The 72089-nt window shown below is 35.9% G+C and overlaps 1 protein-coding gene across 1 annotated transcript; it reads left to right on the top strand.

Moving 5' to 3' along the window:
• The first annotated feature begins 29411 nt into the window (after positions 1–29411).
• LOC138337430 (uncharacterized) lies at positions 29412–50823 on the top strand. Its single transcript, XM_069287339.1, has 8 exons — positions 29412–29595; positions 31158–31380; positions 31470–31563; positions 32006–32102; positions 32154–32203; positions 32345–32491; positions 48783–49076; positions 50608–50823. The coding sequence occupies exons 1-8, from the start codon at positions 29412–29414 to the stop codon at positions 50821–50823; spliced, it is 1305 nt and encodes a 434-aa protein (XP_069143440.1).
• The last annotated feature ends 21266 nt before the right edge of the window (positions 50824–72089 follow it).

The raw sequence follows: 72089 nt of genomic DNA, 5'->3' as shown, positions 1-72089 counted from the left end.
TCTTCTTCCTATTGTCCATAACCTGCTGGATATGCACCATCAGCCTAGACTAGTCCATGCTGTCCTGTAGCATCGCAGCCCAACAATCTTCCTCCAATTCCTCTGAAATTTCTGTAAGGAACCTTCTCATCTTCTCCCTGTTCTTCGACACAAAAGAAGTGGCATATCGGACAATTTAATGAATTTAAGGGAATACTCCCTGATAGTCATTGATCTCTGCTTAAGTATGATGAACTCCTCAACTTTATTCTCTCTCTTCCCTCTGGGGAAGAACCTCTCAATAAAGGCTATCTTAAACTGCTCCCATGTTATCTGACCTACGCCCAACGTCCTTATATCCTGCCACATCTTGCACCAAGCCTGTGAAACATCCTTTAACTAGTATGAGGCCAGCTTAGCTTTCTCAATCTCCATGGCCCCCATCTGCACTAGAATCTTCTAGAACTCCTCCATGAATTCCTGAGGATCCTTTTCAATCCTAGATCCTATAAAGATTGGAGGATTCATCCTCGTAAAATCTCGCAACCTGTTTGCCATTTTGTGATTTGATGGGTTCTCCCACTGGGCCTTTTGTCTGTTGGCCTGGGCCATCAGAGCTTGAGCCTGCACAGTGATGGCTTGAGACATTGTGCCAAAGATGTCCGCACCTCAACATCCGTTAACCGAGCTGGTTTAACTGCCATGGACACTCCTCGAGCTAGAGCTTAGGGTGGAACTTGGTTGTTCCCAGCAATTGCTCCTAATCTTCACCGCACAGCGTTTCCACTTGTGTTAACTTTCATAGAACATAAGAATTGATGTTAAACACACTCATAACACCATGAAATCAGATAATAAGAAAATCACTATAAGATAAGATTAAGGGAAATTTTCCTACGCATCATGCAGTCTCTAATCCATGATACTGGTGCACTTCACTACCATAAGTTAGATACTATTCGATGTGGTTGATGTGAACTTATTATCCTTGGAACTTAACCTAATGCTCTTACACAACGTTTGTCATGACCGGGGTCTAGTACCTAGTTTAACTGGCATTTTTGACCTCTCATATGCCGCAGATAAGCCTACATACATCATCATTACATAGTATAGGTTAAATTTTAGCAGAAAATTTAAAACTTTTGTTTGCTTTAAACCATACATAGACTTCATAGTATGAATTGCGTTATATATTACATCAGTTCTGGAAAACCATATAATAATGAGACTTTTAAATGATGGAAATAGTTCATAACTTCATAAATATACACTTGCCAAAATGGCACCAATACAACGTCTTTGAAATTAGTAAGAAAGAAACTCTAGTGTAACACTCTCCACGAACTTATGCCTGTGTATAATCTAGAATATAAAATATAAGTACCCTTGAAAACATGAGGTCCTACCAAGTCAGGATGTATGACCCACGTCCGGATAGCTTCAACGTAGTCTTGTAAGCTCTAGAATTTACCTACACCTGCACCTAAAAGTAAAGTATTGTATGGGATTAGTACACACTTGTACTAAGTATGGGTACATGCAAGTACACACCAAGGACATGCATCATTAACGAAATCTCTCTCCTAACGATAAGAGATATGGAAAACAAAGTCAGTTGGACTTGGTAAATAGGTTTAGGAAAGTCATTATATGAGGGTAACATGCATCATCATTTTTTTTCATATTGCACACAACACATAACATATTTCATACAGCACATGCATATATCATATATCATACGTTCATATGCCTTCAGACATTGGAATCATGTACTTAAAATTAGGACTTCCAAAAATGAGGGCTCAAAATATGGGACCTCAACTAGGGAGCCTTCTTTAGTAAACTCAAAGTCTACTTCATTTTTTTGCACAGTTTTTTTCCATTAGTTTCATTCATTCATAGGCTGGTGCAAGCACTAGCTATGACTAAAATGAAGTTTAATACTCTCTTCGAGTTTAGAATGCAATGACCAAGAACGAGTGAGTTACATTACTTGTATCTAGTTAACCTCTTGATTATCCTACCCAAACACCTTTTGTATCATTCATTTCATTTATGCATTACTAAGGCTGGCGTCATCATTCTTTGGGAACTTTAACTTTAACAAACATATAAAGATTGGAGGATTCATCCTCGTAAAATCTCGCAACCTGTTTGCCATTTTGTGGTTTGATGGGTTCTCCCGCTGGGCCTTTTGTCTGTTGGCCTGGGCCATCAGAGCTTGATCCTGCACAGTGATGGCTTGAGACATTGTGCCAAAGATGTCCGCACCTCAGCATCCGTTAACCCAGCTGGTCTAACTGCCATGGACACTTCTCCAACTGGAGCTTAGGGTGGAACTTGGTTTTTCCCAGCAATTGCTCCTAATCTTCCCCACACAGCATTTCCACTTGTTTTAATATTCATAGAACATAAGAATTGATGTTAAACACGCTCATATCACCATGAAATCACTATAAGAAAATCACTATAAGATAAGATGAAGGGAAATTTTCCTACGCATCATGCAGTCTCTAATCCATGATACTGGTGCACTTCACTACCATAAGTTAGAAACTATTCGATGTAGTTGATGTGAACTTATTATCCTTGGATCTTAACCTAATGCTCTTATATAACGTTTGTCATGACCAGGGTCTAGACCTAGTTAAACCGCATTTTTGAACTCTCATATGCCGCAGAAAAGCCTACATACATCATCATTACATAGTATAGGTTAAATTTTAGCGGAAAATTTAAAACTTTTGTTTGCCTTAAACCATACATAGACATCATAGTATGAATTGCGTTATTTATTACATCAGTTAAGAACAACCATATAATAATGAGACATTTAAATGAAGGAAATAGTTCATAACTGCATAAATATACACTTGCCAAAATGGCACCAATACAACGTCTTTGATATTAGTAAGAAAGAAACTCTACTGTAACACTCTCCAGGAACTCATGCCTATGTATAATCTAGAATATAAAATATAAGTACCCTTGAAAACATGAGGTCCTACCAAGTCAGGATGTATGACCCACGTCCGGATAGCTTCAACGTAGTCTTGTAAGCTCTAGCATCCACCTACACCTGCACCAAAAAGTAAAGTATTGTATGGGATTAGTACACACTTGTACAAAGTATGGGTACATGCAAGTACATACCAAGGACATGCATCATTAAATAAGTCTCTCTCCTAACGACAAGAGATATGGAAAACCAAGTCAGTTGGACTTGCTAAATAGGTTTAGGAATGTCATGCTATGAGGGTAACATGAATCATCTTTTTTTTTATATTGCACACAACACATAACATATTTCGTATAGCACATGCATATATCACATATCATTCGTTCATATGCCTTGAGACATTGGAATCATGTACTTAATATTAGGACTTCCCAAAATGAGGGCTCAAAAATATGGGACCTCAACTAGGGATCCTTCTTTAGTAAACTCAAAGTCTACTTCATTTTTTTGCACAATTTTTTTTCATTAGTTCCATTCAGTCATAGGCTGGTGCAAGCACCAGCTATGACTAGGATGAAGTTTAATACTCTCTTCGGGTTCAGAATGCAATGACCAAGAATGACTGAGTGACATTACTTGTATCTAGTTAACCTCTTGATTATCATACCCAAACATCTTCGCTATCATTCATTTCATTTTTACATTACTAAGGCTAGCGTAATCATTCTTTGGGAAGTTTAACTTTAACAAACATAGATCATGTGAGCTCCATGAAACACAGTGTCTACCCGACACCAAAAAGAAGTAGAATCAACGGCCATGGTAAACAAAAATTCTAGCATATATAGGGGATTGAACTCTACTAGATCCCTATGTTTGCTGCATAGGTTCAAATACTAGGAGATATAAGGAGACCCATACCCGCCTTACTGGACAGTCTCAGCTCCTGAGATTTACACGAACCTCTGCCTTCTCGAAAGATAGAATCGCAACTCATAGCTATCCTATCGATGCTCCATATAAAGTTCCATTACATTCATCTCACACATCATATAATTTGGCTTCCACCATAAGGAATCATTGCTCATAAGATGATTTCTCATCTCATCATTAGTATTAAGTGTGTATTAAACTCAATACTTTTATTAGAGTGTTTCTTAGAGACTAGTCTCCTTATTAACTTTACACTTTCATAGTTGAGTACTTACTTAGGCTTCTCTGAGATGGATCTCATCTTTCACATTAGTCTCTTTATCATGTTGTCACCATATTCATTAACTTTAACATATTAGCTCATCATAATTATTCACCCTTTTAGGTGAATGTTCATTTCATTAAATGCCAGTGCACTTGGAACTTTAGTGTGTTTTACACCCTTACTTAACCTCCTGGGGTCACATCAATTCAACACATACCTCTTAGGTTATCTTAATATTAATGTATGATGGTCTAATGAACCCATACGTACAAGCTATGAGGCTTCATTCATGATTCTTCAGTGTGACTTATACTTGCTCAAGATTATATGGTACAGGACCTATGCATCTTGTAAGTATGATAATATCTCAATTTTTATTCCTATAGGAAGCATTAATTAAATATTTAATTACATAAGACTCATTTGTCAATATGGAATTTGGGAAAAGGAACCCGATTTCGAATCCTTGTATAACACTTACTTTTTTTTCATAATTCTTGATTTAGAATTCACGGCTTGGAGGAACGAGATCCAATCCCTACACCTACAATTTCTTTCTTTCTGTTCTTCACTTTGTCTTAAACATCTCGGCTTGGCGACCCAAGCTCGAATCCCCACACCCATATCCCTTACTTTCTTTCTTCCCTTAATTCTTCCATTTAGACCGAGAGGATGTGGGATCGATCACCCACAACCTCATTTTTCTTTTATCTAATTTTCTCCTAACTTCCTTACTATCTGAGAGGTTCTGGATTCTATGCCCACACACCTCATTTTATTTATTTTCACTTTTTCTCTTTTTGCGTCACCAGCCTTACCCCATTCCAATCCCCATCACATTACTGCAAATATTAAAATTTTCAGTAGCCTTCATAGAGTGAGGTATCAGGTTCAATCCTTCATGACATCACTTATTTTTTAAAAAAGAATTAAATATACAATTCTTCAAGTAACTTAGACAAAACCAAATTTCCCGCAAATCTTGAAATTTTATCATGATTTCCAGTCCATTTCCTCAAAATTTATACGTTTGAATTTTGACAATTCATTGTACATTTCATACATTTTTTTCTTGCATTTGCGTGGTTATGTTTGATCAAATGTTTTCACTCAATTAAGAAACGTTACACCACTTAGGAACATCATCATTTACTTTAAGTAATTGCATACAAAACACAAGAATTTAACATACATATTACACACTTCAACCAGTTACCAAGGTCACGACATGCACAATGCACACACACATTTAACACATGGTTTCAGAAAGGATGCTTATTACTCACATAAATCCGAATATACATCGATGAACATAATCATCATAAAAACATATCAAATCCCTAAAATCTACAAGAAAAACATACCCAACCAACCAAATTCGATGAGAGCTAGTGACGGGAACATGAAATGGGGAACTTTCCTAGTTTTTGAATTAGAATTCGACTGAATCCTAGCAGTATCTAGGGAAAGGGACCAAGAGGAAGAAAACACCATACCTTTTGTCAATCGTCACCTCCAAATCTTCTCCAATGTCAGCCCACTCCACGACACCAAACCTTGACCACCAAACATCAAGCACAACCCGTCAAGAACAATATTTTTGCTTTTCTTTTTTCGTTTAGTTTTTCTTTTAAGTTTTAGAATTCAAATTCTTAAAGAGTGATGAAATTTTAATTTTTTTTTTACTGATAATGAATGTGATAATTATAGTATATAAGCATGAGAAAGAGAGTGGATATACATGGGAGTAACTGTAGGAGTAGGAGTTTTAGTTAAAGACTTAGTCAAACTATGACTCCTCGCCATTTACTATTAAAAATATGATTTTTTAAAGGATTAGGTGAAATGAATAATAATTCCCTTACTTAAATCATATAATTAATATAAATTAAAAAGATTTAAAATTGCTTCCACCAAGGATTGAACCCGGGTGAAGCTTAACCGGCGAAAAGGGTCGAATTCTGCAAAACCTAGCCAAATTGTCTACATTATTTTGTTAATTAATTAATTAATTAAATAATTAAGGTAATTAAAATATTACCCCTAGCCTAGAAAAGACCATTTTACCCCTAGACCCTCAAAATATAAGATTACCCCTTTCAAGTCCGGTTAAGACTCAACCGGGTGAATCTTAATATTCAGGTGCCCTACATGGCTGTACCGAACCTTTCCTAGCTAAAATAACTCACCAAGTTAGTTAGAATAGCTGATGCATAGGTTCTGGGGTCTTGTTCCACGCGCATCAAGTCATGTTGACCAGGTCTAATCTACACAGTTTAGGTATGTTTAGGCATTATTTAGTATAGTCATTTTTTGTTGTTAAAGGTTTTATGGCACCGGATTCCACACTAGCTCATGTGGTCTATGTCAGTCAATGTAAGTTGTTCAAAGGTAAAATGGATTAAAGGATTCAATTGTAACTAGGATAACCTAAGAGGTTTATCTTAGTCTAGGTAGGGGTACGCGACTCTACATAAGCATTGCACTAGTTAGCCTTAAGCGGAGTCTTAGGAGGATGTTCTTTTGTATGTTTATGCTTATAAGGATCTTGATAGGTATATGATGAACTTGAACATTGTGGATGCTATATGCTAATTTGTTTACTTATCAGTATGTATTGGTTTATATTGTTAAATTAAGATGAAATATATATCTAAATGTCATGTTATGTGAACTATGGTTTTAGTCTTGATTCTTGTTGTGTTACTTGATTAAGTAAGGTTATGGTGCTTTGCTTAGTTGTTGCACTTGTTGACTTGATATGGGTTCATGGGTAATTGTCTTGCTTTATTATAATGAAATGTACTCTTATTCATGCTTATTGTTAAATATGATTTGATGATGGAGTTATTTAGGTATGTCTCTATCAACATGATGCGAATGGTTGACTTGACTAGACTTGATGTTGTATTATTATAATAAACAGGCCTATGAATTAATAAATGTGAAAATATTGGTTGGTATGGTCTTGTCTAAAATGCATAAAGGTTTAAACATGAAAAAATGTATTCTTTACGAAACGTTATAAGTATATGTGCATATGGTCTCATACTTTGTACAAGTGGTGCACTAACCCCATGTCTTCCTTTTCCCCCAATATTATAGTTTCCGGTCATTAAAGTCTTATTCCAGATGACTTGAAGAAGAGTTAGATATTATTTTCCATCAAAGTTAATAGGCTTTAATTTCCGAGGGCGATGCCAATATCTATCTTATGGAGGTTCCTTGTTTTATAAGGAACTTACGTTCATTCTATTTTCATTTGAGTACGATTTGTATAAGCCTATATGTGGGTTCATTACATTGATGTAGGTATATGTCCAAATTGCTATGATCGTTTAGATGGTATGAGATGAAATGAACTTTAACACTATGTTCTATGTTATGTATACATATATATATATATATGCGCAATAAATGTAGAAACCAATATAACCTTCCTATACGAAGGGTCTATGTATACTCGATATATATATTATTTGTATGTAGAGGTCTATGGAAACCTCCAAGTAGAAGTAATAAAAAGTAATAAAATTTTTGCTAAATTCAACTTATGAATTTAATTATGTAAGATAAGAGGCTAGTCTTAGTCCTCAAAGTGGACAACGATGCCCGTTACATCTAGGGGGTAAACCCGTATATGACAATGGGTTGAGGAATTGGATCCTTGAGGAAGCCCATTGGTCCCTTTACTCCATTCATCCGGTTTCGGAAAAAAATAAACCATGACCTTAGGCAAGTATTTTGGTTGGAAGGTTTGAAAAGGCATAGTGGAGTTTGTTTCTAAGTGTCCAAATTGCCAACAAGTGAAAGACGAGCATAAAAAGTCGTGTGGCTTTCTACAAGAAACCCAAGTTGCTACTTGGATGTTTGGAAGACATCAATATGGATTCTGTAGTAGTTTTGCTTCGGACGTAAAAACAATATGACTCTATATGGATGTTTATGGACAGGTTGACCAAGTCCGCTCATTTTTTCCTATCAAGTCTTCTTATTTGGCAGGATATTATGCAAGGATCTTCATAGATGATATTGTGTGTCTCCATGGTATTCCGTTATCCATCATATAGGATAAGGGTGCACAATTTATATCTAGGTTTTGGAGGTCATTCCATGAAGGGTTGGGTACTTAGGTATGTTAAGTACCATTGTTCATCCCCAAACGGATGGTCAAGTGGAGCGCACTATTGAAACCCTTGCAGATATGCTTAGGGATTATATGATTGGTTTTAAGGGATATTGGGGCAAGCATTTGGCTTTGGTGTAGTTTGCTTACAATAATAGTTTCCATTCATACATATCCATAGGAGGTGTAGGTCTCCTATTGGATGGTTTGAAGTGGGTGAACCTTTGCTTCATAGTCCTGATTTAATTTAAAAGACTTTAGAGAATGTTCATGTTATATGGAATCGCTTGCAAGCGGCCTATTGTAGGCAAAAGTCATATGCCGATCATAGGAGAAGGGATTTAGAATTTGAAGAAGGTGATAAGGTGTATTTTAAAATTTCTGTTGTAAAAGGGGTGGTTGGATTTGGCAAGAAAGGGAAATTTTGTCCTCGTTATGTGGGTCCCTACGAAATCATGCAAAGGGTTGGTAAGGGGTCCTATGAGTTAAGGTTTCCAAGTTAATTTGCGTTGGTTTATCCGATTTTCCATGTTTCCATACTTAAGAAGTTTATCGGTGATCCGGAGTCTATTATTCATTTTGAGGGTCTTGGTGTGAAGGATAACCTCTCTTATGAGGAATTTCCGGTTCCAATCCTTCATTGGAAAGTAAAGAAAGGAACAAAAGAATCATATAATTGAGGGTGCAACATAGGAGGACGAGGCTGACATGAAAACCTGTTACCATCATCTATTTGATAACTACGGTTAGTAGTTCCGTCTAATAATGAAAATAATGATTATAAATTTAAGATTCCTGATTTTTGGAGACGTATTAAAAAATGTGCATTTTTGATATTATTACAGTGAAGTTACAATGAAACATGCCTAATTAACTTGAAATGGTCAACGTTTCTCTTTGGCTTATTTTGAGTTATGTTGTACATTTTTATATGGTAACTCTTCATGAAATGACATGTACCATCTTTGCAAGATGAATTTTTGCATAATTGACTCATAAATGCTATGTTGAGCTCTTGTTGTTGTGAGAAGGATGTTACTCATAATGTAATGTTAAGCCTTATTTGTGGTAATTGAAGTTTGGAATTGCTTGTATACTTAAGTTTGATAAGGTTGATGTTGTTATGTATTGGTGTTGGTTAGGCTGCTTGTGTTGAGTCTATTCCTCCCTTCAAAAGGACTATTACTGTCATTCGGGGATGAATGTTCCTAAGGGGTGGATAATGTAACACTTCTAAAATCGAAGACTTGTTCTACAACATAACGTAAGGAAGTCTATAAACCAAAATGTCCAAGAACATCAACGACGTCCGAAAACTAGTTCAAGGAGGTACTAACGTGCCTTATCCTATTGGACTAGCTTTTAGAAGTCAAAAAATGATAAAAATAGGTGGAAGGGTGTATATCCTATGTTTAAGTTTATTGATGGTCAAAACGTCCGGGTACGACTCACCAAGGACCAACCAAGTTCCCTTGAGGAGGAACCTTGCACATTGGAGTAAAACACAACTTGGGCAGTGTGCACCCATGAAAGGCCATCGACGAAACGTGTATGGATCAATGGGGAGTCGATGCCATCCGTTGACAAACACTTAGACAATTAGTTAAAGGACTTCTTTTGCATAGTTCTGAATCAAACCACGGGTGCAACATGGAAGGGGGTTGGAAACGTCGACTCACATCAAGGTCTCGTCTGTCAGTGGTCCAATTTTGTGCACATTTTGATTAAGTCCTAAATGATTAATTAATAATGGGGTTAGGTTGTTATTTAGGGTATTAGTGAAGCCTAATAACACCTAATATAAAGACCCCAACCCCATTAGACTAATCAAAACTCACAAAACAAAACTCTCTTCCTTCTCTCTTCTTTCTCTCTCTAGTGAAGAACACCATTAAAGACCATTCAAGTGGAGGGTTTAAAGGATGCAAAGGGTAAATTTTCTCCATCAATTTTCATCAATTAAAAAGGTATGACATCTAATTCACCTTTGAGTCCTCGTTCCTCAAGGGATTCCATCAAATTGATTTCAAAAATTGAGTTTTCAAGTGGATGATCATCCTAAACGAAATGGATGTTATGAATCAAACGTGTTAGAATTTATTTTGGATATTCAAAATATATTACATTTATTCTATCTCAATTATGATATACATTGATGGATTGGTCTAGTTTGTAGAAGATGACCCTTAACCCTAGGTTGTGATATGGATATGACATATATGGTATTGGTTCAATTGACTTTGTTATTGGTTGAATTACTACTAGATTATGTTGTTACACTAATCACCACAGAATTAGGGTGATTTGTAATCTTTCATGCTAATTCTTTATAAGATTATCTAGGTTTTTATGAATGTTGTGAATTGACCTAAGTATCTTTTCTTAAGCTTTGATCGAATATTGAATTTTAATGTAGTGATTCTTATAGTTTTGCTATCATGTTTATTATTGACTTATAATGATGTATACCCAAAATTTGGTTGAATTGAGGGTTTGTGGTAAGACCTTGATGATGAACTACAAAGGAGACTTGGTAAGTCTTATGATCCCTATCCTTTAATTTAAAATGTGGTTAATTGTGATTAAGTCATGATGTTTTATTGGAGTATGCTTGTATTAGGATTGATAGGAAGGCATGATGTTGAATTGAAATTTCTTGACTATGATTTGTGAGGGGTTGGCTTAAGATTTAAATGATATAAGGATGGTGAATGATTTACCAATGTGCCTTATCATTATATGAGGATGCCAATGTGCTAATCTCACCGATATGAATTTAAAAGAAAGGACAATACTCATGCAATCTTTTTTATCTATGATTATGAATATACAAGGGTTAGACCATATGACCTATAATACGGTATGATGATTAATAAATGTTCACCTATATGAATTTTAACAAAAGGACAATACTCTTCCAATTGTTATTGAGCTATGATGATGACGAATAAACAAGGCTTAGACCCTATGACCTACAATAAGCTATGACGATTAATAAAGACATTAATGACCCTTCAAAAAGGGAATCTAGCTTATCATCGAGTGAACTAGAGTGTGGAGTGTCCCTTCACACATAGGGAAGGAAGGATCCTTATTGTACTCTTGATATTTGACACTATAATGTATGTAGCATAAAGAGGGTCCCAACTAAATCACCTAGTTCTTGACCTATGTTTTCCCTATAGGAATCCTTGCTAGTGGATCCATGTAGTTTCTATGTTCATGTTTTTGTACTACCTAGGCAAGTAGTCAGCCTTCTTTTGGTGTAAGGTTCCATGACACAGGATTCCACATTTGTTCATGTGGTTTATGCCGGTTAGGTCAATATGTTTTCAAAATGGTAAAATTAACTAAAGTATTGAACTCTAACTAAGATGACATAAGGGGTTTAATTTAGTCTAGGTAGGGGTATAAGACTTTACCTAAACATTGCACTTATTAGCCTTGAAGGGAGTGTTAGGAGGATGTTTTTCTGTATGAAAATTCATATAATGTTCTATGACGTGTATATTATTAAATTGCACATTGTTGATACTATATGTTGATTTGTGTCACTTATGAGTATGTGTTGGTCTATATTATTAAAGTATGATGCTATATACTATTAAATGTTATGAAATATGAAGTAGGCTATTAGTCATGATTCTTGTTCGGTTACTTGATTGAGTACGCTTATGGGGCTTTTCTTTGTCATTGCGATTCTTGACTTTATAGGGGTTCATGTCTAATTGTCTTGCTTTAGTTATGTTGAAATGTACTCTTATTCAGGTTTCATGATATTATGACTTGTAAATAGAGTTACTTGACTATTTGGTCAATTATATTGCATGTATGTTGACCTAACTAGTTTTGATGTTGTTGGTATTGTGATGTACATACTTATGACTTAATGAACATGTTATATTGTTTGGTATGGTTTTGTTGAATATGCATAAAGGTTTTTGATGAAAAGTGCATACTTTATGTAATGTCCCTTTTTCTTAGCATGATTTTAATGAATGTGCTCATATAGTCCCATACTTAGTACAAGTGGTGTACTAACAAAATTTCATCCTTTTCCTCAACATTATAATTTCAGGTCGTTGAAGTGTTTTTATAGACGACTTGAAGAAGGCTTTGATCTCTTGATCATGAAAGTAGGGTAGGTCCTCACTTTTCGAGGGTGATGACACTATCTAGCTAATGGAGTTATTTTGAGTTAAAGACTTTTATGTTTCTTTCTTTTCCATTTAGTATGAAACATTGTATAGCCCATGTGAGGATTTCTTACATTGATATATGAGTTATGCCTAAGTTTTTACACTGTTATTAGATAGTTCTACTATGAGATAACCAATATGACTATGTTATATTTGATATACATATGGGTAATAAAAGAAGAAGACGAAGTAATCTTCATTTACGAAGGGTCTATGTATACTCGATATATATATATAATGTTATGTGTATGTAGAGTTATATGTCAACCTCCGAGTAGATGTAATAAGATGTTTTATATTTTTTTCTTAATTTGACCAATGAATGTAATGATGTAAGAAAAGAGGCTAGTTTTAGTCCTGAAAGAGGACATCGACGCCGGTTATGTCTAGGGGTTATTCCTGGATGTGACATTTATATTAGGATTTAAAGGATTTTGAGTTTCATAAGATTTAAAATTAAGTGTTTTAGGTTTTTTTCAATGGAACTACTCTTGTAGTTTGTTAGGGTTGAGCAACACCCCGAGGCCTTATCATTTTACAAAAAAAAATTTCAAAGAGGGGGGGGGGTATACTGTACCTCCAACTTATGATGGATAATTTAACCTTTCTACTAAGGCTAGAAATACCCTTATATTGTGTTTGCAGTCTAAAAATAAATTTCTAAAATACAATAAACAAAGAAGACTATCCCCATACAAAGAGAAGTCTAATAAAAAGTAAATTTATTCAAAACCTTCTATACCTATATAAGACATATATAAAACATTTGAATAAGTTTCACAGTATGAATGACAAAAGCAATTTGTAATCTTAATCACACAACAACAATGCACTTTTATGGTGGTTGTTTAATTCTTCTAAGCTTCATGTTCCTAAACGCTTGCATTCCTATTTTTGAGAGAATGGAGCTTCATTTAATTTTTCCAAATAATTTCTGCATAGTGTAAAAATTATAAATTATATCATGTTTGTGGCTCAATTTAGCAAGTAAATTGACACTAGCATTAGCTTCTCTATAGGCATGTCTGCATTGAAAAAATTCAAGCTTGTTGCTTAGTTCTTGAACTTCTTGTACAAGTTGTCCACATCTACATGGAATGCAACATGTATTTTTGATCTACTTCCTCAATATTTCCGAATCCACTTCCAAGATAAACGTGTGTATTCATGTTTTTCACAACAATTGTGTCCATACAAGGCTGCCTTGATCTCTGCAAAAAATTTTAGTACCAAAACAATGAGGAATAACAAAAGCATAAATATATATACAAAGGTAATATCATATAATTCCACCCCCCCCCCCAAATTTTATCTGGATTGTGCATAGCATTGCCATCCGTGTGTAATTTGAATTACCCCATTGTTGGCTTTTCCCAGCATATATTACTAACTTTAAATTGGTGCTGGCAGTGATCAACTAAACTAATAAGCCTGTCCCTGTTTGATGGACAATGTATAATAGGAAACTTTAATGCTATCACATGCGTATTATATTTAAATATATAATATTTCACTCTTTATAAAAATGATTTTTTGCCCCCGTATTCAACCGTACACGTGTTTTTCCGTCAATTCCAACAATTGCAATTAGCTAGAACTTGAAAGTAAAATTTTTGGACCTCATTATAATATTTTAAGCTTCTCCAAATGATTAACAATGTCCTTAAACATGTGGAACAATAAACTGTTCCCACTCTAGCAGAATGAGTTCTCCAAATATAGTTAGCAAAATTTCTAAATACCAAAATATGATCAATATCATATTTCCTCGGTCTATGACAGAAGTAGCAATCAGATTGATCATTTCAAATGTATGAAATTTCTTGAGCTAATATAATATTTTCAGATATTCTCCTTCCCATCACAAAACAAAAAATAATTATCGCAAATAAGAGTAGGAAGAATAGGATCCAATCTAGTACTAATGATTTTGGATATGATTTTGTTAGAAAAGTGAATAGGTAAAATAAGTCTAAAGTCTTTAAGTTTATTACGATGATAAAGTTTGGGAAACAGGATTAGACAAGCATAAGTCATGTATCTAGACATATCTTGACCATTAAAGAATGATTGTATAGTAGCAAGTAAATTATCCTTAATGATATCAAAATAACAATGATAATTTCCCCCCAATACCACTAGGGCCAGGAGTAGAATTTGCTTTCTTATAAATTCCACACTTTTGAATACCTTCATAATAGGTATGATTTCCAAAAGTAAATTTGTTCATGAGTAACCATATTTGGAATGCAATGTAAAATATCTTCATTAACTCAATTGTTCTTACCACTGAGGGTATTTTTATAATATTGACCAGATTTTCTAGTAATGTTGTCATAACCCGGTAGCCACTCTTTTTTTTAGTAAGCATTTTGTGTACAAACATCTTCTTCCTTTTAACTCTCATAACAACATGAAAGTATTTAGATTTGCATCCCCCTCTTTTAAGCATTGAAGCAGAGTTTTTTGTTCTAGAAATGAATACTCAAGATTCAAGTACCTTATATAATGAGAATTAAGACAGTGCAATTTAGATCTATTAACTTAAAAATTATCATAAATTGAGTTTGCAAAAATATTCGCATATACCTTCATAGACCAATTACTTAAAGTATTAGTTAATGTTCTCATTTTAGAATGTAAAACCCACTTATGATTACCTTAAACCTTTTTGGCAAAGATTGTTCAACAGTAGATAAAACAGAAGAGTTTTACGTCCAACAATGAAGAAACTTAAAATATTTGGCATTGTTTTAGGATCTAGTAATCTTTTATATTAATAAAGGGCAATGACCTGATCCTATTGAAGGAAGATGTGTAATATTAGTCTATGGCATCTTTTCCAACCAAACATATTTCACAAAGGCTATATCCAGGCTTTTAAAAATTCTAGCTCCCTCATCCCTTTGATTACACCAAGTATAACGCAGTACATTATAACAAATATAAAATTACCCACAAGCTCCAATCATGCTAATAAATTCAAAACTTTTATTCATGTTGTAATCCCCACACCCAAATTTTTTCATGAGTGGAAGAGATAACATTAAAATCTCCAATAGTACACCAAGGTAGAACAGTGGAAGAATTTTTTAACCTGTTATCCCATAAAGGTCTCCTCAAATGTTCCTTGCATTAAGCATACTCAAAGGTTATAAGGAATGTTTCAGCACACTCCACGTGATTTATAACACAGGCAATTTGTTGTTCATGAACCTGTTGATCTTTATAGATTACATTATAAGTCCAAAATAACAAAATTTTGTTATTAGGATTGCTATGACTGTTATCCATATGAAGTTGAATTCTATAAGAATTAATTTGAGACTTATCAGCAAAAGGTTCTAATATAGATATAATTTCCAAATTAGGAATCTTTTTTAAGGTTTGTATCCTTTCAAGAGCACCTTAAGTGTTTAGACTTCTAGCATTCAACAAATGAACTTAATCATCATATACGTCTACTCATATCCCTAGTATTTTGTCTACTAATACTAGCATCTTTAGTTTGTCTTGATTTTTTCCTTCCCCGTGGAGATAGAGTTAGTTTCCTCATCATACTCATCCTCAGAATAAGGATTCCCATTTTCATCAAAGGGAACATCATTCTCTGTTGAACATGAAAACCATGACTTATGTTTATTTATGTCTTTATCTTACAACCTCTTTTTGTGTGTTATTCAATTTAGATTGTTATTTTAGATTATCATATTTATCAGGAGGTACTTTATCTTCATTGTTAAATTTTTGACCAGAATATTTATCAGGATCGAATTCACGCACACTTACTTGATGAATGAAGAAAACAAGAACTTTCAAGAGAAAGAGATGAGAGATCTAGAGAGAGAAAGAGAAAACACAATATTTCATGGTAACACCCCGTGAATAAACTTCCACGGTGGTGAGGTATATTTATATTAATAAATCAGAGTATTTTTGGTTACAAATAATAAATAGAGAATAAATAGGAAAGCCTAATATTTAGTCATATATATTAATCAGGCTCCACTATCTAATAGTTTTCTCATCATACCTATCCTCAGAATTTGGATTCCCATATTCATCAAAGGGAACATCTTTCTCTGTTGAACATGAGAACCATGACTTATATTTCTTATGTCTTTATCTTACAACCTCTTTTTGTTTGTTATTCAATTCAGATTGTGATTTTAGATTATCATATTTATCAGGTGGTTCTTTATCTTCATTGTTAAATTGTAGACCAGAATGTTTATCAGTCTGTACCATTTTACCTTTTCACTTGGATACACCAACATGTTTATTACTAGGTATCTCTTGACAACTTCCATCCTCATCTACAACAACTACACCAACAATAATGTCACAATGATCAGGGTATATAGTGGGTTGGAGCATTGAGTCAATACCTAACAGTTTGAGGCTCTTGTTGATCAAATATTTTAGCTCAATGAATTTCTGATTATCTCTGTTTATATTTCTACCTTCTGTACCTAAATTTTTTTTCAATTTTTATCGTAGCATCGATGCAAGTTGTGCGGACTGATCCCTGTGTTCTCTAATTATTTATGTGTCTTTTCCATTTTCTTCTTTATCTGGTGAGACTTATTGCATATTCAAATAAATGTTAGTATCTTTGTAGGGATTATTGTTATACCTGCTTGTGCATTGTATTGTTAAGATACTATTTTTTCTGCCTTATATTGAAAATGTTGTTGATTATAGTTTGTCACGACCCAAACAGGGTTGCTACTGGCACCCACACTTACCCTCCTATGTGAGAGAACCAACCCATCTAAACCTTAACATTTCAATATAATATAAACATAAAGTAATGCGGAAGACTTAAACTCATTAATAAAATCAATAACTATTATTATTTTAACGTCTATTATTCCCCAAAATCTGGATGTCATCATCACAAGAACATCTACGATCAAACGACTAAACTAAGAGTATTCTAAAAGCTAAAAATACATAAGAAGCTAGTCCATGCCGGAAGTTCAAGGCATCAAGACTTGAAGAAGAAGATTCAGTCCAAGCTAGAAGCATTAGCTCACCCTTAATTTCCGATGTAGTAAGACTGGCTTGAATTACTGTTGAGTTGAAGACGATGGCACGTTTGCTGCACTCCACAAATAAACAAGAAGAGAACATAAAAGTAGGGGTCAGTACAAAACACGGGTACTGAGTACATATAATCGGCCAACTCAAAATAGAAATCAATATATACCGAGTAATATCATAAAATCAACTATGATACTCAACATGTAGCAACAACAAATACTATATCATTAACAATTACCGTCAAGTTCACACATGAGGACTCAAGCCTCGATACCATACTCATTTGGGAATCATGTTCATTAGATTGAGTATATTAACATATTTCAAGATTCATTATCTTTATTTCTCTTGTGTCGGTACGTGACACTCCGCTCCCTCAATATTCATTAATCCTCTTGTGTCGGTACGTGAAACTCTGATCCCCTAAATCTATGTGTCGGTTCGTGACACCCGATCCTCTAAATCTATGTGTCGGTTCGTGACACCCGATCCCCTAAATCTACGTGTCGGTTCGTGACACCCGATCCCCTAATACTACGTGTCGGTTCGTGACACCCGATCCCCTAATTCTACGTGTCAGTTCGTGACACCCGATCCCCTAATTCTACGTGTCGGTTCATGACACCCGATCCCCTAATACTACGTGTCGTTTCGTGACACCCGATCCCCTAATTCTACGTGTCAGTTCGTGACACCCGATACCCTAGTTCTATCTGTCGGTTCGTGACACCCGATCCCCTAATCTCCTTCCATCAATTCATCAAGCCTTCTTTCTTACCAAGGCATCACCAATCTCATTACTTTAGTTCATCAAGCCTTCTCCCTTACCAAGGCATCATCATTAAAAAGAGATTAGGTTTTTATCAAGATTTGAGATTCAATAACTTCATCATGCTTAATATAATCATAATTATATAATCACGTTCATGCATGCATACAATTAAGCACATAGCAGGGTTTACAATACTATCAATACATATCATTCTCTATTAAGAGTTTACTATGAAAGCATGAAAACCATAACCTACCTCCACCGAAGATTAGTGATCAAGCAAGCAAATTTTTCTCCAAAGCTTTGTGTTTCCCCTTCTCGATCGTCTCTCTCTCTATCGATTCCCTTCTCTCTTTTTCTGTTCTTTTCTTTTTCTTATTCCAACCCTCTTTATTTTACCCTAATTAGTATATAATTATGAATAAAAGATGGCAATAATGCCCCACTAATAACTTAAGGTTACTTCTTTTAACCCCCAAGTAATTAGACTTATTAACATTAACCCACTAACTTTATAATTAAGGCAAGAATAGTTAAAAATGTCCCTTAAAACGTATCAAGAAATCCGACCCGGACTGGGATTACACAACCAGTGACGAGCCGTCGTGCCTGCGACGGTTTGTCCTACAAGTCGTCTCAAAGTTCAGAGACCCAAATTTCCACCAAGGGTCTGTGACGGTCCGTCCTGCCATTTCGTTACGAAGTTCAGAGAGTCGATTTTCAGTACCAATTTTCAGTTTTTCTAAGTGTTTTGAAACGAGACCCTGCGATGGTCCGTCGTGCCCATGACGGTCCGTCGTTGGGTCCGTCGCCTCAGCCTGTTTTTCCAGAATAAAATCTGCTGCTCAAAACGACTAAACAGGTCGTTACAATAGATACCAATTTACCCATCGTTCGTCCTTGAACGATCACAAGAAGGAAAACAAGGGCGAAAAGGAGTACCTGAATCTGTAAAAAGATATGGGTATTTTTCTCGCATATCCGCCTCCTTCTCCGAAGTGACTTCTTCAACGGGTTGATTCTTCCATTGAACTTTGATGGATGCAATCTCCCTTGATCTCAACTTGCAAATTTCTCGATCAAGAATGGCAACAGGTTCCTCCTCATAAGACAAATTCTCATCAAGCAAAACTAAATCCCAACGGATAATGTAATTTCCATCCCCATGGTATCTTTTCAACATCGACACATGGAATACCGGATGCACTCCGGACAGCCCTGGAGGCAAGGCTAACTCATAAGCCACCTCCCCTACTCACTTAAGTACTTCAAAGGGACCAATGTACCTTGGACATAGCTTACCCCTTTTACCAAACCGCATCACCCCTTTCATGGGCGAAACCTTCAGCAAGACTTGTTCACCCTCCATAAACTCCAAGTCTCTAACCTTCCGATCTGCATACTCCTTCTGTCTACTTTGAGCCGCTAGAGGCTTTTCTTGAATAGATTTCACCTTCTCCATCGAATCTCTCAGAAGATCAGTACCCCAAGGTCTAACCTCGAACGCATTAAACCAACCAATGGGGGACCTACATCTCCTACCATACAATGCTTCAAATTGAGCCATATCAATGCTCGAGTGATAGCTATTATTGTATGAAAATTCCGCTAAGGGTAAGAAGCTATCCCAATGGCCACCAAATTCTATCACGCACGCACGAAGCATATCCTCCAACACTTGAATCGTTCGCTCAGACTGACCATCGGTCTGAGGATGGAACGCAGTACTAAGGTCCAACCTAGTACCCAATTCCGCATGCAATGTTTTCCAAAACTTAGAAGTAAACTGCGTACCTCTATCTGATATGATGGATAGTGGAACCCCATGCAATCGAACGATTTCTGAGATATATATCTTGGCTAACTTCTCGGCATTGTAAGTCACCTTAACCGGAATAAAATGAGCAGACTTAGTTAACTGATCAACAATCACCCAAATAGAGTCATACTTAACCATTGTCCTTGGAAGACCAACCACAAAGTCCATTGCAATTCTTTCCCACTTCCATTCTGGAATGGGCATTCTCTGAAGTGTTCCTCCGGGCCTTTCGTGTTCATACTTTACTTGTTGACAGTTTGGACACTTGGCAATAAAGTCAACAATATCACGCTTCATTCTACTCCACCAAAAGTGTTGCTTTAGGTCACGATACATCTTGGTTGCACCCGGATGTATAGAATACCTTGAACTATGAGCCTCTGTCAGAATAGTGTTGATCAAATCATCGACGCGGGGTACACATACCCTTCCCTTGATCCTCAAAACACCTTCCTCATCGATTTGTGCTTCCTTAGCCTCTCCTTGCAATACCTTATCTTAAATTCTGCGCAGTTTCTCATCATCAGACTGTCTTCCCTTAATCTTGTCAAGAAAGGAAGATCTTGCCTCCACAGAAGCCAACAATCCTCCCTTCTCATTTACTTCTAATCTCATCAAGTCATTAGCTAGAGTCTGAACCTCTCTAGCCAATGGGCGTCTAAAAGCTTGCAAGTGAGCTAGACTTCCCATGCTTCCCGCCTTTCTACTTAAAGCATCCGCTACAACATTCGCTTTTCCCGGATGATACAAGATAGTGATATCGTAGTCCTTTAGTAGCTCCATCCATCTCCGTTGCCTCAAGTTCAAATCCTTCTTAGTAAAGACATACTGAAGGCTACGATGATCCGTGTAGACCTCACACTTAACCCCATATAAATAGTGTCTCCATTGCTTTAATGCAAACACTACCGTAGCCAATTCCAAATCAGGAGTTGAATAGTTACGTTCATGCACTTTTAATTGTATTGAAGCATAAGCAATCACATTCTTCTCTTGCATTAGCACTGCACCCAAACCCGAATAGGATGCATCACAATAAACAATGAAGTTCTTACCCTCTACTAGAAAGGTAAGGATAGGTGCGGTAGTCAACAAAGTCTTGAGCTTCTGAAAGCTTTCCTCACATTCGTCCAACCATACAAATGGAACATTCTTCTTAGGCAAGTTCGTCAATTGGGAAGCAATAGAAGAGAATCCCATGACAAATCGTTGGTAGTAGCTAGCTAACCCAACAAAGCTCCTTATTTCTGACACATTAGTAGATCTTACCCAATTCTTCACTGTCTCAATCTTAGAAGGATCCACCATCACTCCATACTTAGAAACCACGTGCCACAAGAAGGACACTGCATCTAGCCAAAACTCACACTTAGAGAACTTGGCATAAAGCTTTTTCTCCCTCAACATTTCCAATACCATTCTCAAATGCTTATCATGTTCCTTAATGCTCTTTGAGTATACCAATATATCATCAATAAATACGATCACAAAGAGGTCCAAATATGGCTTAAAAATCCCGTTCGTCAAGCTCATGATCGCAGCAGGGTCATTCGTAAGACCAAAAGACATCACTACAAATTCGTAAAGCCCATACCTCATTCGAAAAGCAGTCTTTGGCACATCCGTTGCCCGTATTTTCAATTGATGATAACCGGATCTCAAGTCAATCTTAGAGAAGACACAAGAACCTTGTAACTGATCAAACAAGACATCAATGCGGGGAAGAGGATACTTGTTCTTTATGGTTACCTTGTTTAGTTGTCTGTAGTCTATACACATTCGAAAACTCCCATCCTTCTTCTTTACAAAAAAAACCGGAGCACCCCAAGGAGATGCACATTGTCTTATAAAGCCTTTGTTTAACAACTCTTGAAGTTGTGCCTTTAACTCTCTTAACTCTGCGGGAGCTATTCTATAAGGGGGTATAGAAATGGGGCTAGTACCTGGTTCAAGATCGATACAGAAGTCAATATCCCTATCTGGTGGCATACCAGGAAGATCTGCAGGGAACACATCCAAAAACTCGTGGACTAACGAAACTGACTCAATCGAAGGTACTTGGGTAGTGTCATCCTTGAGATGTGCCAAGAAAGCTAAACACCCTTTACTAACCATTTTCTTAGTACGAAGAAAGGAGATGATACGCACCGGATTGGAAGTGTAGTCACCGTCCCACACTAACGGATCTTTCGAAGGCTTGGCTAACGTCACTATTTTAGCATTACAATCCAAGATAAAAAATTGCGGAGAAAGCCAAGTCATACCCAGAATTACATCAAAATCGACCATTTCTAAGATAACCAAGTCTACATAAGTATTGCTCCCCACAAAAGTTACAAGACAAGACCTATACACCCTTTCAACTATTACAGACTCACCCACCAGAGTAGAAACACGAATAGGTATGTCAAGCAATTCACAATGCAAATTAAGACCATTAGCAAATGCGGAAGATACATAAGAAAATGTGTATCGGGGATCAAATAATACAGAAGCCATGCAATCACAAACCAAAAGATTACCTGTGATGTTAGCATCAGTTGCCTCCGCTTCAAACCGCCCAGGGAAAGCGTAACAATGGGCCTTATCGTTCATCTCTCCATTGCCCCTACCATGTTGTGATGTAGTTGCTCCAGTTTGCCCATCGCCTCGGCCGTTTTGGTGACCACCATTTCCTCGACCACCACGCCCTCCACAAAAACGGCCTCTACCATGACCACCTCTACCTCTAGCTATTGGGGGTCTGTAACTCTGTTTTGGACAATTTCTCCTAATATGTCCAATCTCCCCACATCCGTAACACTCTCTGGAGTCAAGCATAGGTCTCTCGGAGAAGTGTTGACTGGTCTGAGGTGGTCCCCCAACTACAGTCTGTAGTGAAGACTGAATTGGTCAGACTGAGTAACTTCTCGAACCCTATCCTCTAGTGTAAGCACAATAAAACTTACCTCCCTTTAGAAACCTTTTTAATGTCGATGTCGTAGTGAAGTCATCTGGCTTCACTCCTTCCACTTCTATCACAAAGTCTACCACCTCTTGGAAGGATTTTGCCGTTGCCGCTATCTGTAAGGCCGAAATCCGCAATTCTGACCTCAACCCCTTCACAAACCGGCGAATTCGCTCTTGTGGACTGAAACACAGTTGGGTGGCATACCGGGATAATAAACGACACTTAGCCTCATATGCATTGACCGACATCCTACCTTGCTCTAGGCTCAAGAACTCATCCCTTTTCCTATCCCTCAAAGTTCGGGGGATATACTTCTCCATAAACAAGCTAGAGAATGAGGCCCAAGTCATAGGTGGTGCCTCTGTTGGTTGACACTCAATATGTGACCGCCACAACATTTTGGCGTTCCCTTGAAACTGATAAGTCACAAACTCCACACCAAACCGTTCTACTATACCCATCTTGTGTAGTAGCTCGTGACAGTCAACCAGAAAATCATAAGCATCCTCCGATTCAGCACCCTTGAAGACAGGAGGTTTCAATTTCAAGAACATACTGAAAAGTTCATGCTGATCATTTGTCATTATAGGCCCAGTAGTCAGACGTGGAAATGTGCCTATGTCCAATGAGACCTCAATACGAGGAGCCATAGTGGCTGCATGTTGTACTTCTGAAACCAGAGGTGTTGGCGCAGAAAATACTGGAGGTGCCTGACCTTGATCAGACAACCCACTGAGATAGGCGAGAACCTGATTGATCATCTCTGGGGTAGGTTGGGGTGGCAATCCCTCATTCTGCACTTGTTCAGTTTCCCCATCCTCCCCTTCTCTTATTACTTCCTCAGTCGGTGGAGGAGTCACTGCCCTAGTATCAGATGGGCTAGGTGCTCGTCCTCTTCCCCTAGAGGACGTCCTCCCACGACCTCTACCACGACCTCTTGCCGCTGCTCTTCCTCGAGCTACAGCCCCAGTGGCTGGCTCAGACGCACCCTGTCCCGCCGGTGCTAGTGTTGGTGTTGGTGTAGTCGTTGCTCTAGTTCTAACCATCTGCAAAAGAGAGTGAAGATGGTCAGATACCAATTCGTATCGCCTAGATACCAATTGGACTCAAGTAGTAGCACAAAAGAAAGAATGAAAGAGTGAAATTTTCCTAAGTCTTATAGCCTCTCAAGGAAAAGTAAAGGCGTCCCCCTACCGTTCCTTAAGACTCTACTAGACCAGTTCTTGTGTGATGAGACCAACGAACCTAATGCTCTGATACCAAGTTTGTCACGACCCAAACCGGGTTGCGACTGGCACCCACACTTACCCTCCTATGTGAGCGAACCAACCCATCTAAACCTTAACATTTCAATATAATATCAACATAAAGTAATGCGGAAGACTTAAACTCATTAATAAAATCAATAACTATTATTATTTCAACATCTATTATTCCCCAAAATCTGGAAGTCATCATCACAAGAACATCTACGATCAAACGTCTAAACTAAGAGTATTCTAAAAGCTAAAAATACATAAGAAGCTAGTCCATGCCGGAAGTTCAAGGCATCAAGACTTGAAGAAGAAGATCTAGTCCAAGCTAGAAGCATTAGCTCACCCTGAATTTCCGATGTAGTAAGACTGGCTTGAATTACTGTTGAGTTGAAGACGATGGCACGTTTGCTGCACTCCACAAATAAACAAGAAGAGAACATAAAAGTAGGGGTCAGTACAAAACACGAGTACTGAGTAGATATCATCGGCCAACTCAAAATAGAAATCAATATATACCGAGTAATATCATAAAATCAACTATGATACTCAACATGTAGCAACAACAAATACTATATCATTAACAATTACCGTCATGTTCACACATGAGGACTCAAGCCTCGATACCATCGTCATTTTGGAATCATGTTCATTAGATTGAGTATATTAACATCTTTCAAGATTCATTATCTTTATTTCTCTTGTGTCGGTACGTGACACTCCGCTCCCTCAATATTCATTAATCCTCTTGTGTCGGTACGTGACACTCCGATCCCCTAAATCTATGTGTCGGTTCGTGACACCCGATCCCCTAAATCTATGTGTCGGTTCGTGACACCCGATCCCCTAAATCTACGTGTCGGTTCGTGACACCCGATCCCCTAATACTACGTGTCGGTTCGTGACACCCGATCCCCTAATTCTACGTGTCGGTTCGTGACACCCGATCTCCTAAATCTATGTGTCAGTTCGTGATACCTGATCCCCTAATACTACGTGTCGGTTCGTGACACCCGATCCCCTAATTTTACATGTCGGTTCGTGACACCCGATCCCCTAATTCTATGTGTTTTTTCGTGACACCCGATCCCCTAATCTCCTTCCATCAATTCATCAAGCCTTGTTTTTTACCAAGGCATCATCAATCTCATTACTTTAGTCCATCAATACTTCTCCCTTGCCAAGGCATCATCATTAAAAAGAGATTAGGTTTTTATCAAGATTTGAGATTCAATAACTTCATCATGCTTAATATAATCACAATTATATAATCACGTTCATGCATGCATACAATTAAGCACATAGCAGGGTTTACAATACTATCAATACATATCATTCTCTATTAAGAGTTTACTATGAAAGCATGAAAACCATAACCTACCTCCACCGAAGATTAGTGATCAAGCAAGCAAATTTTTCTCCAAAGCTTTGTGTTTCCCCTTCTCGATCGTCTCTCTCTCTATCGATTCCCTTCTCTCTTTTTCTGTTCTTTTCTTTTTCTTATTCCAACCCTCTTTCTTTTACCCTAATTAGTATATAATTAAGAATAAAAGATGGCAATAATGCCCCACTAATTAACTTAAGGTTACTTCTTTTAACCTCCAAGTAATTAGACTTATTAACATTAACCCACTAACTTTATAATTAAGGCAAGAATAGTCAAAAACGTCCCTTAAAACGTATCAAGAAATCCGACCCGGATTGGGATTGCGCAACCTGTGACGGGCCATCGTGCCTGCGACGGTCCATCATGCAGGTCGTCACAAAGTGCAGAGACTCAAATTTCCACCAAGGGTCTGTGACGGTCCGTCACACCTGTGACGGTCCGTCCTGCCATTTCGTTACGAAGTTCAGAGAGTCGATTTTCAGTACCCAATTTTATGTTTTTCTAAGTGTTTTGAAACGAGACCCTGCGACGGTCCGTTGTGCCCATGACGGTCCGTCGTTGGGTCCGTCGCCTCAGCCTGTTTTTCCAGAATAAAATCTGCTGCTCAAAACGACTAAAGAGGTCGTTACAATATTGCTCCTCTAAATTTTCCATTGATCTTCATGTTTCAAATTTTTGTGTGCTTGTTCCTTTTACTGATGGTACGACAAGATAATGTCCATCCTTATTCCTCTTTTCTATTGTTCCTGCAAGTCATTGTACACATTATCTTTTTTAATTTTTTTTTTCACCAACTCTTTCCTTCTTTTAATTTTCTCATATCTTTGTTTAATGATACAATTAAATTCCTTATAACCTTGATGTTTATAGTAAAAACAATAATCTGCAATACTATCATATTCAATTTTTGCCAACAACCATCTTTTATAGCTAATCCAAATGGGAGGAGGTCTATCTTGAGTGAGATCAACTTGAACCTTAAATCTAGCTTGACTTCCCCTCGTTTATTTAATTAAAGCAGAATCTAAATATAAAACTCTATCAACAGGAGACAATAGACTAGTAATAAACTTCTTATTGTAGTAGTGACATGTTAATTCTGGAAGAGAAATTCAAATTGGTACTAAAGGTGTTTCTGCAGTAGGTCTGAAAGAAGGAGTCCAATCATGGATCCTCATAATTTTTCCTGCTAGGGTCATTGTAGTTTAGTCCAGAACATATTGTAATATAATTCATTATGAAGGTCAATATAAAGATGTCGAGAATTAAAGTTTGCAATTTAGACACCCAGATAATTGAGTTTGGAGAATAAAGTTCTTTCAAATCAATTCTACTCTAGGCATTATGTTTAAAAACATACCAATAAGAGTGTATTGACAAGATGAAGCTAAATATTTAATTATCTCATCCTTCACATATAGAACTGCTTGTGTAGCGACCTGTTTAGTCATTTCGAGTAGTAGAATTACTTTTGATAATAACTGACTGTGTCAACGGAGCAAACGATGGACCGTCATGGTCACTACGGACCGTCGAGTGTCTCATGCCAAAACACTTAAACTTTGAAATTTGGGTACGGGGAATCAACTCTCTGAACTTCACGACGGAATTGCAGCACGGACCGTCGTAGGCACGACGGACCGTCACAGACCTCTTTAATGAAATTGATTCTCTGAACTCTGTGACGACCCTGCAGGACGGACCGTCGCTGGCACGACGGGCCGTCACGGGTGGCGTAACCTCGACTGGGTCGGATTTCTGCTAAAATTTTTAAGGGGTTTTTGGACTATTTATGACAAACTGTATGAAATTAGTTAGTAAGTTTAATAACTTATTTACTTGAGGGTTAAAGGAGATAACCTTGAAATAAATAGTTGGTTACTTTTATCATCTTTTATACTTGATTATATGTTAATTAGGGTAAAAGGAAAAGAATTTGCAGAGGAAAAATAAAAAAGATTAGAGAGAGGGAGAACGATCGAGAAAAGGGAGAAGTGAAGAGGAAAGCAAAGGATTAAGAAGTAGCTTCCTTTATCACGATTCTTCAGTGGAGGTAGGTTATGGTTTATGCTATTTCATAGTAAACTCTAAATAGCGATTGATATGTGTTGGGTGGTATTGTAGAGTCTTCTATATGCTTAATTGTGTTGTTGCATGTTGTGATTATTTAAATGGTGATGGATTATAATGATGATACTGTGGAATCTTAAAAATCTTAAATCCACTCTATTAATGATCATGCCTTGATATAAAAGAAGGCTTGATGAACTAGAAGAATGAGGTTAATGTATCGGGTGTCACGAACCAACACGTAGTATTAGGGGATCGGGTGTCACGAACTGACACGTAGTATTAGGGGATCGGGTGTCACGAACTGACGCGTAGTATTAGGGGATCGGGTGTCACTAACCGACACGTAGTATTAGGGGATCAGATGTCACGAACCAACACGTAGTATTAGGGGATCGGTTGTCACGAACCGGCACGTAGTATTAGGGGATCGGAGTGTCACGTTCCGACACAAGAGGGATAAAGAGAATTAATCTTGAATTATGGTAATATACTCAAAGTTAAAGAACCTTTTTCCCAAAATGAGTATGGTGTGGAGGCTTGAGTCCTCATAGGTGTTCTTGTGTTGTTGCCAATGGTTTTTGTAGTTGTTGTTGCCATCTGTTGAGTATTGTAGTTGATTTTATGTTATTGCTCAATGTATATTGCTTTCTATTTTGAGTGGCCGATGATACCTACTCAGTACGTGTTCCTTGTACTGACCCCTACTTGTGTTTTTCTCTTTGTTAATTTTGGAGTGCAGCAAACGTGCCAACAACTTCGACTCGTCCACAACTCTAGCCATTCTTCAGTATATCAGAATTCAGGGTGAGCTACTATTTCTAAGTCGGACTGGACTCTCTCCTTCACGTCTTGATGTCTTGAAGTTCAGACATGCACCATCTCTTTTGCTTATTTTAGTTTCTTAAATACTCTTAGACTTAGAGTTTGAGGATAGATGTTCTTGGTGTGATGACTTCCATGTTTTGGGAATATTAGTTGATAAACTTTCAGAAGTTTATGTACTAGTTATATTAATAAGATTTTGAGTCTTCCTCTTTATATTTTCTTCATTTTGCTAGAAATGGTGGTAAATGTTGAGGTTTAGATTTGTTGGTTCGCTCACATAGTAGGATAAGTGTGGGTGCCACTCGCGGCTTGTTTTGGGTCGTGACAAACTTGGTATCAGAGCATTAGGTTCGTTGGTCTCATCACACAAGAACGAGTCTAGTATAGCCTTGAGGATTGGTAGGGGGACGCCTTTACTTTTATTTGAGAGACTATAAGACTTGAGGAAAATTCCATTCTTTCTTTCTTTCGTGCTATTACTTGGATCCAATTGGTATCTAGGTGATACAAATTGGTATCTGATCATCTTCACTCTATTTCGCAGATGGTTAGAACTAGAGCAACCACTGTGACAACACCAACACTGGCAAGACAGGATGCGTCTGAGCCAGCCACTGGTCTGTAGCTCGAAGAGGAGCAGTGGCAAGAGGCCGTGGTAGAGGTCGCGGGAGGACGTCCTCTAGAGGAAGAGGACAAAAGCCTGGTCCAGCTAGTACTAGGGCGGTGACTCCTCCACCGACTGATGAGGTAGTAAGAGAGGGTGAGGAAGGGGAAAATGAGCAAGTGCAGAATGAGGAATTACCACCCCAATCTACTCCAGAGATGATTAACAAGGTTCTTGCTTATCTTAGCGGGTTATCGGATCAAGGCCAAACACCTCCACGGTTTTCTTCACCAGCACCTCACGTTCCGACAGTACAACATGCAGCTGTTGTGGCTCCCCGCATGGATGCCTCATTAGAAATAGGCACGATTCCTCGGTTTACTACAGGGCCTATAATGACAAGTGATTAGCATGAACTTTTAACTAAGTTCTTGAAGTTGAAACCTCCAGTCTTCAAGGGTGCTGAATCTGAGGATGCTTATGATTTCCTGGTTGATTGTCATGAGCCGCTACATAAGATGGACATAGTAGAACGGTTTGGCGTTGAGTTTGTGACCTATCAGTTTAAGGGAAATGCCAATATGTGGTGGCGATCGTATGTCGAGTGTCAACTAGCACAGGCACCACCTATGACTTGGGCATCATTCTCTAGCCTATTTAAGGAGAAGTATGTACCCCAGCCTTTGAGGGATAGGAGGAGAGATGAGTTACTAAGCCTAGAGCAAGGAAGGATGTCAGTTACTGCTTATGAGGCTAAGTTTCGTGCATTATCTAGGTATGCCCCCCAACTTTGCTTCAGTCCACAAGAGAGGCTGCGCCGTTTTGTGAAGGGGTTGAGGTCAGATTTGTAGATTCCAGCCTTACAAGTAGCTGCTGCAGCAAAATCCTCTCAGGAAATGGTAGATTTTGTGATAGAAGTGGAGGGGGTGAAACCACACGACTTCACCATGGCATCGACATCTATGAATTTTCGTAAGGGAGGTGAGTTTAGTGGTCCTTAGTCCAGAGGGCAGAGTTCAGGAGGTTATCCAGCCTGACCTATTCAGTCTTCACTGCAGGCTGTAGCTGGGGGTCCACCGCAGATCGGTCAACATTTCTCTGAGTTTGGAGGTTATCCCCAGACTCCGTCGTTTTCAAAGAGACCTAAGTTTGACTCCATAGAGTGTTATGGATGTGGAGAGACTACACATATTCGGAGGTTTTGTCCAAAACAGAGTTATAGACCCCCAATAGTTAGAGGTAGAGGTTGTCATGGGAGAGTCCGTCATTCTGGAGGACGTGGATGACAAGGTAATGGTGGTCACCAAACCAACCGAGGTGGCGGGCAAGACGGAGCTACTACAACACAACATGGTAGGGGCAACGGGCAGACAGGTGATAGGGCCCATTGTTATGCTTTCCCCGGGAGGTTTGAAGCAGAGACATCTGATGCTGTTACACAGGTAATTTTTTGGTTTGTGATTGCATTACTTCTGTATTATTTGATCCTTGATCCACATTTACATATGTATCTTCTTCATTTGCTACTAGTCTTGATTTACATTATGATTTGCTTGACATGCCTATTCGTGTTTCTACTCCGGTGGGTGAGTCTGTGATAGTTGAGAAGGTTTATAGGTCTTGTCTTGTGACTTTTGTGGGGAGCAATACTCATGTAGACTTGGTTATCCTTGAAATGGTTGATTTCGATGTAATTCTTGGTATGACTTGGATTTCTCCAAATTTTGCAATCTTAGATTGTAATGCTAAAACTATAACGTTGGCCAAGATCGGGACAGATCAGTTAGTGTGGGAGGGTGACTACACTTCCACTCCAGTTCGTATCATCTCCTTTCTTCATTCTAAGAGAATGGTTAGTAAAGGGTGTTTAGCTTTCTTGGCACACCTCAAGGATGATACCACCCGAGTACCTTCGAATGAGTCTGTTTCGATAGTCTGTGAGTTTCTGGATATGTTTCCTGCAGACCTTCCTGGTATGCCACCGGATAGAGATATTGATTTCTTTATTGATCTGGATCCAGGTACTCGCCCCATTTCTATACCCCCTTATAGATTGGCTCCCGCTGAGTTAAGGGAGTTAAAGGCCCAACTTCAAGAGTTGTTAGGTAAAGGCTTTATTAGACAAAGTGCATCCCCTTTGAGTGCTCCTGTTTTGTTTGTGAAGAAGAAGGATGGGAGTTTTCGGATGTGCATATACTACAGGCAACTGAATAAGGTATCTTTTAAGAACAAGTATCCTGTTCCTCGCATCGATGATTTGTTCGATCAGTTACAAGGTGCTTGTACCTTCTCAAAAATCGATTTGAGATCTGGTTATCATCAATAGAAAATATAGCAAACGGATGTGCCACAGACTGCTTTTTGGACCAGGTATGTGCATTATGAGTTCTTAGTAATGTCTTTTGGGCATACAAATGCCCCTGCTGCTTTCATAAGCTTGATGAACGGGATTTTTAAGCCCTATCTGGATCTCTTTGTCATCGTATTCATTGATGATATACTGGTATACTGAAAGAGCAGGAAAGAACATGAGGAGTACTTGAGAATTGTGTTGGAAATGTTGAGGAAGAAAAAGCTTTATGCCAAATTCTCCAAGTGTGAGTTTTGGCTAGATTCAGTGTCCTTGTTGGGGCATGTGGTTTCTAAGGATGGAGTGATGGTGGATCCTTCTAAGATTGAAGTAGTGAAGAGTAGGGTAAGACCTACTAATGTTACAGAGGTAAGGAGCTTTGATGGTTTAGCTAGCTACTACCGTCGATTTGTCAAGGGATTTTCTTCTGTTGCTTCCCAATTGACAAATTTGACTAAGCAGAGTGTTCCATTTGTATGGTCGGACGAGTGTGAAGAAAGCTTTCAGAAAATCAAGACCTTGTTCACTACTGCACCAATTCTTACCCTGCCAGTGGAAGGTAAGAATTTCATTGTTTATTGTGATGCATCCTTTTCTTGTTTGGGTGTAGTGCTAATGCAAGAGAAGAATCTAATTGCTTATGCTTCGAGGCAATTAAAGGTGCATGAACGTAATTATCCGACCCATGATTTGGAGTTGGCTGCAGTATTGTTTGCATTAAAGCAATAGAGACATTATCTATATGGGGTTAAGTGTGAAGTCTATACGGATAATCGTATTTTACAGTATCTCTTTACTCAGAAAGATTTGAATTCGAGAAAGAAGAGATGGATGGAACTACTGAAGGACTATGATATCACTATCTTGTATCATCAGGGAAAAGCTAATGTTGTGGCAAATTCTTTAAGTAGAAACGCAGGGAGCATGGGAAGTCTAGCTCACTTGCAGGTATCTAGACGCCCATTGGCTAGAGAGGTTCAGACTCTGGCTTATGACTTTATGAGGCTGGAAGTACTAGAGAAGGGAGAATTTTTGGCCTGTGTGGAGGCAAGATCTTCCTTTCTTGACAAGATTAAGGGAAAGTAGTTTAATTATGAGAAACTGATTCGGATTCTAGATAACGTATTGCGAGGAGAGGCTAAAGAAGCAAAAATAGATGTGGAAGGCGTTTTAAGAATTAAGGGAAGGGTATGTGTACCCCGCATCGATGATTTGATTCACCCCATTCTTATAGAGGCTCATAGTTCAAGGTATTCTATACATCCTGGTGCAACAAAGATGTATCCTGACCTAAAGCAACATTTATGGTGGAGTAGAATGAAGCGTGACATTGTTGATTTTGTTGCTCAATGCCCGAATTGTCAGCAAGTAAAGTATGAACACCAAAGGCCTGGAGGGAAACTTCAGAGAATGCCCATTCCTGAATGGAAGTGGGAGAGAATTGCAATGGACTTCGTGGTTGGTCTTCCAAAGACAATGGGTAAGTATGACTTCATTTGGGTAATTGTTTACAGATTAACTAAGTCTGCTCATTTCATTCCGGTCAAGGTGACTTACAATGCAGTGAAGTTAGCCAAACTTTATATCTCAGAAATTGTTCGATTGCATGGAGTTCCACTTTCCATCATATCAGATAGAGGTACGCAGTTTACTTCTAATTTTTGGAAAACATTGCATGCTGAATTAGGTACTAGGTTGGATCTTAGTATTGCATTTCACCCTCAGACCGATGGTCAGTCTGAGCGAATTTAGGTTTTTGAAGATATGCTTCGTGCATGTGTGATAGAAATTGGTGGTCATTGGGATAACTTTCTACCCTTAGCAGAATTCTCATACAACAATAGCTGTCACTCAAGTATTGATATGGCCCCATTTGAGGCACTATATGGGAGAAGATGTAGGTCTCCCATTGGTTGGTTTGATGCATTTGAGGTAAGACCCTGGGGTACTTTTGAGGGAGTCGCTAGATAAAGTGAAATTCATTTAGGAAAAGCTTCTAGCCGCTCAGACAGGCAGAAAGAATATGCAGACCGAAAAGTTAGAGACTTGGGTTTTATGGAGGGTGAACATGTCTTGCTGAAGGTTTCACCCATGAAAGGGGTGATGCGGTTTGGTAAGAGAGGTAAGCTTAGTTCGAGGTACATTGGTCCATTTAAAGTTCTGAAGCACGTGGGGGAGGTGGCTTATTAATTGGCATTGCCTCCAGGACTCTCAAGAGTGCACCCGGTATTTTATTTGTCTATGCTAAAAAGATACCATGGAGATGGAAACTACATTATTTGTTGGGACTCAGTTCTTCTTGATGAGAATTTGTCTTATGAGGAGGAGCCTGTTGCCATTTTAGATATAGAAGTCCGCAAGTTGAGATCAAGGGATACTGCATCCATCAAGGTTCAATGGAAGAATCGGCCAGTTGAAGAGTCCACTTGGTAAAAGGAGGCTGATATGCAAGAAAGATATCCCCACCTTTTTACAGATTCAGGTACTCTTTCTCGCCCTTGTTTTTCTTCTTGTGATCGTTCGAGGACGAACGATGGGTAAATTGTTATTTATTGTAATGACCTGTTTAGTAATTTCCAGAATTAGAATTACTTTTGATAATAACTGACTGTGTCGACAGAGCACACGATGGACCGTCATGGTCACGACGGACCGTCGAGTGTCTCGTTCCAAAACACTTAAACTTTGAAATTTGGGTACGGGAAATCAACTCTCTGAACATCGCAACGGAATTACAGTACAGACCTTCGTAGGTACGACGGACCGTCACAGACCTCTTTCATGAAATTGAGTCTTTGAAATTTGTGACGACCCTGCAGGACGGACCGTCGCAGGCAAGACGGGCCGTCACGAGCAGCGTAACCTCGACTGGGTTGGATTTCTGCTAAAAGGTTTAAGGGGTATTTTGAACTATTTATGACAAACTGTATGAAATTAGTGGGTAAGTTTAATAACTTATTTACTTGAGGGTTAAAGGAGATAACCTTGAAATAAATAGTGGGTTACTTTTATCATCTTTTATACTTCATTATATGATAATTAGGGTAAAAGGAAAAGAATTTGGAGAGAAAAAATAAAAAAAGATCAGAGAGAGGGAGAACGATAGAGAAAAGGGAGAAGTGAAGAGGAAAGCAAAGGATTAAGAAGTAGCTTGCTTGATCACGATTCTTCTGTGGAGGTAGGTTATGGTTTATGCTATTTCATAGTAACCTCTAAATAGCAGTTTATATGTGTTGGGTGGTATTGTAGATCCTTCTATATGCTTAATTGTGTTGTTGCATGTTGTTATTATGTAAATGATGATGGATTTTAATGATGATACTGTGGAATCTTAAAAATCTTAAATCCACTATATTAATGATGATTCCTTTATATAAAAGAAGGCTTGATGAACTAAAAGAATGAGGTTAATGGATCGGGTGTCACCAACCAACACGTAGTATTAGGGGATCGGGTGTCACGAACCGACACATCGTATTAGGGGATCGGGTGTCATGAACTGACACCTAGTATTAGGGGATCAGAGTGTCACGTTCAGACACAAGAGGGATAAAGAGAATGAATCTTGAATTATGGTAATATACTCAAACTAAAAGAACCTTTTTCCCAAAAAGAATATGGTGTGGAGGCTTGAGTCCTTATTGGTTTGCTTGTGTTTTTGCCAATGGTTTTTGAACTTGTTGTTTCCACCTGTTGAGTATTGTAGTTGATTTTATGTTATTGCTCAGTGTATATTGCTTTCTATTTTGAATGGCCGCTGATACTTACTCAGTACGTGTTCCTTGTACTGACCCCTACTTGTATTTTTCTTTTTGTTAATTTTGGAGTGCAGCAAACGTGCCAACAACTTTGACTCGTCCGCAACTCTAGCCAGTCTTCAGTATATCAGAATTCTGGGTGAGCTACTGTTTCTAGCTTGGACTGGACTCTCTCCTTCACATCTTGATGTCTTGAAGTTCGGAGATGGACCATCTCTTTTGCTTATTTTAGTTTCTTAAATACTCTTAGACTTAGAATTTGAGGATAGATTTTCTTGGTGTGATGACTTCCAGGTTTTGGGAATAATAGTTGATAAACTTTTACATGTTTATGTACTAGTTATATTAATAAGATTTTCAGTCTTCCGCTTTATATTTTTTTCATTATGCTTGAAATGGTGGTAAATGTTGCGGTTTAGATTTGTTGGTTCGCTCACATAGTAGGATAAGTGTGGGTGCCACTCGCGGCTCGTTTTGGGTCGTGACAGCTGGAAGTTGTTGCTTAGTAGTAATCTCAGGGGTAGTCAGTTTTATACTTATTCCACTCTTAGATATATTATATCACAACTTATCAACAAATGTTTATATCACAGTGTAGGGTACTGGTTCTGGCATTTTGATCTTTCTTAGAAAAGTTTTTAGGATTGCCTAAAGGTTGATCAACTTTTTCAGCTTGCACTTTAGGAACACTCTGATCAATGTTTCTAGAAAGCTTAGGATAATTCAATTGATATGCTAATGTAATAGGATCATCACTCCTACAAGAATTATCAGCATTCTTAACATTCCTATCTACTTCTAACTAATCTTGATCAGCATTGTGAGTAAAGGTAGTAACTGTGAGTTTACCATGGATATTTTCGTGTCTATTGTTGTAAAAATTATCTTTAGAAGACTCACAAATAGACTTTTACAATTGTAGAGGAAACGATTCAATGTAACCTTAATATCGATCATCCTTACTAAAATTTAATATTTGCCGTTATTTCCTCAACAATGATGAACTAGTCGATTGACTTGTTATTTTTTGTGATCTAAGATAACCTTCCTTGTACCTGTTTGACCTATCACAGTGACTCTATGAATATTGTGAATTATTGATAGGAATATGCTCAGTTTGTTGGATAGAACGATTCTCTTCATCAAGATCCCTCGCCAGAGATCGTCTCGCATACCTCAAATTTCCTCAGATTGGAGTCGATTTGGATAGCGAGTGGGATATTGATTTTGAGGTGATTTTGCCGCCTCCATCTTTGTGAGTTTCGCAGAGAAGAAACGTTGTGATTGGGATGATTATGCATATATTGACTGATCGAATGATTTCCTTCATATCTCCATTATTTTCAGAAGCTTTTTACTTGAATTTGTGGCGTAATTGCAATGCAATTCTTCAAATTCCTTTTCCACCATAGCATTGTGAATCACCTCATCCCTCATCTTCTACAAAGTTGTAGATGATTCAATGTTTGATTACACGTGTAGAGATTGTCGATTCAAATTACACTTCGATTTTCTTTGATCTAGAGTCTTGTATGGATTAACACTCTCTATTCCAATTATCGAAATTGTACAAATTATCCAAGACACTAATTCCTTGATCAATTTTGTAGATTTTTTTTTCGACAGATAACTATTGGCAATTGGTTCTATGGGGCTTGGGGTTTGTAGGGTTTTAAGTTAGGGTTTTAGGGCATAGAGATTAATGTTTTAATTGCTTTAAGGGTTTCCTAGTTTTTGTAGGTTAAGTATTTCATAGGATTTTCTAGGGTTTAAGGCTTAGTTTTTTTTATTTCTTTTAGTTTGAATGCTTATAGATTTTTAGGATTTATAGTTTATAGCTTAGAAATTTAAAGGGGTATAATGGTTCTAAAGTTTTATATTAGGGGTTATAGGATTGAATGTTTTTCAAGGTTGATGGTTTTATGTTTAGGATATACGGATTCTGGTTAGGGTTTAGGGATCATTGCTTAGGTTTTTTTAGGTAGAGATTTTATGTTAAGGATTTTATCTAGGTTTTAGGATTTAGGGACTTAGATTTTTTAGGTTAAGACTTCCTGTGTATTTAGGATTTGTGGTATATGATTTAGTGCTTGAAAGGGTTTAAAGTTTAGAGATTTTTGAGTTTTGGTGCAAGTATTTTTTTAGGCTTTTCAAGGACTAAGTGTGTCTTAGTGTTTGAATTTAAGGGATTAGTATTTTTGTGTTTTTTTTATTTACAAATACAAATTTTTAAGATTTAAGGTATAGATATTTAGGCTTTGTACGAGTTTCAAATGATATTTTGGGTTTATTATAATATTTGGGTTTATAAGCTTTAGGATTTTCGATTAAGAATTTAGGGTTTTAGGTTAGAGTTTAGGGTTTTGGGCTTTATGTTTTAAGGTTAAGAGTTAATGAGTAATATTTGTTTATGGTTGAGGGATTAGGGTTTTTTAGGTTTTAGCATATAAGATTTAGGGTTTTATAGGACTTATAGCTTAAAATTTTATGTTTTTGAAGATTCATGGTTTAGATTTAAGGTTTTTGTAGGGAATTTAAATTGGGATTAGGATTTATTTTAGGGTTTATAGGATTTAGGGTTTCTTAAGGTCTAGGGTTTAGTGTTTCTTAGGGTTTTATGTTTAGGATTTTGAGTTTTATATTAGTGTTTAATGTCTACGGCCTAGGGTTTTCTTAGGTTTGGGGTTTTAGGTTAAGGGTTTTATTTTTGTTTTTAGGGTTTAAGTTTTAGGTTTTTAAGATTTAATACATTAGGGTTTATCATTTAGAGTTCTTTTTTATTTTTAGGGTTTAACTTATACGATTTAGGGATACATAAGTTTTAGACATTGGAGTTTTTTAGATTTTTGGTTTTTTTTTGGGGGGGGGGGGGAGTTAGTGATTTTAAGGTTTACATTTTTCTTTGGGGTTTAAAAGGTTTATGGTATGGTCTTTTGAATTTCTATGCATTCTTTAGGTTTAGGGTTTACATATTTCTACGATTTTGGGTTTTCTTATTGTAGGTTTTATATGGGTTTTAGGGTCTAATTGAGGGTTTATAGGATTTTAGGTTTAGGATTTAGGGTTTGAGGTTATGGTTAAAGGTTTTGGTCTTAGGTTTTTTTGGGTTTAGAGTATTAGGTTCATGGTTTTATCTAGGTTCTTTCGGTAACGGGCATTGGTATTAAGGTTTTTTTTATATAGTTTTATAGGTTTAGAGTTTTGAGGGATTTTGTTTTTTGGTTTTGAAGGACTAAGTGCTTATGAGGATTTAGTGTTTTTTTTTCATGTTCAGGATTAAGAAATATTTAGGATTTATTTTTTAAAGATTAGGGTTTTGTAGGAAAATTAAATAGTCTAAGGTTTATTTTAGAATTTATATGATTTAGGGTTTCTTAAGGCATAGGGTTTATGATTTCTATGGTTTATATGTCTGGCATATTGGGTTTTAGGTTAGGGTTTAGAGTTTTGGTCTTAGAGATTTTTTTGTTTATGGTTTAGATTAACGGGCTTATCAAGGTTTTATGGGTTGGTTTTTTAAGGGTTTTAGAATTTTTTATGTTTATAGTTTATGGATTATGTTTTTTTTTTTGTATTTAGGGTTTAGTATATTGGATTTATGGCTTAGGGTTTTTTTATACGTTTTTAGGATTTAGAATATTGGATAAATGGGCTTATACGGCATATAATTTAAATGTTCTTAGGTTTGGGTGTTTTTGTATTTTGTATGATTTTTAAGTTTTTCCTAAGGGTTTTTAGTATCATGGGTTTTCTCTTAGGGTTTAGGGATTTTTACAGTTTAGAGCTTACTGTTTTTAAAGGTTTAGGGGCTTGTTTTGGGGGTTTGGTGGTATGGTTTTATGGGTAATGTGTTTGTTAAGGGCTTAGGGTCATGAGATATTTTTGGAATTTTTAGTTTTAGGGTATACAAACTTTAGGATATAGGATTTGGATCCTAGTTTATTAGGGGTTGCAATTAGTTTATAGGGTTTAATTTAGGATTTATAGGTTTAAGGGTTTCTTATGGATTTAGGTTTATGATTGTGTATTTGAGGTTACTGTTTAGAGTTTAGGGTTTTTTGTGTTTGTGGTCGTAGGTTAAGGATTTATGTCTATTTTTTGGGGTCTAGGGCTTTGTGGTTTTTAGGGTTATCTTAGAGTATTTTAGGCTAAGGCGTTTTAGGGTGTTTTTTAGGGTTAAGTTATGTTTCTTAGGATTTAGGGTTTTTGTGTTTTTTAGATTAGTGTTTATTGAAGTGTTAATTGTTTCTTAGGGGTTTAGTATATATTATTTAGGGGTTTATAGGGTTTATATCTTAGAGTTTATTTAAGTTTAGGGGTTGTTGTATATTTAGTGTTAAGTGTTTAATAAGGATTTTTAAGATTTCGGTTTTAGGGTTTTTATGTTTTTTTATGTTAAAAGTTTATAGATTTTTAGATCTACAGTTTAGAGCTTAGGATTTTGTAGCAGTATAAAATTGTTTTAGTGTTCATATTTTTATTTATTGTTAACTAATTTTTTTTGGTTTTTAAAATTCTGTGTGTCTGATTTTGAGGTTTATAAGGTTTATAAGTTATAGTTTTTTATATGTAATGGTTTGTGTTTTTTTGTTGATTCTTAACTATTAATTATTTGTTAAGGGTTTTAGGATTTAGGTTTAGGTCTTCAGGTATTTTGGGTTTAGGATAAAAGATTTTAGGCTAGGGTTTTGGTTTTAAGGCTTTTGGGTTTTATAGGTGTTTTAAAAATTTATGTGTTACTTAGTGTTTTCTAGCGTTTCGAGCTTATGTTTTATTTATATCTATTTTAGGTTGAAGGTTTGTTGATTTATATAATTAAGGGTTTAAAGCCTAGTGATTTGAAGAGGGGTTAAACAAATTTTCTTGTTTGCATTAACGTTTATAGAATTTAGGCTTTCTAAAGGTTTAGAATTTAGTGTTTTAGGTTAGGTTTGGGGTGTTTTTAGGTTTAGGATTTTAGGTTAATGGGTTTATATACATTTTAGGCTTTTATAGGTTTATGTATTAGGAGTTAGGTTTTTTTTTCTTTTTTGTATTGTTTAACATATTAGATTTAAGGTTGGATAGGGTTTAAAGCTTAGAGTTTTTGGAGTTTAGGATTTCTTTTATGGGTTTTAAAGGTTTACTGTTTCTTAGTGTTTTTTAGGGTTTGAAGATTAGGTTTTTTGTATGTTTATAAGGTTTAGGTTTAAAGATTTTCAGGATGTAAGGTTTAAAGCTTAGGGTTTTGCAGGGATTTTAAATGGTTAAAGATTCTTTTAGGATTCAACGTTTCTTAAGGTTTAGTATTTTGGGTTTAGAATTATGATTTTCAGGTTAGGGATAAGGATTTGGGGTTTAGATTTTTTTAGGTTTAGGTTTTTCGGTTAAAGGTTTTATCTAGGTTTATAGGATTTAGGGTTTTGGATTTTTTTGGTTATGCTTTTTAGGATTATATCAGTTGATGATTAATGGATTAGAGGTTTTTATGAATTTTAGGGTTTCAAGTATAATATTTAAGGATTGATAGCATTCAAATCTTAGAATTTTAGTCTTAGGGTTTTTTAATTTTGTAGCGTTTAAATGTTAAGTGTTTCTTAGGGTTTAAAGTAATTTGCTTAGGGTTTTATAAGGGTGTTAAATAGTTTTAGGGTTTATTTCAAGGTTTAAAGGATATATAGATTCTTAAGGATAAATGTTTTGAGTTACCTTGGTATTTGGGTTTATGATTAGGGCTTTAAGTTAGAGTTTAGTCTTTAGGGCATAGGAGTTTTTGAGGTTTTAGGTAAGGGCTTTATTATGGTTTTTATAGTGTAGGTCTTTTGGGTTTTTTAGTTTAAGGTTTTTTAGTAGTGTATAGGTGTAGGTTTTTTTATGGTTCAGGATATACGATCTAGGACATTAAAGTGTTTCGAACGTATAGTTTTCTTAATGTTTATGGGGTTTGTTAGGGTTTCTTTAGAATTTATGGTTTAGACGCTAGGTTTTTAGGGGTTTGAAATTATTTTTAGGGTTTATTCATTTTAGGGTTTATTTTTTTGTTGGGTTTAAGATTTCTTAGGGTTTTGGGTTTAAGGTTTCTTAGGCTTTTAATTTTAGGGTTTAGGGTCTTTTGTTAAGGGTTTTATCTGGGCTTTTAGGGTCTAGGGATTTTGGTTTTTAAGGTTAAGACTTTTTACTGTTTTTAAATTATAGTATTTAGTTTTGGTGGGTTTTAGGAATTTTTTAGGGTTAAGTGTTTCTTAAAATTAGGGTTACATTTTTTTTTGAGTTTTTTTAGGTTTAGGGTTTATGGACTTTTAGGTTTTAAGTTTAATAAGTTAAGGATTAGTACCGGTTTTGGTTTTTGGGTTTATTTATGTTTTATAAGATTTAGGCATTTTAATTTTTATTGTTAGGGTTTCTTAGGGTTTTAGATTAAGGAGTTTTGTTTTAGGTTATAGTTTATGTTTAGGTCTTAGGGTTTTAGGTTAATGGTTTTATCTATGTTTCAGGGTTTTGGGTTTTTAGGTTAATGGTTTTTAGGATTTTATAGGCTTAGAGTGTAGCATATTTTTTTTATATATGTTATAGGGTATAGGGTATATGATTTAAGAATTTATCGAAGTTAGTCCTTACAATTTTTTAACTTTAGTGATTCATATTGTTTTTTAGGTTTAGGGGATTTTGTATATTTTTAGGGGTTTTAATTTCTAATAATTTCTTAAGGGTTTTTTTGGATTTAAGGTAAAAGTTTAACATGTATTTAGGTGTAGGATTCAACGAATTTTAGGATTACAATTTAGAGCTTAGGATTTCGTAAGACACGAAAATGTGTTTACGGTTTATTTTTTGAATTATACGATCCGTAGTTTCTTAAGGTTTAGGGTTTAAGATCAAGGGTTTCAAGTTAGGGTTTAGGGTTTAGGATTTTTGGGATTTCATATGTGTTTTACAAGTTATGTGTTTGTTATGGTTTAAATTTTGGAATGTTTTAGGTTTAGGGTTTTGGGGTTAGTTTCTTTAGTGTTTTTTAGGTTTAGGGATTATAGGGTTTTTATATTTTAGGGGTAGGATTTTTGTTTTTTTAAGGATAAGGGTTTCTTAGTGGTTTGGGTTTAGTATTTTGTTTCTTTGTTTTTTTAATAGAACGACCCTTGTGGTTGATCAGGGGTTGAACAACACCCCAACACTTATATTTTTTTAAAATAAAAAACTACATAGAGGGGGGCATAAACCTTACCTCCGATCCTAAGGATGGTTATGAGTCCGCCAACTTATTAAGGTTAGTCAACTCAACCCGATTCATCAAGTCGTATTCAAAAGAAACTAAGAACCTATGGAGGACTTCCGCTTAATGTATATTTTAGTAAGAATACATTTTGAGGGAGAATCTCTCCTTTATAAGATAAGTCTATAAAAGTAAAAGAACTTATTCTAATAACTATATCAAAACTAAACATAATCATTATGACTATGATTTATCACAATATGTATCTTACAAATTAGAAAACATGTAAAACATATGGTGTTTGGAAAAAGATTACTGTAAATCATAACCAAACCATTCCTCACAATCCTCTACATCAAGATCTTGTGATTGGTCTAATAATATTTACAGATTGAAGATTATGTCTAGTTGCCTTCATTTCTTTTGGTGGCAGCCCTATTTTGTCTTTAACTTCTTTTATTTCCTCTTCATAAACAGTGTGAAAGGTTGAGTTAACCTATTCTTCATCTTCATTACTTTCTAGGGATCAATTATCTTCATTATACTTATGCTCAGACATTATATGGCTATATTCATCCACCTCCTCATTATGCTGTTGTTGCTTTTGGTGATCACCTTCACTTGGATGTTCTTTCTCATATTTTTTCTTACTGTTATCCCTTTTTTTTTTACTCAATCTTTCTAAATTTATTTTTATTATTTTGGGGAGATTATGCTTCTTCTTAAGTTTGGATTTCTTCTTTCCTCTTCTTGTTGATCATATTGTTGAGCACTTGTGCTTTGTCCTGCAAAATATCGATTAGTTTCGTGACCTGGAAGAGCTTGGTTCACCTGCGATTTCTTCATCTGCACTAAGAGGTGGTGGGCTGCTACTTTTAACCAGAGCTCTAAGTTCAATGCATTCCCCCTCATCAACCCAACCTTGCAATTCTTCCCCGTGCACGCCACTCTCTGCACTTCATCCCTCTTCTATACAGATTACGTTACTCTCACAAATAATAGGAAAATATGGTGAGTGAGCTGTAAGAGTATTATCTTACAACCCTAAAAATGGTTATGTTAAATAATGCTTAATATGTCAAGAATGCCTATGATTAGACCAGTTCACATGGATTGATGTGCGTAGAACCAAACATCTAAACCCTTGCTACAACCAATCTAACTAACTTAGGGAGTCATTTGAGTTAGAAAAGGTTGGATCAAGCCATGTAAGGCTCTGGAATACGCAAATTTACTTGGATGACTCTTTATGGACTTAAAAAGGGATAATCTTAGGTTTGGAGGGTGTAGGGGCAAAATAGCCTTTTCCATGCCAAATGTAATATCGTATTTGCCTTAAGAAATTTATTAATTTAATTATTAATTTAAATAAGGGGAAGGTTCTGTTCGGGTCGACCCGAAATGACCCGTGTCACGGTTGTCAGTCATCGCGGGTTCGAACCTCAACGGAAGCATAAATAAAATGTATTTAAATTCAGTTTATAATATGATTTTAAGGGCTTTATGGTCATTTTACTAATCTAATTAAATCAGAGTTTTTATTAAATTAATGAGGAGTCCTAGTTTTACTAACTCCCAAACTGAAATTCCTAATTCTAAACTACTCTCTCACGCTCATCTCTCTCACGTTTTCTCTGCCTAATAAAATTGCAAAAACAGAAAACACAACCAAAGTTCTTCACACTTAAAGAACTCCCACAAAAAATATATAATCAAAACATATACAAACACTAAGCAAAAATGTTAGGCAAAGGGAGGAGTTTTTCGTTGGGTGGTGTTGGAGTTTGGAGAGTTGAATGTGATTCGGAGAGGTGGTTGGAAAGCAGGTCTTGTGTGGAATAAACGTCAAAATAAGGTATTGGTTTTCTTTCTCTTGGTCCCTTTTCCACGATACGCTTAAGATTCAGTCAATTCTTTTTTGAAAACTAGGATTATTCCCCGTTGCATGTCCCTGTCCCTAGCTCCTATTGATTCGTAGGTTGGATATGTTAGATGGTAGAATTTAGGGAAAACGTTTTTTCATGATGATTTTGTGTATGTGTATATGTTCGGAATTATGTGAGTAATCAAAGATTTTTCTTGAAATGTGTGATACGGTTGTGTGGGTGCATTGTTGTTACTATTGGTCACGAATTAGAGCATGAAATGACATGCTTTAATCATTGTAATTTATGTGCAAGAACATGTGTAAATCATGTTGTTCATATGAAGTGTAATGTGCCTTATTTGAGTGAAAATTATTAGCGATATCAATTCATTAAAAATGTACCTAAAGATGTACTAAATGATATATGAATTATCCTAATAACTAACGTGCAAATGCTGATGGAAAGGAGCTGGAAATCATGATCAAATTTCCAGCATTGTATTAACTTAGTTTCGGCTAATGTTTGAAGCTTAGGAGAATTAGAAAATAATTTTTAAAACATGTGAGGTCAGTAGGGATTGAACCCAAGACCTCACTAAGAAAGCTATAATAAATTAAAATAAAAAGGAGCGAGGCACACGGGAGTCGAACCTGAATGCCCTTAGACGATTCCCATAAAACTAAAACAAAATTAAAGAAATGAGAGGAATGGAATTCAAACCCAACACCTCCTGGTCATATTTAAGGAAAAATTAAAAGAAATATAAAGGTTGAGGCGTGTGGAAATCGAACCCAGACCTCTAGGCAGAATAGAAGGAATTAAGGAGAAAAATAAAGTGGGGCTGTGGGGGTTCGATCCCACACCCTCTTGGTAAAAAAAAATTTAAGGACAAAGGAAACTAAAAGAAAATTAGGTTGTGGGGGTTCGATCCCACATCTTCTCAGTCCCAATGAACAAAAAAAATAAAGACAGAAATTGATTGTAAATGAAAAGAGGAAGTTGGGGCTCAATTTTGGCTCCCCAAACCGTGTTGGTCAAACTAAATAAAATAAAATGTAAGTGTTATCCAAGGGATCCAAAATTGTGTTCCCTATCATAATTTCTGTAGTGATATATAAGTTATACGTGAATAAATGTTTAAATAATGCAGCCTTCATAGATCAAAATCGATGATCTTGATCTACATACAAGATGCATAAGACTTGTATCATAAAATCATAAGAAGATATGAATCACTTAAACAAACTATGAACGAAGCCTCATGGCTTGTATGTATACACCCATAAGTGTAGCATACATTTAAAAGTAAGTGAACCTAAGATGTATGTAATGAAATGGTGAACTCCTAGAAGGGTTAAGTAAGAGTGTGGAACTCACTTAATGGTCAATTGCATTGACATATGATGAAATGAAAATTCACGTAAAAAGGGGTGCTTAATTATGAAGAGCAAATGTGCTAAAGCTAATGAATGTGGTGACAACAAGATAAGAGGTTAATGTGAAAGATGAGAGCGATCTTAAATGAGCCTAAGTAAATGTTACCAAAACATACTCACCTATGAGAGTATAAAGTTAACAAGGAGAACAGAATCTATGAATACTCTAATGAAAGTATTGATATTAATGCTTACTTAATACTAATAATGAGATGATAAATCATCTATTGAGCAATGATGTCCTTATACTAGAAGCCAGATTCCATGACGCATGAGTTGAATGAAATGGAACTTTACACTGAGCAACGATAGGCTAGTTGAGCGGTGATGCCTTCATTCGAGAATGGAGAATTTTCACATAACACTCATCAGATGAGACTGTCTGGCATGCTGGGTATGGGTCTTATTTTGTCTCCTAGTCTTTGAAACTATACTGCCAATATAGGGATCTAGCAGGGTTCAATTCCCTATATATGCTGACATGTTTTAGGTCACTTTGGCCGGTGATTCCACCTCTTTTCGGTGTGGGGAAGACACTGGATTTCATGATCCTCACATGATCTATGATAGTTAAAGGTAAAGTTCCTAATGAATGAAAGAGGCCAACCTGAAATGATGAACATAATGAAATTAATGATACCAAAGTTGTTAGTAAAGGATAATAATGGGGTGTGATAGACTTATGTTATGACACTAGATCATTCTTGGACATTTCACAACGAACCTGATGAATATCTTAAACTACATCTTAGGTATCTGGTGTTTACACTAGCTTATAAATGAATGAAATAAAGTACATATGAATGAATGAAGCAGACTCTGTGGTTTCTAAAGAAGGAATCCTAGTTTAGGTCCCATATGTTGAGCCCTCTTTTTAGAAAATCTAAATGTCAAGTCTATGATTCCAAGTGTCATGGCATTTGATCGAATGATATGAAATATGCTAAGTGCTATATGCAATATTTTATGTGCTACATGTAATATGTTATGTGCTCTATGCAATATGATACGTATGATGATGCATGTTAATATCATGGCATGGCTCTCCTTAATCAAAATTTGGCAAGTCTACTAATTTTGCTATTTAAAATCCTGCAAGTCCACTGCCTTTCCTAATCCAAATAAGTCAAGTCCATTGACTTGACGTTACATAAATCATGTTGTTAGGAATGATCTATTCTTACTGAGGCATGTCCTTGGTGCGTGCTTTCATATACAAATACGTATTACAAGTGTGTACTAACCCTATACAATATCTAATTTAAGGTGCAAACACAGGTGGAAACTAAAGCTTACAGTACGACATTGCAGCTATCCGGACGTCGAGCTTTCATCCGGATTTGGTAGGCCCTCATGCTTTTGAGGATATCTACTGTTATTTTCTAACTTATATGTAGGCTTTAGGTTGTATAGCATGTTCCACTAGTGTTTCATTTCAGGCTTTGTATTAGTGGCATTTTTGCAAAAAATACATTTAATGCAATTATGAACTATTTCTTTCATTTGATAATCTTAATGTTAGATGGTTTATTGTGAACGTTTATGAGTTTTACTAGAATGACATACATGAATGTTAATTAACAAAAAATTCAATTTTTTTGCTAAAATTAACCTAGATGAAGTAACAATGATCTATTCAGGCATGTCTGCAACCTCTAAGAGGTCATCTATGTCGGCCTCATTTGGGTATAGATTCTAATCGTGACAAAGTATTTATAGGATCAGTAGGTTAAATTTCAAGGAGAATAAGTTCACATCAACCACATTGAGTAGTTTCTATGTCATGGTAGTGAAGTGCACCTCTATCGTACCTTTTCTTAATGTCTGATTTCTTGGTATTATGAGCGTGTCTAACATTAATTCTTCTAGTTTTCAGAGAATGAATACTAGGAGCAACGTTGGTTAGAGGAAAGGAGGAGTCGCTGTTGGGGACAATCGGTCTCCACCCCAGGGTCCAACTAAAGGAGTGGTAATATCGGTTAACCCAATTGGGTATACTAACGCAGAGGTGCGGGCATCTATGGACTAGATACACAGGACATCACTATGCAGGACTAGGCCATGACTGACCAGGTCAACATGTAGAATGTTCAAAGGGAGAACCTACCGGTTTGTAGCATGGCTGACAGGCTATGAAACATCACGAGGATGAATACTGCTATTTTTACAGGGTCCTAGACTTCAGAAAATATGTATGAGTTTTTGGACGAGGTACATATGATTTTGGTGGCCTTGGGGGCCACGAATACAGAGAAAGTTGTGTTGGCTTCCTATTAGCTTAAGGATGGTACACAAACTTTGTGGAAGATGTGGTAGGATATCCGAGCATTCGGCGGAGTTCCGATCACTTGAGAGCTATTTAAGACATCCGTCAAGGAGATATTATTGCCCAGGGAGATGAGGGAGGCCAAGGTTGAGGAGTTTATCAGCCTTAAGTAGTTATCCATTACAGTCAGGGAGTACTCCTTGAAGTTTGTTAACCTATCAAGACATGCTACTTCCCTTGTATCTAAAAGTAGGGATGAGGTGAGTAGGTTCCTCATAGGAATCACCTGAGATTTTGAGGAGGAGTCTCGGGATGCGATGCTTCACGATAACATGGACCACTCTAGGTTAATGGTGCATTTCCAGTAGGTTCAGGATAACCTGAAGAAGAGGAGCGTCCTTGATGCTAGTAGGCCATAGCCTCATGATAAGGCAGGTCCTAGTAATTGAGGCAACAGAAACAATTTTAGCATCCGTGAGCAGCCCAAATTCACAAAAGGGCAACAGAGTTTGGGGAACTCTGACTTTCAGAGCAGTACAATACCTATAGGAGGAAAACTCAAGACCAAGAAGGGCACTAGAGGTGATATGCAGCGTCCTAGAAAGAACTGTTCTAAGTGTGGTTGTGCTTACATTTGAGAGTCTATCCAGGGTACTAATGCCTGCTTCGATTGTATTAAGAGTGGGCATATTGTTGAGGACTGCCCACATACTACGAGTTAGACTGGAAATAATGCTCAGCCTAGGCCTAATCCACAGGGTGCAGCAGCAGCCGAGCCTCCTAAAAGGAACAATTTCTACACCTTGAAGGGCAGGGAGGAGAAGGAGAATCCCGTTGATGTGGTCACAGATATGTTGCAAGTATTTTCAACATCTCTTTATGCTTTACTTGATCCAGGGTGTACTCTTTCCTTTGTAACTCCTTTGCTTGCTCTAACTTTTGAGATATTGCCTGATGTTCTACATGATCCTATAGTAGTTAGTAAACGTTTAGGAGAAAATGAAAGAACTGATAGTGTAAACAAGGATATCCCAATAAGTTGTATGTGGTAAGATTATGTGTACAGACTTGGTTGAGTTACCAATGGATGATTTTGATGTTATTTTTAGCAAGGACTGGCTTCATAGTGTTTATGCTTGTATGGATTGTCGTAGTAGGGTTGTGAGATTTTGTTTCACTAATGAAGAAGAGTTGCTCTTGGAGGGGTACAACTCGAGTTGTCCTAATCCCTTGATCTCGAACCCTAAGGTCCATAAAATGATGTCCAAGGGGTTATTGTGTCATCTTTTTAGTGTTAATGGTTTAGATCATGATATTCCTTCCATAGACTAAGTGCCTATAGTAAATGAGTTCCAAGATGTATTTCCTGATGATTTTCCTAGAGTTCCTCCTCATCGAGAGATTGACTTTGTATCGACTTAGAACTCGATACTAAACAAAATTCACCTCCTCCTTACAGAATGGCTCTAGCTGAACTCAAAGAGTTGAAGCTACAGAAAATATCTCACTGATAAGGGTTTCATTCACCTGAGCACATCTCCTTGGGGCGCTCCAGTGTTGTTTCTGAAAAATAAAGATGGAACCCTTAGAATGTGTATCAATTATTGGCATCAACAAAGTCAATATCAAGATAAGTATCCACTTCCTATAATAGATGGATTGTTCGACCAACTCCAAGGGTCTAGTTTCTTCTCAGTGATTGATCTTCGTTTAGGGTACCATCTGCTCAGGGTTAGGGATGGAGATATCTCAAAGACAGCCTTTCGTACCCATTATGGTCACTACTATTCCTAGTTATGTCGTTTGGTCTCACGAATGCACCTGCTGCATTTATGGATCTCATGACCAGCGTCTTCCAAGAGTTCTTTAACTCTTTCGTCATAGTATTCATTGGATATTCTCATATACTCTAAGACCATGGAAGAGCACGAACAACATCTCAAACTAACTTTGCAGGTACTTAGACAACATCACTTGTATGCCAAATTCAGAAAGTGTGAATTCTTGGTAAGATCAGTGCCCTTCCTGGGTCATGTTGTGTTAGACAACGGTGTGGAGGTAGATCCCAGTAATACTAAGGTTGTTAATAATTGGCCAAACCTCTTACTCCTACAGATATTTGTAGCTTCTTGGGGTTGGTTGGTTATTATCGCAGGTTCGTGGAGAGTTTTTATTTCATTTCTGCCAACTCACACCTTTGACAAAGAAGAAAGTCAAGTTTTAATGGGCAGATACTTGTGAAAGGAGTTTCAAGGAGCTCAAGGACGAACTCACTTAAGCCTCGTGCTTACTCTGCCTATGTGTAGTAAGAATTACACTATTTATTGTGATGCATCTAGGGTTGGTTTGGGTTGTGTTCTTATACAGGATGGTATGTTCTTAGCTTATGCGTACAGACATCTCAAGGTTCATGAAAATAATTATCCCACTCATGACCTGGAGTTTGAAATTGTGGTGTTTGCACTGAAATTGTGGAGGCACTACTTGTATGCAGTGCATGTGTATGTTTTTATAGACCACAAAAGTCTTTAGTATGTATTCACACAGAGGGAGTTGAATCTACGTCAGCGGAGGTGGTTGGAGCTATTGAAGGACTATGACATGAATGTCCACTACCATCCGGGTAAGGCTAATGCTGTAGTTGATGCTTTAAGAAGGATGAGCATGGGAAGTACAACCCACGTTGAGGATGAGAAGAAGGAGTTGATGAAAGATATACAGAGACTGGCCAGAGTGGGTGTTCGGTTAGTTGACTATACTTGATGAACTTCTCATCCCCCTTTTTTATCTTCTTCTTCAATTGCGAGTGCAGGTGTAGGGAGATTTAAGTTTTTTCTAAAAATTCTTTTTACAATCACTCTCAACCATTTTTTAAGAGATGATGACATTTATTTTTAGATTTTTCGTCGTCGTCACTGAACTCTGTTCATTTTTCGTAGTTCTTGGTTATAGTAGGAGGATTATTTAGTTATTGAACTAAAAATTATCACTTTAGTTGAACTATTTTTGTGGTGTTGGTCATGCACATTGGTTTGTTCTTTCAAGAGGGTACAAGTGTAATCAATTTGTATTATATTTAGTTCAACTTGTATTATTATCAAGAAGGAACATCCTATGAAAGATCAAGGACTAAAGAAATTAGTTTTTGTTCTATTTTTTGTCTGATAGTATCTCTACGTTAAATATGGTATGATTATATTTTTTAATTTTTAGATATCAAAGTATGTCATACTAAAGCTCCCGTTCTAACAACCATAATATTTTTCTTCCTTCTCCGTTTAATGCTTGATGTTTTTTTTAATAAAAGATGTTGCAACCTAGTAAAGTTGTAAATGCAGTAGTTAAATCACTTTAAGCAAATAGGCGATGAGAAGATTCAATGTTATCAATCACATGTTTAGAGGATATAAGTTTCTTATTGAATTCCCATCTTTAACAATGTATCGTTCATATCTATACCTCTTACCGGTTTAATATCATGCTCATATATATTTTGCAACAATGTTAGATATGCAAGCTTGATCCCTAAGGCATGTCAAGCAAGTTGTTATTCCTTTTTTTTTATCTAAGACACAATGCTCTACATTTATTATTCCATATATTATCCTAAAACTTTATTGAAGTACTATAATCAATCTTTTTTGTGCTTCGTTAAATACAACGATGTAGGACTACCATTATTGCCAATAATTAATAATTTGAAATGTCCTGCACTAAATGTGTACTACAGATCATGAATATAATGACAATCATTTAATGCTTAATCAAAACCATACTCTGAACTAGTGTCATGTCTATGATTTGGTTCAACATCAAAGAAGACATGTCTACATCTTATACAGGTTCTCTTTTAATCTGCATGATTTTTTTTTCAAAATTACTATGATTTGATAATTATTGTTTTGCATATCTTGTCTAACACGACCCATTACACCTTGGGTAGGACAACTTGTGTTTGTCCAAAATGGAGTTACGAGCCTTGTATTTTTGCGCATTGCATGCCCAAAGGCTTGTCATGTACCAATGAACAATTGTTCTGGTCGTTCTATTGCAACTAGTGAGGTTAGTAAGTATAATAACCAATGTGCATTATTTTTTCCAATAGGAATTCTTTACCAGCACCTGACCTACTACCCTATCAAGAAAACCATTATACTAATAAGTGGTTAACTTTGCAAATATGTAATAATAAAACATGAGATTCACAAGAAGTGCATACATTTAAAACTAGAAGTAGTAAATCATACATATTATGCTTAGGAGAGGGTGTTTCCCTCATGTAGAGAGAGGTGATATTGTGGACTATCGTGAGTAGACTTTTTATTCTAATCATTATTTACCTCTTTAAGTGTGTTAAATTTCCCCCCATTATTTCTTTTATTCACTATGAATCGTATAACATTTAGTGTCAGTGGCATTTTATATCATTGCCATATTCTTTTTGATTATAGGGGTGTAATATCGCTATATGTGATTTTATCCTACGGGCAGATTATTTTATAGGGTGTTAAGGGTTTGTTATTCAACTTGTGTTACATACTTGATCTTTACAGATTGTTCTTGTTACACCTGATTTATAACTTATGTATATAACTTTTAACTAGAATTCATGACAAATGTCAAAGATGTGGAAAAGTATTTGAAATATTGTGCCTTAAAATCATATTATGTTTTTAAAGAGAGTTACACACTATCAAGCGATAAAATAAGTCTAATTCTAACATTACCATAAAAGTCAATTTGTTTCTGGCAGATATTTTTTTTATAAGTTCAAATCATAATAATAGTTCAATTCTCCTCACTTAAGTTGATAATGCTTTTGGCATTCAGTTGATATCTTTAAAGCTCATTTCGAACAGACAGCTCACTGCCTTGTGATTTGCAGGTTGAAGTTTCTATTTTGTACCCGGGAACACATCTAATTGTCTTGAGATTCCGATTAAGGTACTTGACCATGGAGATTATATTTGTGTTATGAGTTCTTATTCAGATCTTGTTTAATTAATCTATGGTTAATGATATGGTACTTTTCCTTGGCGCTACAAGTCACCATATTAGTTTATTAAAACTTACATACGAACCAAAGTAGTGTCTAAGCAAAAAATTAATAAAAATAATAATTTGTTAAGAGTGCAAGCTTTGTAAATTATTGTTTCCTTATTTATTGTGAAGGGTTATAATCGGTTAGGCCATTGTTGTATCCCCATAAAAAGAAAAAGGAGATGTTCTTTAGTATGGTCTGAATATGTACTTGTGAGATGTTATCTTTGAGTGAATCAATTTCTGGTCATTGCTTGTTTTAAATCATTGAAGTTATTATAATCAAGAAAAATATTTTGCAATGATCTCCTAGGCTAATTAACCATGACCAGTGTCTTGCGAATTTTTTTTCTTACATTTAATGTTCTTTTTAATGTGTTTGAAAATGCAAGTCATAAAAATTTGAGTAATGCCCCCCGGACAACACAATACATTGGAGTGAATGATAGTGTTTTTGAACTAACTATTATCTATGTTTGAATACTTTGTGAAATATATTGCTAGTACATTTGTTTTATTCTATATATATAGTATAAGACGTGATTTTTTTAAAAGTTTATGTAAATTAATATGTTGAATTATTTATTAGCTAATTTTATGTTTGAGATCATTTATATCAAACAATTATGTTATTAGTGAATCTATCCAAATAAAAATTATTATATTTTTTCAATTAGAAATTGTGGCTAAAATATTTGTAGACAACGTTGCCACACTTTAAAGTGTTTCTAGAGGTATGCCAATTGTGTGGATTATTGAATATAAAATGTAGTATGTATATTGGAAAAGGCTACACATTGTAAGTGTTCTTGTTGAAGTATTATAAAAAGATACACTTTTAAAATTTTGGCCAGTAACAAAGTAAAGGCTCCACTAGAAAGTGTAGTTTTATCAAATAGAAGTTTTGCCAAAGAGATTCTCCGAAGCGTGGCCTTTGTAACTCATTGGCCACACATTTTAAGCGTAGCTACCGCAGTAACAATTAAATAGGGTAGCCTAAGGCAAATGTTACGCCATTTAAGGCAAACCACCAAAGAGGGTTGCCTAAATACAAAAAGCATTGCCTTTATCAAAGACCACACTTACTTTGTACCACACTTTACAAGTGTGGCTAATAGCCTTAAATGATGTAGTGTAGGTTAGGGTTTTTCTAGGTTTTTACCATTTAGGAATTTGAGTCTTTTTAGGTGACGGTTTTTTAAGGGATTAGGGCTTAGGTTTTTTTTAGGTTTCAAGGGTTTAGTGATTTTTGGACTTTTTTTTAGGGTTTTTAAGGGTTTAATGTTTCTTAGGGTTTTCTATGGTTTAGGGCGTATTCTTTTCTTGGATTTTTTTTTGAATTTTACAAGTTTAGGATTTTGAGTTTATAGCTTAGGGTTTTGTAAGAGTTTAATGGTTTTTAGGGTTAATATTGGGATTTATATGATTTAGTGTTTCTTATTAGCATCTTAGGTTAGGGTTTAGGGCTTAGAGTTGTTTTTAGGTATACAGTTTTATGTTAAAGATTTTATCTAGTTTTTAGATTTTAGGGCTTTGGGGTTTCTAGGTTACGTTTTTTTTGTGTGTTTTTATAGTTTGGTATATAATAATTATGGATTTATAGGGCTTAGATCTTCGATATTTTTGGGATCACGGGTTTTTGTATATTAAGGGGTTTAGTGGGTAAATTGTTGTAACACATCAAGAGTTCCACGAATTAGAATAGAGCCTCAACTATTAAATAATGGTTAAAAAGATTTTTCGGACCTAGACTAATATATTTAAGTTTATTTATAAGTAATAGAGACTAAACATCAAAGGAAGTTCTTGACGTTCAGAAACTAGAGAAATTGAACTAGTAGACGTCCTTTTGTTTTGTGAAGGTTTGGGAGGGTCGTATGAATCTAAAACTTTTGAAAAGAAATTTAATAGGTAGAATAAAGCATAGGGTCAATACATCGAGTAACGACTCCCCAAGAACCACCCAAAGTGTCCTTTAATAGGACCTAAACATTTGGAAGTAGGCTTTTAAAGTAGCCTGCAACCAGCCAAAATTTGAAAGCAATGACGTGTCGCACCAACATCACTTTGCAGGAAAAAGTGAGTAATGATGTGGGGCCTTCACGAGTGTTAGTGCCTCTAGCCGGATTCAATAAAAGAGATATGGAAGTGCCTTAGCGACGCGCAACCACTTCTTAGATTCGAGCGCGGTATTTTAGGTCAATTTGACTTCACAAAAAGACCTAGTTAAGTGAGGGGTATTTTGGTTAATTTAGGGGGTGACTATGTACTTATTTAGGGTCAGTTCTACATCATTATTTCCCACCCAAATAATTTCCCCAAATCACACTCACTTCTCACTAAATTCTCTCTCTACTAAACCTCCCTTGAAGGGCATTGGAATCTTGGTGATGAAGGCCAATTTGTGGGACGACTATGTATTCATTAATGTATGTATGATTCACTCTTAGTATTCCTCTCCCCAAGAGGTCCATTCAAAGTTTATTTCTTAGTCACCCAATTTCAAAGGGTTTTCTATACAAATGGGTGTTATTCTAAACTTGAAATTTCTGATTAATTTTGATGAATTGTGATTACCAATGCCTAATGAAGTGTATATTTTTTATTAATTGATGTTGATTAATGGATATTTCATGTGATCCGTGTCATTTCTCTAATTTCCGCAAATTGTGGATCTTGCTTATGAATTGATTGGAAGTAAAGAAGAGATTGATTGTTAAACTTGTGTTAACTATGCTACATTCATGGACTGCCTATTTACATCTATTGTTGAGATAAGATCTACTTCTTGGATGAATTAATGGAAGAACCCTCTTCTCTAACCCTAGCTATGAATTGTACTAGTGGAATACTAGGATGTTTTAATTGATTATGTTATTGTTTAATTACCTATTATATGATGATTATGATGAGTGAATTGATGGATGAATATTGTGGAAAAAATGGTATGATCTTTAAGGATGTTTGGAAGCTATTGGTAAGACCTTTTATGAGTATAAATTCTTTACTTCAATTGTGATGGTTTATACTTGATGATTATGTTAAATTGAAGTATTATATGTGATATGATTAAGAAGGTGATGATATGACGAATGTAATAAAATGTCATGAATATGTTGAATTGTGAGATCCTGTCAATGTTATGATGATATAAGGTTGAATAAGAATCACTTGTGTACCTTACTATAATATGACTATGATGTGATGATGTCACTACAGGAAGGGTTGTACTGAAAGGAAATTCTCATGAAATACGTAATGAGCTTATGACATGATTATATAGGAGGTTAGTCTCCTATGGCCTATATTAAGATATGATGATTAAGAAAGCCTTAAAGACATTTCAAAAGGGGACTTTAGATTAGCATCGAGTGAACTAGAAGTGAAAGGTGTCCCTTGCCAATGTGGGAAGGTAGGTTCGTAATGATTATCATGAGATGAGGACTCCAATGATAATGGTCATATAAAGGATTCAATACATGCCTTAGTTCTTTAACTATGTTTCCCCCATGGGAATACAAGCTAGTTGATCTTATTTGAATTCTATGTTCATGTTTGGTTCTACCTAGGAAAGTAGAGCACCTTCTTTCGGTGTAGGATTTCATGACACCAAATTCCATGTTTAGCTCACATGCTCTAATGTCGGTTAAGATGAATGTTTTCGAAAGTAAAATGAATGAATGAATTAATGATGTAACCACTATCTAGGGTATTAAGGGGATCTACTTAGTGTAGGTAGGGTTATGAGAATTTACCTATACATTGCACAAGTTGACCTTGAAGGGAGTCCTAGAAGGTTTTTCTTATGCTGTTATTATTTGAATGAAAATTATATATTGATTTTACATGTTGATGATCCTATATGATGTTAGTTTTATTGATGAACATGTTATTGGTCTAAATTGACATTTGTGATAAATAATATGCATCATATGAAGATGTATGAAATGTAGAAATTAATAATAGTCTCTTGCATAGTTTACTTGATTATGTGGGCTTATTGGACTTCACATAAGCATTGGATTGTTGTATTGGGAGGTAATTGTGAGTAAGGGTATATTATGCTTTAATGATATGAACTCTAGTACATGAATTATTGTTATGACTTTATGTTCGAGTTATTCATGTTCATATAATCTTATGCTAATGTTGGTCTTCTGTTCGATATGAATTCGTCTTAAGTTATATTATAATCAATGACTTGTATGTGATGTTATATGTGCATAAAGGCTTTTGAAAGTGACTTAGTATGTTTTTGAAAAAAATGCTCTTTTTATGCTTGATTTCAGTGGTCTTACTTGCATATGTTTCCATACTTAGTGCATTTGGTTGTACTAACCCATATTCGTTCCCTTTTCACAAACAATGTAGGTTCAAGCCATTGATGTTTGGGAGGCCACTTTATAAGAAGACTTGAAACTATTACCCATGTTATTGGAATGTCATCAAGTTCGAGAATGTTGCCATTCTTCTATTTTATCTATGATATTGCTAATGTCTAAAGAAACTTATTTCCTTCATTTATCTTTTTGAGAGTATTGTTGTAAGCCTATGTGGCATATTATATTGAAGCAATGGCTATGCAAAAATATTTTAATTCTCTATTTGATGGTTTTGTCTGAGACTATTATAAGACTATATCTTATGTGTTGGTTATATTGCCTAAACGTAAAGTCTATGTAAACTCTATAGGTGAGGATTTAATGTAAACTCCATATAATATGTGAGAAGTCTAAGTATACTTCACTATGTAAGAGTTTTCAAATTTTTTATGTTTTTGACCAATGATATGTTATGAAGAATGTTAAGAGCTTGACCAAGTGCTCTTTGAGGACGAAGACGCCTGTTACGTCTAGGGGGTGCTCTCCTATCGTGATTATTTTTTTTATAGGATTTGGGGTTTAGTTCTTAGGTTTTTTTTTTGTGTTTTTTAGGTTTAGGATTTACAGGCTTTTATGATTTATGATTTAGAGTTTAGGGTTTTTTAATGGGTTTTAAATTAAATTTTTTATATATTTGAAGCACTAGGATTTTAGGTTTAGAATTTATTGTTTTATGGTAGGGTTTAGGGTTTAGGTATTTGGACACATTGGTTAAGGTTTTTTGCGTTATATATGTTTATTGTGTAGGGCTTAGGAATTTTAGGGTTTAACATATAAGATTTAGGGTTTGAAAGGGTTTAGAGATTAAAATTTTAGGTTTAGGAATTTCTTTGGGTTTTCATAGTTGAGTGGTTTTTTTTTTAGTTAAGTGGTTTTAGGTTTTAACAATTAAGTGGTATTAAGGTTTTTAATTGTTTATGGCTTAGATCTTGGTGTTTTATATGGATTTTAAATTGGAGTTTTATGGTTTAGATCTTGGTGTTTTTTTAGGAATTTTAAATGTTTTTTAGGATTTATGTTATGATTTATTGGATTTAGGGATTTTTCATAATAAGGGTTTAGTGTTTCTTAGGGTTTTAAGATTAGGATTTGGAGATCAGGTAAGGGTTTAGTCTCTAGAGCTTACAGTTTTATTAGATTTGGGGTTTTAATTTAATGGTTTCATTTTAGTATTTAGGGTTTAGGTCTTTAGGTTTTATAGGTTAATGTTCTTTGGCATTTTATAGGTTAGAGTTTAAAGATTAGAGTTTTTTTATGCTTTTAGTGTTTAGCATATACTATTTAGGTCTTTGTAAGGTAAAGATCATAGAATTTTTTAAGTTTATGGGGTTTCTGGGTTTTAAGGGCTTAGTGTTTCCTAAGGTTTTGGGCTTTCCTAATTTTGTGTAGGTTTAGGGTTTACAATTTTTTTATAATTTACGATTTAGAGCTTAAGGTTTATAAATGTGTTTTAGGGTTTAATTTAGGATATCTTAGGGTTTTAGGTTTAGGATTTAGGATTGAGGTTAGTGTTAAAGGCTTAGAAATTAATATTTTTTTGTTTTTTTTACGTTTCAGTGCTTTTAGATTTTCATAGTTCTATAGGTGTAGGGTTTTAAGAGTTTTGGGTTTTTAAGGTTTAAGTGGTTCTTATGGTTGAGGGAGTAGTTTTTTTTATTTTATTTTTTTGTGTTTTTTAGATTTAGGGTTATGTATTTTTTGGATTTAGGGTATAGAGATTAGTGTTTTGTAATTAGTTTTAAAAACTTCTTTCGGTTTATTTTATCATTTAGGGTTTATTAAGGTTTATTGTTTATTCATTTTTATAATTTACTGTTTAGAGCTTAGGGTTTTGTAATATGTTCTAAGTTATTTTTTGGGTTTATTTTAAATATAGGGTTCTTAAAGTTAAGAGGTTAAGGTTTAGAATTTAGGTTTTTAGGTTACGGTTAAGGGCTTAGGGCTTTAGATTTTTTTGTTAAGGTTTTTAAGGTTATATATGTTTATGGTTTAGGATTTAGTGTCTTAAGGGTTAACCATATAAGACTTAGGATTTGATAGGGCTTAGAGCTTAAAATTTTAGGTTTATGGTGTTTCTTAACGTAAAGGGTTTAGGGTTTCTTAGGGTTTTGGTTTTTCGGTTTGGGTAAAGGGTTTACGACTTTGGGATTTTTTTGGTGTAGGGTTTTGGGTCAATTGTTTAATCTTGGTTTTTAGGGTTAAGGGCTTTGGCATTTTTGGATATGGATTTTGAGTATTTTAAGGTTTATAGTTTAGCGCTTTGTTTTTTTGTTGTGTGTTTTTAGGGTTTAGTATATACGATTTAGAGGTGTGAAGGGTTTATAGCTTAGAATTTTTAGGTTTAGGGGATTTTGTATTTTCTATGATTTTTAAGTTTTATGTATTTAATAAGGGTTTTTAGCATTTAGTATTTAGGGCATATGTATTTTAGGTTTAGGATAAAGGTTTTTAGGTTAGGGTTTGGGGATTTTTGTATGTTATAGGTTTTTTTATGTGCTATCTATTTCTTACGGTTTTCTAGAATTTAGGCCTTAGGGTTTTTCTTAATGCTTTTTAGGTTTAAGGTTTACGGATTTGTGGAATTTAAAGTTTAGATCCTAGGGATTAGATTGGGGTTAAACATTTTTTATGATTTATATTCAGGTTTATAGGATTTAGGGTTTCTTATGGTTTAGGGTATAGGGTTTATAATTTAGTGTTTTAGGTTTGTCTTTAGGATTTGTAGGTTAAGGGTTTTATGCATGTTTTAGTGTTTCATATGTTTATGGTTTAGGAATTATGGTTTTTTCTTTGTTGTATGGTTTCACATACAAGATTTATGGGTGGATAGGGTTTAGAGTTTAGAGTTTTTATGTTTTAAGGGGTTTTCTACTTTTTAGGGTTTTAAGGGATTAGTGATTCGTATGGCTTTTAGGGTTTGAGTTTTATGGTTTCATTTTTTTTCTATTTTTTTAGATTTAGATTTACATTAATTAGAATGTATGGTTAAGATCTTAAGGATTTGTATGAGTTTTAAATTGTTTTAGATATTTTTAGGATTCTAGGTTTCTTAAGGTTTAGTGTTATGTGTTTAGATTTCAGGGTTTTAGGTTAGGGATAACGATATTGGGCTTAGGATTTTTAGGTTTACGGTTTCTAGGCTAATGATTTTATCTAGGATTTAAGGATTTCGGAGTTTTCCATAACACTTCGATATTCCACGATATGTGTTAAGGCCTAAAATAAGTGCCATCACATCTAAACACTTTCTAAGGCCTATTTTAATGAATATAGGTCATTTAGAAAGTCTAGGAACGAAGACGTCCATGACGTCCATAAACTATTTCTAGTGAGGTACTAGCGTTCCTATGTCTATTCGACGAGATTTTAGTAGTTGAAATTCCATGAAAATTGGTGTAAGGGTAGTTAATAGGTGTTTAAGTTAATTTATATTCGAAATGTCTAGGTTCAAATCCACAAGGACCAGACAAGGTCCCTTGAGGATGACTCTTGCACGTTGGTGTCAACACTGCACGGGCAGTATGCACCCACGAAGGCTTAATCCACGGGGCGTCGATGCCAACCGTATACCAACACTTAGCCATTTCGTTGAAGGGGATAGGTTGCACACTCTCTGAACTCTTCGACGGACATGCAACACAAAAGGGGGGATGGTCCATGTAAGGGACTTTACTTTAATGAACCCTCCTACCTTTGACGGGTCTAAGGTTGAAGAATACCCCCAAGAGTTCATATATGAACTCTATAATATACTCTTTTCTATGGGGTTCTCCACAATTTAGAAGGCCGAGTTGGCCACTTATCAGCTCAAGGATGTGGCTCAAGCATGGTTCGGCTAATGGAGAGATAATAGGCCATTGAGGGGTGGTTGGGTGACTTGAGAGATCTTCAAGAAGAATTTTGTGGATAGATTCTTTCCTAGAGAGATGAGGGAAACTAATTTAATGGACTTCATCAACCTTTATCAAGGAGGTATGAGTGTTCATGAATACTCCTTGAAATTCACTTGGTTTCCGATCCTTGAGATAAAATGAGTCCTTTTCTGACTGGGGTGTCAGATGATTTGCAAGAGGAGTGTCATTCATCTATGCTACATGAAAATATGAACATTTATCGTCTTATGGTGCATCCCAAGCATGTGGAAGATGCAAGGGCTAAGAGAAAGAGTAGAGATGCTAAGAGGGCAATATCTTTTGATGGAGGTTCTTCATATAATAGGCTTGAGATACAAGAAAAGCCTAGATTTAAGAAGCGGGTTCCTAATGGAATTCCTTCCATGTTCTATAAGGCTACTGATAACAGGGTGTATAACTCTAACCATAAGAAGGGAAAAACTACTAGTTCACCAGCCAAGAAGCCAACTTGTGAAAATCTGGGAAGAAACTATGGTCATTGGACTTAAGGGGACAAATAAATGTTCTTGTTGTGGTAAAAGTTGGCACAAGATTATGGATTTTCCTAATGTGAGGGGTCAAGACAAGGGTAGTTGTAAAGCCCAAGCAAGTGGTTCAAATGAGGCTCCAAAGAAGAAGCGCTTCTACGCTCTCCGCTCTAGGGGTGAGAAAGAGACTTTTCTGTACGTAGTGACCAGTATTTTGAAAGTGATGTCTATAAACATATATTCTTACTTGATCCCGGTGCTACTTTATAATATGTTACCCCTCTAGTAGCCAAAAAGTTTGACATTTTGCCTGATATTTTGCATAAACCTTTTATAGTGTCTACTCTGGTAGGTGAGTTGATTTTTATAAAAAGGGTGTATAGAAATTGTTCGTTAATTTTGCACATTAGAGTTTATTATGTTGAACTAGTTGAATTCGATATGCTTGATTTTCATATAATATTGGGTATGGATTGGTTGCATGCCTGCTTTTCCTCTATCGATTGTAGAATGAGGGTAGTGAAGTTTAACATCGGAAATGAGCCCGTTTTAGAGTAGAAGGGAGGAAATTCTATTCCTAAAGTTTGCATCATCTCTTAATTGAAAGCATGCAAAATGATCTCTTAAGGGTGTTTATATTACATAGTAAGAGTCCACTCCTAAAATCCTCCCATTCAATCGGTCCCCGTAGCGAAGGAATTTCTGGAGGTCTTTCCTAATGATATTTTTGGTATTCTCTCGAACAGGAAATTTATTTTGGAACCGAATTTTTACCAGATACGAATCCCATTTCAATTCCTCCTTATAGATTGCTCCGAATGAATTGAAAGAGTTTCAGTCTCAACTCAACGACTCACTAGACAAGGGCTTAATTAGACCTAGTATTTCTTCATGGGGTGCTCCGGTTTCATTTGTGAAGAACAAGGAGGGGTTTCTTAGGATGTGCATTAATTAGCACCAATTCAATAAAGTCACTATTTCAAACAAGTATCCTCTCCCTTGGATTGACGACCTCTTTTATCGACTCCAAGGGGCAAGCAACTCTTTTATGTTTAACATGAGATCGGGGTATCACCAACTTAGGGTGAGAGTTGAGGATATACCAAAGATGGACCTTCGGACTAGATATTGTCACTATGATTTCTTAGTAATGTCCTTTGGTCTCACAAATGCCCTGACAGCGTTTATGGATCTCATTTGTTATAGTTTTCATTAACGACATCTTGGTACATTCAAAAACTGACAATGATCACATGAACAATTTGAGGGTTGTGTACTAAGTACTTAAAGAGAATCAATTTTTTCCTAGTATAGAAAATGTGAGTTTTGGTTAAGGTAATCACCATTTCTTGGTCATATAATCTTTAGTGATGGAATTGATGTTGATTTAAGAAAAATCGAGGAGGTAAAAAATTGGCCTAGACCATTGACTCCAACATAAATTAAGAGTTGATTGGGTCTAGCAGGTTATTATATGAGGTTTGTGGATGGCTTTGCGTCTATTGCATCTCACTTAACAACTTTGACCCAAAAGAGTAAAACATTGGAGCGGTCGTAGGCATGTGAAAAGAGATTCCAAATCTTAAAAGATAGGCTTACTTTCACTCCGGTGTTGACTTTACCAGAGGATAAAAAGGTTTTCATTGTGTATTGTGATACATCCCGAGTGGGTTTAGGGTGTGTGCTTATGCATCATCGGAAGGTGGTGGCCTATGCTTCTAGACAACTTAAGGTGCATGAGAGAAACTATCCAGCTCACGATCTTGAATTAGCACCTGTGGTATTTGCCTTGAAAATGTGGAGGCATTACTTGTATGGAGTCCATGTTGATGTGTATACCTACCATAAGAGTCTCCGATATGTGTTTACCCAAAATGAGTTGATTCTCCGACAAAGAAAGTGGTTAGAATTGTTGAAAGATTATGACATAATTGTCCTTTATCACCCTTACAAGGCCACTGTGGTTGCGGATTCTCTAAGTCGTATGACCATGGGTAGTGTGTCTCATTTAGATTAAGCCAACAAATACCTTCTATTGAGGGTGAGGTTTGAATATTCTCCGAATGGTGGTTTCATGGTCCATCATAACTCCCAGTCATATTTGGTAGTCGAGGTGAAGTCAAAACAACAAATTGATCAATCATTTATGGAGTTAAATGAATTGGTTTTTATCAAGATTGATTAGTTATTCTACATAGGGGGATGGCGTTTCAGATGACTCGTTGTTGAAACGTTTGGATATGCCTCCCCATGAACACTCCAAGGGTTTTTGAGGTGGAACCTATCATGTAGGAGGCAACACTTCATGTGCATTGTGCACCAATGAAACACAAACAACGACTTGTGTGTTGATCGATGGGCCGTCATTGCCAACCATTGACCAACACTAATCCAAAATGTTCTAGGCCCTCAATTGCACAGTCTCTTACCGAGATGACAATTGTGCAGCTCGGAAGGCACAGTGCCCCGTCGACTCACAGATGCACCATCAATCGGGGTTGCTTCTGTGAGGGTCAAATTTCCCTAACATTTCAAGTTTGTTTCATTTAATTAGTTAAATGGTTAGGTGGTTAATTAGGATTTTGAATGAGTCTAATTAAGTTAATTAACCCCCAATATAAAGACCCCAACCCTCATTATACTAAACACAACTCACAAAAAAATTCCTCTTTCTTCTTTCTTATTTTTCTCTTTATTGGAAGACACCACTAAAGAACAAGATAGAAAAGGTTTATTAGGACTTAAAAGAGACAATTTCACCATCAAATCTTCATCAAACGTCGAAGTATGGGATCTAATTAACTTTTGACACCTCTTTCCTCTAAAGCTTCCTTCAAATTATTTTCAAAAGTTTGGTTTTCATGTCGGTTATTCTTGATCCCAAAATTAGGTTATGAATTGATTTGTTTATGTTTTCTATTGGATAATATGACTACATAATCATGTATTAACTTAATTGTAGTATATCTTTATGGTTTTGTATAGTTTTTAAATGATAATTCTTAACCCTTAACCCTAGTTTTGATATTTACATGAATTAGGTTGAAATTGGTTCAATTGACTTGGTTATTGGTTTAATGGCTATTAATATATGTTGTTACATTAATAATGAAAAACTTATAGTTATTTGTCGTCTTTCGTGCTAATTCTTGATATGATGATCTCAGTTAGAAAGTTGATGTGACCACTCGAAAGTACCACCTAGATAATAGGAGGAACCCTCGTATTGTGACTGGGCGTACATGACCCTTTGGGGTCTTGTACAAGACCTTTAACTAGCATTCAATACATAAGACATGAAAAGTAGTGTGTAATTCAATTTTTTCATGAATAAATTAATAAAAGGAAATCTTTCATAAATACTTATGAAATCTCATGGTCACAAGAAAAACTTAAAACACGAGATAATATCTTAAGGAAATGGACCTTTACATTAAAAGAGAAATCCATAACAAGTCTTAATAATAAAACTAGGAAACAATAAACTATGTCCTCGAATATATGTGGACCTACCAATTCTTGAGAGAGATTTCCCAATCTTCGCCTTCGACTCTTCCGAAGTCTTAAACCTATACTTATAAGCTAAAGAAATGTATGGGGTTAGTACAAATAATGTACTAAGTATAGCATATGCAAGAACATTCGAAAAGGGACATTTTAGTAAAATAACATTTCATGCAATTTAAGTAAAACTTTGAATAATATAGACGAAAAACATCATACGGTGAGAATAAATTCCATAACTTTACTTAAAGGAGGCAATTGACAGTAGCTATCTAAAACTTACATGAACTCAAATAACCCTTAAAATGAACTATTTTGAACCATCACAATGAATCATTTAAAGCATAAACAATGAATACTCGTATTCTAAATTAGTGAATTCCAAATCCAAGCGAAGAAAAAGTGAACACATTTCCGTAGTTGTTTCCCTACCTCGGGTTTATCCTAAGACGCACTAAGGTAAGATATGAAGAAAGTATGCATATAACTTCTTCAACACACACCAAAACAATGTTCAAGAATACCCCTTTCGGCTTACTAAACTCGGGAGAACACCCCTCACTAAAATACAAGACATTAAAATAACAACTAACAAACCACCAAGTCTTCCCTTTCCGAATGCCTACTTAGTGCAATGAGTAGAAAGTGTCCAATACCACCACCTACCCTAAGTAACACATTCTTTTAGAAGGTTTGGCACTAAGTATTCTCTTTCGGAAGGTCTCACGTATTTTAATAAGTAGATAGCCTCCCATAAAACCAACGACCCTAAGTAGCACGTTCTTTTTGAAGACTTACTTCAATAATTTCTTTTGTGAAGGTTAACTTAACAAACGTAGACCATGAGAGCTAGACATGGAATCCAAACCTTATCCCATATCTGATGAACACTTCCCTAGAATAAGGTCATTCTTTTAAGATTTTACATGGCTTTCCCAATAGCTACACCTATACGAGAACATGGTTAAGGGATAAGGAGATTGCTACTAAGTAACTCATTCTCTAATCACAAGGAGTACTCGTCTCAAGAGGTAGATTGTAGTAAAACACCTCAACTCAAGAAGTATAACAACCTCGTCTTCATATCCATTTAGTGCTAGACATAACCCCCGCAGATTCTAAACACTTTAAACTATAAATTAAGGATAGCAAGTGTATGCCACATTTAAACTCACGAAAGACATTCATTTTCCGATATATTTTAGAAAGCTCTTAGGATGTAGTAGGGTTTATACCAAACACTTCATCTCAACTTAGGAAGTGTGTTCATCTCAAAACCCCGGCATTACTTAACTTTAACTTCATACATTAATTTAAGTATGTGAGTGTACTTATGAGCCTAACTTACATATAATCATAAATTCATTAAAATTAGTTTTTATACATGTTTTAGGCCTACATTCATCAATTTACCCACTTGACATGCTTTACCAAATCATATACTTTAATTAGGCACAATCCAAACAAACATACATTTCAACTTCAGACAAACACAAGACAAAAGATATCTTCAATTTAATCTTATTTCATGTACTAGGAATTCAAATCCATACTCCAAAAATATACAAAGTAATATCAAGTTCATCAAATCAACACCTCCATCAAGAAGGTGGGTTATACCACTCAAGAGCTATTCATCTTAAGAACTATACAATATAGGTAACTCACCATTTAACGAAGCCATCATCCACTATAACCGATTTCTACATATTTTATCATAACAAGGCCCTTAGGAAAGTAGCTAAACCAAAACAACAAAATAAGAAAACAAAAGTTCATACCTTACCCAAACATGCTCATCTAATCCATCGCTTAAGCTAAAGGATTGAAATATGCATATACATGTGTTCATTAGCTTTTTAACATGAAAATCATCAATTCATACAAGAATAAACATAGTTAAATCATTATAACACTTTTACAACAAGAACCAAGCTTAAAATCAAAGATAGAATTTAATAAAGTCTGAAAAACCTTTTTTGTAATCTTTTGGAAATGACTCCTTGAATTGAAGAGGGTTCAATGATTGATGCCACACCTAAAAGATAAGTAAACCAACTAATTTTTGATGAATAAACATGACCAAACCATCCCTTCTTTTCCACCTAATGTCTTAGCTCCAATGGTGACTTTAAGAGAATTTTCTTTAGAGAGGGAGTTTGAATATTTGAAACGAGGGGTCTTGTCTAGGGTTATGAATGTCTTGGGGTGAATTTACACAAAACACCCCAAGTTGGCAGCAACTTAAGAAACTTTTTGAAGTAGGTAATCGATGACCAATGCTATTGGGCGCGGAATGGTCGACGGCCCATACTACAGGGCGTCGATGGGTTCAGAGGCTGCATGGAGGAAGGGAATGGACTTCCCACTAAGTATGGGGCAATGCCACACAACTTACGAGGCGTTGATGGGCCTACATAAAGTAGACTGCCTCGTCGATTGAGCAGTGTGTTTAATAGGTTTTATCAAGTCTTGGGCCCTTCATCTATGGACCTTTGTGGGTCCTAGTTTGGGTCGTTCCCTAACGTTAAACCCCTAAACTAAGTCATATAGTTCCTAGAAGCATACCACATCATTTTCAAGGAAAAAGAACATGTAAAACTCACTAAAACATAACAAGACACAAGAACACTTTCTTAGGCATATCGTCCCAACGTCATGGACGTTCTTAGATGTTTGACCTCAAAATTAAAAAAAATTCACACACTGCATAAAAACACTAATTAACTCATTTTAAAAAAAATTAACTCAAGAAACACTCAAGAGTCTCTAGTTCACATTAGTTCATTTTGGGGCGTTACATTCTCTCCCACATATAATAATATTCGTCCTCAAAAGACACATAAACTTCAAAAACATAAAGGACTGACTTAGCATCACATAAAATATTCAAATCATGATCAACATACTCAAAATCAATGAATCAAATATCACGGAGCATCAATTCACAATTTCAAACACTTACCAACATAGGCAACTCATGCAAACTTCAAAATTTTCAAAACTAACCTTAACCGTCTCCTATAGAGTAACTACCTTCTCCAACATTAAACATGCTCATACACAACACTTTTTAACACATAGAAAATTCAATTCAATGAAATCAAAAAAAATTCAAAATGCAAAAAATTTACAGTTAGGTTCACTTTAACACTGCCCAACATACTCAAAATTTTAAATATTCCATTCATTGAGAAATTCATCAAGATGACATGATCATATGAACAATAAAACCATATACACTCATTTGATAACATAAAAACAACAATCATAAAGAATTAAGACTTAACAAGACTATCATATCCTAATTTGTTATCCTTTCTAGCTCCCATCCCATAGGACGGGGTCTTCTTTGGAGCATTAGCATTAAGGGTACTTTATTGACCTGTTTCCCTCTTGCCGTGATGTTATGGAAATCCCTCATCTTGAGGCCCTTATTACCATATTCAAAACAACACTATTTTACGGCAAGACATCTACCCAAATGTTTCTTCCCACAAGTAGGGAACCTAGTCCACTCAAAAGAATGGTCACCACCTTAGGAATTTTGATTTGGAGCCCTATCCATGTTTCACATGGAAGAATATTGGTGATAGAACCTCTTCTTAGGGTTTTAGTAACTATAATCATATGACCTAGTCCTCTTACCCTCTTTTATTATAAACCTAATCTTGGACTCCTCAATTTATTATTATTATTATAATAATTATTTTATGAATAATCTGATTTCCTTTTATTAAATGAGCAAGTTCAATATTAATTAATTTATCTAATTCTCTAAATATATTAAATTAATTAAATCCTTACTACCACCAACGCTCGAACCCTGGTGAAGCAAGATTTCATTTTAATAGTCAATTTTGGCCACCTCTACCCAAATTGCCCCTTAACAATATTAATTAATTAATTAGGGTAATTAGAATACAACCCTTAGACAGGAAAAACCATTTTACCCCTAGACCCTCAAAACATAAGATTACCCCTTCCAAGTCCGGTTAAAACTCATCGGGGTAAATCTTCATATTCGGGTGCCCTACATGGATAGACCGAACCCTTCCTAGCTCAACTAACACACGGAGTTACTTGGCTTGGCTATTGCTCAGGTTCAGAGGTCTGTTTCAACGCGTATCAGTCAGTGTGAAGCCGGTCTAATATAGGCATTCTAGATACATTGGACGTTACTTAGCATAGTCACTTTTAGGGTTGTTATATTATCCTCCCCCTTTGGTACATTTGTACCAGAATAACACTACACATCATTTTAAAATAAAGAGGGTGATTTTCGAAAATATGTTAACATACTTGAGATTTTACTCTTTGTGAATTCTTTTTCACACTTACTCTGATATTGCATATTACTCAAGCTTATCTGAAGCTGATATTTGAGATTGAAGAACTTCCTTCTCAAACGCACTTAACGTGATGCATTACACCACTCATACAACACAAAAAAATCATGCTCATGCTATACAAAAAACAGCAACATGATTTCATTTTAACTGACATAGTGGAATTATTACACATACTATTTTGGACTTACCACACCACGTTGACTATTGCACTAAAACTTAGAGTTTCTTATACAAAAATAGCCTTAAAAGGAGAATATATATCCCCTTATATAACATCTTGTTGGTCTGATGATTTGAAATTATATGCGTTTTTTTGATTGGTCCACGCCCTGGACATTTATTTCCTATCTCATTTGGCAACTGAAACGTCACTACGCACGTTTGATTGCATATGATAGCATAACAATTATGGAGGAAATCCATACCTAAGCTATTCAATGCTTTTTAATGGCGAATATCTGATTTACATATTTTGTAGCAAGGTGCACAACCTTGAAACCTACTTGTAGCTTCGCATTACTTCCTAAACTAGTATTATCAGAGCATACAACATAACTAAACACATAAGTTACATAAGTGAGCAACCAACATGATGACTACAAAATATTAAACTAATACTAGTTCATCAAACAATACACATGCAAAACTAATTTAGGCTACGTACCTGAGACATCACCAGAGGTGTCTTACCCTACACCACTAGACTTGAGTGTGAAGAATCGTTGCCTCCTTGGAACCTTTGCACTTGGATCATTAAGCTGAACTTTCTCCTTTGCTATTTCTCGACCTCCCATATACGAACAATACTTCATCATGTAACCTAGTTTTATACTACAATAACATGTGTTCGAGCCCCTCATACACCCTCTTCAATGAAGTTCTCAACAGTTCCTACAAGGTGTCCTCTCTTGAGGCTTATCTACTTCACTGTATCTCTTAACTCTGGGATAAAAATTCCTATCATAGCGACCCTTTGAAAAACATGAATACTCTTGGTGGGAGAGTCCCTTCTTAAACCAGGGCTTATCCCTGATTTAAGTACTATTCTACCTGGAAAATTTCTTCTTAGCTTTCCTAGACCTGTTCCCAACCCTAGTATGTTTCCTCTTCCTATTTTCCTCCACTTGTTGGACACGGACCATAAGCCTGGAAAATTCTATGCTGGCATACTGCATAGCTTCCCTAAACTGATCCTCAACATTCTCAACATTCTTCGATCCAGTATAAACCGGAGGATTCATCCTTATGAAGTCCGTTAACCTTATATTAATGGTGATGGAAGGTGGGTTCTCCCTGGGAACACCTTGTTGCTCCGCCTGGGCTGTAATATCTTGAGCTTGTAAAGTAATGGTTGTGCCATCTGTACCAACGGTTTTCTTACTTCTCCATATGTGAACCCATTTTGTTAACAAGAATCTCCATTCCAACAGCTCGAGCCTGGGGAGGAACTTGGTTTACCCCAATAACTGCTCCTCTAATCTCTCCACTTGTGTTTATCCTCGTATTCATCTTCTTGAATCTCAAGAGTTAATGTTATATACACTCTTAAAACAAAGAAATCGTACACTAGAGAAGGCAAGATAAAATCAGAAGAAAGGAATTTTCCTACGCATAATGCAGTCTCTACATCAGAATAGTGGTGCAGTTCACTACCACGACTTAGAAACTATTCGATGTGGTAGATGTGAACTTATTATCCATGGAATTTAACCTAATGCTCTGATAAAACTTTGTCACGACTGGAGTCTACATTCTAGCTGAAAGTGGCATCGTTGACCTCTCAAAGGTCACAAAAAAGCCTACATATGTCATCGTTACATAATCTAGATAAATTTTAGGGGAAAATATGAACTTTTTGTTTAGTTGAGGCAAACTTAGACTTCATTATATGAAACATCGTATTTGAATAAGATAATATACATAATTTCATAATCGTTCATAACAACCATCTAATTACAAGAGACTCAAATGAATGATATAGTTCATTACTGCTTAAATGCATACTTGCCAAAATGGCACAAATATAATGTTTAAAACAAGTGAGAAAGAAGCACCAGTGGAACATCCTCCACAAACTCATGCCTACATATACGATAGAATATAAAATATAGGCATCCTCGAAAGCAAGACGGTCTACCAAGTACGGATGAATGCTCCACGTCCGGATAACTTCAACATAGTCTTCTAATGCTCTAGCATTCACCTGCACCGGCACATAAAAGCAGAGAGTTGTATTGGATTAGTACACACTTTTACTAAGTATGGGTATATGAAAACACACACTAAGGACATTCATGAATAAAAAGAGCTCTCTCCTAAGGATATTAATTAAGGAAAGTCAAGTACGTGGACTTGCCTAAATTTGATTAG

This window comes from Solanum lycopersicum, chromosome 7, assembly GCF_036512215.1.
Source record: "Solanum lycopersicum chromosome 7, SLM_r2.1".
Lineage (NCBI taxonomy): Eukaryota > Viridiplantae > Streptophyta > Magnoliopsida > Solanales > Solanaceae > Solanum > Solanum lycopersicum.
This window is presented reverse-complemented; position numbering and strand designations above follow the sequence as displayed.

What these genes read in the sequence shown, in the direction of transcription:
- LOC138337430 (XM_069287339.1), top strand. Translation starts at nt 29,412, where the DNA reads ATGATTAACAAGGTTCTTGCTTATCTTAGCGGGTTATCGGATCAAGGC. An exon ending in AAGGATGGGAGTTTTCGGAT is followed by an intron (nt 31,381 to 31,469) that starts GTGCATATACTA and finishes ATCAGTTACAAG; the next exon opens with GTGCTTGTACCTTCTCAAAA. An exon ending in GAAGTCTAGCTCACTTGCAG is followed by an intron (nt 32,492 to 48,782) that starts GTATCTAGACGC and finishes ACTACGAGTTAG; the next exon opens with ACTGGAAATAATGCTCAGCC.